The 60,948-nt window shown below is 33.9% G+C and overlaps 5 protein-coding genes and 1 long non-coding RNA gene across 9 annotated transcripts; 3 read left to right on the top strand and 3 right to left on the bottom strand.

Annotated features, from left to right (window-relative positions):
• Positions 1-9,916: 9,916 nt before the first annotated feature.
• On the bottom strand, positions 9,917-10,835 carry LOC100808609 (uncharacterized). Its single transcript, XM_003522735.5, has one exon. It carries the CDS (start codon positions 10,768-10,770, stop codon positions 10,171-10,173), a length of 600 nt encoding a protein of 199 aa, XP_003522783.2. The 5' UTR covers positions 10,771-10,835; the 3' UTR covers positions 9,917-10,170.
• A 2,674-nt stretch (positions 10,836-13,509) lies between these two features.
• On the bottom strand, positions 13,510-16,925 carry LOC100306274 (uncharacterized). 2 transcript variants are annotated; one of them, XM_006577704.4, is made up of 4 exons: positions 16,767-16,925; positions 15,244-15,394; positions 14,339-14,403; positions 13,510-13,812 (listed from the first exon to the last, which is right to left on the bottom strand). In XM_006577704.4, the coding sequence occupies exons 2-4, from the start codon at positions 15,386-15,388 to the stop codon at positions 13,744-13,746; spliced, it is 279 nt and encodes a 92-aa protein (XP_006577767.1). In that variant the 5' UTR covers positions 15,389-15,394; positions 16,767-16,925; the 3' UTR covers positions 13,510-13,743.
• A 621-nt stretch (positions 16,926-17,546) lies between these two features.
• Positions 17,547-25,190, bottom strand: LOC100819664 (queuine tRNA-ribosyltransferase catalytic subunit 1). Its single transcript, XM_003523758.4, has 16 exons — positions 25,008-25,190; positions 24,818-24,873; positions 24,481-24,574; positions 23,587-23,765; positions 22,942-22,992; positions 21,936-21,992; positions 21,127-21,247; positions 20,178-20,244; positions 20,011-20,052; positions 19,150-19,255; positions 18,954-19,064; positions 18,573-18,644; positions 18,386-18,487; positions 18,238-18,284; positions 18,084-18,111; positions 17,547-17,931 (listed from the first exon to the last, which is right to left on the bottom strand). Exons 1-16 carry the CDS (start codon positions 25,117-25,119, stop codon positions 17,788-17,790), a joined length of 1,389 nt encoding a protein of 462 aa, XP_003523806.2. The 5' UTR covers positions 25,120-25,190; the 3' UTR covers positions 17,547-17,787.
• A 7,916-nt stretch (positions 25,191-33,106) lies between these two features.
• Positions 33,107-34,964, top strand: LOC121174825 (uncharacterized). Its single transcript, XR_005891238.1, has 4 exons — positions 33,107-33,627; positions 34,368-34,450; positions 34,545-34,669; positions 34,783-34,964. It is a non-coding gene; the product is annotated as an uncharacterized lncRNA (long non-coding RNA).
• A 1,912-nt stretch (positions 34,965-36,876) lies between these two features.
• On the top strand, positions 36,877-57,870 carry LOC100807545 (isoamylase 3, chloroplastic). 3 transcript variants are annotated; one of them, XM_003522733.5, is made up of 24 exons: positions 36,877-37,193; positions 37,306-37,372; positions 37,463-37,531; positions 38,026-38,183; positions 39,024-39,117; positions 40,662-40,898; positions 41,139-41,243; positions 48,531-48,635; positions 48,971-49,105; positions 49,242-49,328; positions 49,548-49,599; positions 50,878-50,941; positions 51,395-51,494; positions 52,720-52,820; positions 53,430-53,481; positions 53,941-54,003; positions 54,492-54,581; positions 54,661-54,733; positions 54,971-55,050; positions 56,152-56,256; positions 56,344-56,442; positions 56,556-56,617; positions 56,912-57,020; positions 57,400-57,870. In XM_003522733.5, exons 1-24 carry the CDS (start codon positions 37,063-37,065, stop codon positions 57,511-57,513), a joined length of 2,352 nt encoding a protein of 783 aa, XP_003522781.1. In that variant the 5' UTR covers positions 36,877-37,062; the 3' UTR covers positions 57,514-57,870. The 3 variants fall into 3 exon arrangements, with proteins under 3 accessions (XP_003522781.1, XP_006578312.1, XP_006578313.1); XM_006578250.4 differs by having other exon boundaries at positions 37,119-37,193; positions 37,458-37,531; XM_006578249.4 differs by lacking the exon at positions 37,463-37,531.
• Positions 57,871-58,349: 479 nt separating this feature from the next.
• LOC100807016 (uncharacterized) lies at positions 58,350-59,197 on the top strand. Its single transcript, XM_003522732.5, has one exon. It carries the CDS (start codon positions 58,403-58,405, stop codon positions 59,018-59,020), a length of 618 nt encoding a protein of 205 aa, XP_003522780.1. The 5' UTR covers positions 58,350-58,402; the 3' UTR covers positions 59,021-59,197.
• The last annotated feature ends 1,751 nt before the right edge of the window (positions 59,198-60,948 follow it).

The raw sequence follows: 60,948 nt of genomic DNA, 5'->3' as shown, positions 1-60,948 counted from the left end.
AACTACAACATTGAAGCTACAAATGATCCTGCAACGTTTTCACAGACCATAAGTTCTAAAGAATCAAACTTGTGGCATAATGCCATGAAAGATGAGATGGATTCTATGGCGTTTAACCAAGTCTGGGATTTCGTACAGTTGCCTAGTGGTGTAAAAGCCATTGGATGTAGATGGGTTTTTAAAACCAAGAAAGACTCATAAGGCAACATTGAGAGACATAAGGCAATACTTTTTGCCAAAGGGTTCACTCAAAGAGAAGGAATTGATTACACAGAGACTTTCTCTCCTGTATCTAAAAAAGATTCTTTCCAAGTAATTATGGCATTAGTAGCTCATTTTGACTTTGAGTTACATAAAATGGATGTGAAAACAACATTCCTTAATGGTCATCTAGAGGAAGAGGTTTACATGAAACAACTTGAAGTATTCTCCTCTACTAAAGGTGAGCATTTAGTTTGCAAGCTTAATAAATTAATCTATGGCTTGAAACAAGCCTCCCGCCAATGGTATTTGAAGTTTCATGATGTCATCACTTCATTTGGCTTTGAAGAGAACATCATGGATCAATGTATATACCAAAAGGTCAGTGGGAGTAAGATTTGATTTCTTGTGTTATACGTGGATGACATTTTGCTTGCAACTAATGATAAGGGTTTGCTATATGAGGTGAAACAATTTCTCTCGAAGAACTTTGATATGAAGGATATGGGAGAAACATCTTATGTCATTGGCATTAAGATCCATAGGGAAAGATCTCGAGGCATTTTGGGTTTGTCTCAAGAGACTTATATTAACAAAGTTTTAGAGAGATTTAACATGAAAGATTGTTCACCGAGTATAGCTCCCATTATGAAGGGTGACAAACTCACTTTGAGTCAGTGCCCGAAAAATGATTTTGAGCGAGAACACATGAAGAATACTCCATATGCTTCAGCTATTGGAAGCCTTATTTATGCTCAGATTTGCACCAGACCTGACATTGCATATGCTATTGGAGTTTTGGGAAGATATCAGAGTAATCCAGATATTGACCACTGGAAAGCTGCAAAGAAAGTGATGAGATATCTTCAGGGACAAAGGATTACATGCTCATGTATAGACAGACTGATTGTCTGGAAGTGATTAACTACTCCGATTCAGACTTTGCTGGTTGCGTTAATTCACAAAAATCAACATCCGGTTATATTTTTTTGTTAGCCGATGGAGCTGTATCTTGGAGAAGTGTCAAGCAAACCTTAATTGCTACTTCCACTATAGAGGCTGAGTTTGTTTCCTGTTTTAAGGCTACCTTGCATGGTGTATGGTTGAAGAGTTTCATGTCTGGCCTTAGAGTTGTAAACTCTATTTCTAGGACATTAAAGTTGTACTGTGACAACTCTGTTGCGGTGTTTATGGCTAAAAACAACAAAAGTGAAAGTCGAAGTAAGCACATTGACATCAAGTACTTAGCCATAAGAGAACGTGTTAAAGAAAAGAAAGTGGTCATTGAACACGTCAGCACTGAGTTGATGATTGTTGATCCTTTAACTAAAGGCATGCCACCAAAGAATTTTAAGGATCATGTAGTACAAATGGGACTTGGTTCCATGATGTAATTTCATTGTACATACATTTGTTATTTTCAATAAAACTGTTATTCAGTTAGATATTTTCTCATATGGATTTGTGCACATATTTATTTATTTCGAGAAAAATCATTCGGTTTAGATCAAGAATAAACATATGGTTTATTCATTAAGTTAAGAGCTAGTGTTGAGAGATTTGATATATTGTGGTACATGGAAGATATTACTCATCATCAGAGGACCTATCGCCATGACTCATATATTATGTTTCTTCTTACGGTTGATGTTGAGTTAAAAGGACCAAGTGGGAGAATGATGGAATTTTTGGATGGCCCACGTTCTGTTTCAACTGTTTTTTGTTTTTTCCCGTTGTAATTTTTTTGGGAATTTGTTTTCTGAATCTGGTCCATTTTCCTCCCACGTTCAATCCTTATCTCTGCAACGTTCAGTAACAAACTCACGTCCCTATCCTCAAACTCACGTTCTGATAACGAATTGGTTGAGCTCTGTGATGGGCAGACTCTATAAATAGGATGGGGTGCTTTCAATTTTGTATCACCAAACCTACTTCTCTATTCAGAAAAATACATCATCTATTTAGAGTGAGTAAAGGTCTGGAAAAACAAAGCTGACTACGAGTTCATGCTTTCACCGCTTCGTGTTTGATCTGCAATGGCTGGAGGTATGCTTGTGCTATTTAACTTTTGCTGTTTGATCTGAATATGACATTTAAATTCATTTGCATGTTTAGATTAGTACATGTATATTTGTTTACAAAGTCGTGACCAATTTTATTTAAAAATAGAAAAATTGGAAGGTATTTATGTTTATAATTAGATCATAGGCTAATTACATATATATATATATATATATATATATATAATTGTGAAAATTAAATCTCACTATACCCTAATACATTCATTAAAATTTAGTTTCCTTATAATAAATCATGAGATTATTAATAATTTTTTTAAAATGATTTTTATCCAAAATAAAATAAGAATTAAGAGTGTAAAATTAACTCATAAGTTAGTTGAGATTTTATAAGCTAGATATTAGGAGTTTAAAAACAAAAGGCTTATAAACTAGTTAACTAATATTTATGATTGTTGTGTAATTGAGGGGCTAAATACTGGAGAGATTTATACTAATGGGTTACTGAGCAAATCATATAAGTGAACTTGACATCACACCTTAATCCAAAATCTTAAAACTCAGGTTTATGGGGTCTTCTCCTCACTTATATAATGTTTAATCTTTTCATTCTTATCTGATGTAGGATTTCACCTCACACTTGTATTCCAGCAATCTTAGTCTTGCCAGATCGCTGGTAATCTGATTGAAGACATTCACATTTTGTTGGAGATTCAAGCCCTTCTGCATCTTTAGCCCATACAGTTTCTATTTTAGATAGAGTTTGTTCGTAAATGATTTTGACATATATTGACTCTCCAATTTCTTTCATACTACCCTTCTGGAGACGTCAACTCCATTGCGTAATAGAGGACCTCGTCTGCCAAACACAAGCGTATGGTTGCCACAACCTTTTCTTGCAACCCCTCCCAATCCAAATCCTTCATCTTCTCAGGCTTTGAGTCGCGTAACACCTTCAGAAGTCCTTGATGTGCCAACAAATCCTTAACTCATCTCTGCCACCATCCGAAATTCTTAGTTTCATTGAACTTCCCACTTCGAATTTGGGCTCCGAGTTAAGCGCCATCGATACTTGTTGCTAGCAACAACCACCAGAATTTTAAAGGGATTAGAGAAATCACACGCGCCTACACACAAACACAAAGAGATTTAATGAGGTTTAATAAATGCACCTGCATCCTCGAGAGTAGAGCAACTGTTAGAATACAAGTGTGAGATGAAGTCCCATATTTGGTAAGATTGGAAAGATTGAACACCATATAACTTAGAAGAAGACTCATATATTTGAAGCCTTAAGATTTTGGGTTAGAGTGTGGTGTTAAGTTTACTTATATGGTTGCTCAGGTCCATTGGTGAAAAATCTCCACAGCATTTACCCCCTCAATTGCATTACATTTGGTTTTAGAGTTGATGGTTCGACTTGGTAATTGAATCAGATGAGTAAGATGACGACAATGGTTAGACTAGCTAAGGTCGTTAAGAATAAGCTTTAAAGGCCACCATTAGATATTCGTGAATTGAAAATAACTTTTGTTAGAGAGGGAAACTATCATTTGGAATTGAGAGGAAGATTGTTGGAACACAAGTGTGAGGTAAAGTTTTACATCGGATAGGAATCAAAAGATTTTGGTTAGAATATGATGTTAAATTCATTTATATGGTTGCTTATGATCCAATAGTGAAAAATACTTTCAATTGTTTACCCCTCAGTTGCATAACAATGATATTATTGCAGATAAAAAAAAAGTATATGTGATATTATTTAATAAGTTAGTCAATACATATAAAAATGGTATATTTAGTTATTTGATCATAACTTCATAACTTCGTATGTGTGTGTTATTGATTTGAAAGTATTTAATGGTATTTAGGAGTGTGTAGGACTCGACCCATCCTTCAAACTCGACATGGCCCGGAATTGGTTTTGACAGAAAATTTATTTTAGTTAGATAGTTGACAGGAAATTTCCTTAATTACTCCAATGTATCTCTTAATACAGTACAATGGTGAACTCAAAGCTACGTTGTTTTCTAGAAAAGAATCGCAAACATGAAGTTTGAAAATTGTAAGAAGGTCGAGCAATTAAATTATCTAAACATGATAATAAATTTTAAAGATGGCGGTGTATCATCTAGAAGATGAAAGAGTTCACAAGTTGTCTTAATTGAATCGATTCTTTAATTTGGATTGAGAAATGAGTATAATAATAAATAAAGCATTATTTTATGAAAAATGATCTGCCGAATTGTCTATGCTAACGTGTCTCCCTTTTAAAACAAGAGTTAACAAGCTTTTAAAGCTAAATCAATCCATAAATTAAATTAGGAAACAAATAAAAAATATTTTTTTACAAGAAATGGTTCAGCGAATTGCCTTAGCTGCAGTGTCATTTATTAAAAAAAGAGAATTGACAAATTAAATTGTCTTAACAAAAAGTTGTCTTAGCTAAACTGCCTCTTTTTAAAAGGGAGAATTGAGAAGTTGCCTATTTTAAATTAGGAAATAAATATGATAAACAAATCACCAAGCTATTATAACTAACCTGTTCCTCATTAAAAGCGAAAGTTGACAAATTGTTAAATCAACTTATTTTCAAAATAATATAATTATTTAAAAAAATTATATATGCATATATACATAATGTAATATAAATAATTGAAAAAGATTACTGATTTTTTATTTTCTTTTTTATTCTTCATTTTTTTAATATTTCATTTTCTTGTATTATGATATTGTTTCACTCCAAAACAAGCTCAAATAAACTAAATTTATGTTTAGATAACTTTTTTTATAAGTATTTATAAGAGAAGAAAATATGAAAATTAAATAAATTAAGTTTTTTCAAACTCAATTTATTTTATCTCCTTATTTTATTTTTACCTTTTTTTATTTTCAACGTCAGTGTTAAAGCCTTCATATTAACTCAAAATCAAAATACATGATCTGCAAAATATCAGAAATTGTGTTTAAGACCTACGTAACCCAACCCCACGAAATCCATCATGACCCTTATTATGTTTTTGTTAATGAGTTATCTGGATTGAAATGTCAAGGAGCGGCCCAAATCAAAGTTGGGTGTTGCTAGGTGCACTCAGCAGTATTGCTGGTGCACCCAGCATTTCACCTTTCTTCCAATTTTGCCCTTCACGTGGAATGCTAACGGACTTCTTCCGTAACTCTTACGGAAGAATGAGCTTAGGTTTGAGGGTAGGAGAATGGAGATACAAACACACTAGATGACTTTTCTACTATAGACGGATTCAATGGAGCTATTGGACTTATTTATTTTCTAAAACGCATTAATCAATAGTTAAATCAATAACTTAAAAAAGTTTAATATATTTAATTTAATAGTTATTATATTAATGAAATAAAATACTCATAAAAAGATATTATGAATATTAAATTTATAAACACCAATTCCTCATAGGAAAAGAAAGAGAGCTGGTTAGAGCGGTATAACAAAATAAAATTTTGTCTATGATCTATGGCTGCATAGTCATGGGAAAGATTTTGTTTTGTTTTTGATGAGTGGGAAAATAAAACAAGAAAAGGCAGCAACAAAAAAAAGACAGAAAATTATTTAGAACAGCTCCTTTAGAATTAAGAACAGAAAAATCACACACAAATTCAAAGGGGGTTCAATTTTCTCCGCTTCTCAAATCTGCTTGGTAGACGATTATATATAGGAAGATTTTTTTTAATATGTAGTGGCTAGTTAAGTAGCTATAATTGAGATAAAACTGCTTGTTGTTTAAATCTATACAGTAATCTTTTAGAAAAACTTCTGTCAACCCAACATATTATTGAATTTGGCATTCTAACATGTAGTATTAGGATGCTTTTCATTCGAGAAAAATGAACAAGACCTAAAATAATTTTTTTAAAAAAATACTCTTATGTTTTCTTTCTTATCGTTGTTTTTTAATTTTTATTTATTTTTAAAGTTGAAGATAATATTAAATATTTTTTATTAATTATATTCTTACTTTTCATCTTATTTTTATTTAGTTACACATATGCATTTATTATGAAAAAGTATTTAAAAAGAAATATCATAATTATTTTATTAAGTTTAAGAAATTTTATTGTATTTTTTGGTTTCTCTGCAGAGACAAATAAAAAGAATTGTAGGGAGTACTTTTTTGCTTTAAATGAGAGATTTATATGTTAATCCTTTTATTAATAAATGTAGCCCTTTTATTTTATAAAAATTAAAAACTTACTTTACTTAATAACTTTTTTCTACTATATGAATTTGGCAAGTCTAATTCTTGAATTATAATGAATATTATCATAGTAATCACCAATGTCATTAAATTTCAGATGATTAAACTAAACAATATTCATAAGTTACATTCAATATTTTGCTCATATTTTGAAATTTTTATTAGAGTCATTTACATTTTAAGACCAAATATAGCAAGAATCAACTGAAACCGCGTGTGTCTCTAAAAGATTTACATTTAAGAGTAATTTTTTAGAGTAATTTTTTATTTTTTATTATTTATTTTTTGAGATTTAATAATTAAAATTAATTATTTATTGTTACTATTAGATCTTAACAAAATAAAAAATAAGAATAAAAAATCACTATAAAAGAATTATATATATATAACCAATTGATCATAAGTGATGGGCCTTAAAAAATCCAAAATGATTAATTCAACTTCTCAACTAAAACGATTCTTTATATCTTTCAAAATATTGCATGCATGTATATTTTCAATACTAAAGTTTTTCATTTTTTTTTTCAGACATGAAATATTTTCATTTTGGTTACGAGATCAAACGCTCGATAAGGACATTTTTAACAGTGGATATTTATGCCGACAAAAATTAATAATACTAATAATTAATATTTTTCTATGAGAAAAAACATGGATTGTGTAAAAAGTAATGCATGCCTGTTAGTATCATTGCTTACAGAAGCATATAAAAAAGTGATTTCACTATTTTTTATTCTTTCTTATTATAGACTTTGATGGAAAATAAAAAAGTGAAACCGCTCCACCGTTCAAAGTTCAAACTTCAAAATGCTTTAGATTCTAACTAATACGAACGTAAATCTAACTTGTATAATATAATTAATATATAGATCCTTCTTCTAAGTTCTAGTTAAACAAATGAAATAATTTAATTTTAGTTTTCAAGAGATCGCAACTAATAAATGACGCAGTGTCTCTGGCTTTTGCGAAGACCATTCAAGAAAAAGAAAAAAAAAACACTAGTAAATGACGCAAGAAAAAGTAGTTAGCTGCATTAATTAATTGAGAAATCGAGATTTAATTTTAAATATAGGAATTCAATTAATTAGCTTAATTTTATTTTAGTAGACAATTATTGATCCTAATCACATCTTTTTTATTTATGTATAGAGAAATTAGTGTACAAAGATGAGTAGAATCCATTTGTATTTCATACTTAAAATCATGATAAAAATTGATTAATCATAATGGGATGATGATCATGAAAAGTTGATTAGAAGATTAGGTTTTATGATCTTCCAATTATAGAGTCCTTATCTTTTCTTCTCATCTCAAGGTTGTTTATCTTATGACGGGATAAAGAGAAAACTATAAGTTGAGTTGCGTTAAGTTGCTCTTTATAAATATTGATCATAACCTCTTATATTGGTCATTGACAACTGTCATCGGTTATCTCACATTTGATCATTATAATTTGATCCCTCATCAAATTATGAGTGAATACAACGACATTTTTTTTGTACTAGAATGTGTAGTCTTTGAGATTGCCGCGAAGATTGGATCTAGGTCTTCTTTCTGCTTTTGCTTAATTAACTTGAATTTTTAAATCCTGCGTCTTCCATATATGAAGAAGACATTAATTTTCATCTTTGTAGTGGCAACTCAGATGTTTGAACTTTACAACGCATGCAAAGAAAATTGTGAGGGCGAATATACAATGGTCCCACGGGTATATTATCTACGAGCTGTCAAGTAGTAGGGTTACGATTTTCCTATTATGACTAATCTCTGCATATGCGTAAAGAACAAGATAAACAAAATTAAAAAAAAAAACAAAAGGCTAAGGAAAGAAACGAAAAAGAAAATTCAAAGTTTCGGACCCGAATACCGTGAACCCACCATTGAATTTTGTCACCTCGAGTAAATTTCCTTGATCTCGCATATATACCTGATTAGAAAATGGAAAAATAACATCAAAAACCACTTAGAAGTATAGTTTAATTTAATGGGCTAAAACTTTTATTATGAGAAATTATTCAAATTGTAATTAGAGTCATAAACAATTTAATTTCACATTTCTATAATTTACTTTGACTGCTCACAAATGAATGATATGATAGTAATAAAGTGATAGCCATTCAATTCAAGTGAGGAAATGAACCTCTTATGTAAGGTACATGACATTATTGTGTAATAATTAATTATGTTATTTTTCTTTTAATAAATATTTACAATTTTTTTTCCAACGGTTTATTAATCAAAGATAAATAATTTAATGGTGCTGTAAAAAAATCAATGGTATTGACATTTTTCATATATATGGATATATAATGTCAATCATTCAAATATCCATTAGCAACAACAATTAGATTCTCTTTAAAAAAACAATTATGATTAGACTACTAATAATCACTCAATATTTATTGATTATTTAATTACTACTAAAAATGAATAACAATTTTCATTAAAAATGGATAATAACCATTCACATAATCAGATAAGTGTTAACAACACTCTCTAATACATTCTTTCTTTATTTTTGGTTAAATATATTTAAAAACTACAAATTTTTGAGTGAGACTTAATAAACTAGAAATAAAACTCATAAAAATTTATGATTTTTAATCAAACTCAACTAATAATAAATCAAGTGAGTTACTAACATTTCTCATCAATTTACTAATAAATACTTAGTAAATTGTCGACGACCAATTCATACAATAACCCACAAATAAATGTTAGTAACGAATTAAAAATTAATGGTGGTCATCCACAACAAAGATATTTTATGCTATTAAAATAAGTAAAAAAAAAATTATTGGCAAAGGTTAGAAGTTAATTAGATGTTAGTTTATTAATTTTTATTAGTAGAAGAGATTTAAATTCATGATTTTTTTTAATGATTAAGTTAATCGTATATTTTCATAAATAAAATAAAAGTGATCTTTCTCTCTAATTACAATATTTCTTGATTCTTTTTAGACAATGCTAATGAGTGTTCCTGCTGGACACTTGCTAATCGAGGATTTGAAAATAAAATAAAATAAAAAGCATAGAATTTTAAGTTTTATGCGTGAAAGATTGCATTTTCACTGCATTTTTAATTATTTTTATTCCTTAAACACTCATTAAGAGATATATTTTTTCCTTTTTATTAAATTAGATTTGATTTCTCAACTGGGGCATTAATTTATCCTTCTAAGTTGATGAGATCACAGCCTCAATTACATCCATAGATCGATTTATTGCCAAGTCATGCCAGCAATACATGTTTCCATTCGACAAACTAGTTAATCGACATGTTCAACTGAATAAGTATTCTCCGATCTCTCCTCTTGTAAATAATTACATCTATAACCGCCAGTAATAACATATATAAATAATTTTGATAGAATCAGATAAAAAAGGAACAATCTCTGGCACATTGATCCTTGTACAATTTAATATATATACGTACTGTACGTACATCTGGTTATGTATATTCATATATTTGCCTTTAATTATTCTCTCCCTATTAATTAATGATCCAGAAAGCGTTCATTTATATACAAAAAAATATACACAAAGCATATCATGCAATACAAGATCTCTATTTTTCTTTCCTTTTTCGCTTACAGGAAATTGGAAAGATGAACTAATTAATACTCAACAACATATAATCCACCAAAAAATTAAAGGGTGGGATTAACAAATGAAAGAAAGAATCACTAATTAATTAGAGATGAAAAAATGATCATCGATCACTAGCTATGTCTAGTTTCTATTAGAGACCTAGAATGAACCAGCTTAGTGCCTTTGATCTCATCCATTCTCTTGCTTTTGGTTTTGGGATGAAGCAACTTGGACCAAAACCCAGTTTTCTTCTTATTACGATCATCACCATCACCATCACCACCACCACCACCTTTTGTTCTTCTCCTTGTTGCAAGAACGCTCATTGACCCAGTTTTGAGTACTCCACCATGCTTTGCGCTCAATAAAAAGATGGAAACAGAATTGGAGCCACTCTTAGAATCTTTGTGAAAAGGGAAGGGAAGCGTAGGAGAGGCGCAAGAAGAGGAGGAAGAGGAGCAATAGGAGGACAAAGAAGAAGAGGTGGAAGACGAACGGCACGAAGAAATCAATGTTGTTTTACGCATAGAAGCTGAGGATAGTTGAGAAAGCTTGTGTCTCAAACAAAGAGAACAGACACCAGGAGATTGGCGGTGGTTGGGGTGCTTCTTGCAGCAACCATTATTGGGCATGAACCTCCCAATGATGTCTTTGTCCTTCGAAGGTGGTCTAATTCTAAGGCTTGCCATAATAATGTTGAAGGCTACATTGTCGTTTGGAATGTGAGTCATATATATATATATATATATAGAGAGAGAGAGAGAGAGATGTGTGAATGTGATGAATGAAGGAACGAGGGAGTGTTTTACTTTCCGTGATAGTTCATGGCTGTTTCCTCAAAATGGTCTTTTTGACGGTATTTGTACAAGTAGAAAAGCAAGACTTGGAAGGTTAAAATGGACGATTGTGATTGAAACATGTGGCTGTGATGGCCCGATGGGTCTTGGGTGCAGTGTGGAAAAGGCCGAAGCTCTTTTTTGTGGAGGCTTGGAAAAAATCTAAAATTTTAGAACAAGGTTGGCGTGGACTAAATCAAAATCAAAATCACCTTGTTGTGGTAAAGGATTCAACGTGGCCCTTTTGTATTGCTATTACTACTATTAGTATTTTCTTCCCAAGAAGGGAAGCTAGAGTTTTATTTTCGGGAGGGTGGTGTTTATAGTTTACAACTTTGTTGTTTTAGATAAATATCAATCAAGAAATTAGTTAATAAATTAAATGTATCTTTTTATTAAATTTACCGTTAATCATCCATCCATTATGTACACTTAACCAAGTGTTTGCATAGTAATGATTAATGTACTTAAGTTAAGAAAAATAATTTTTAATAAAAAAATATAATATATACACTTAATTGATACTCCTTTTTTTCTATTTTTCTTTTTTTTAAAAGCAATTATAGATAATAAAGTTTTTTCAATATTTAAAACAATTACATTAGATGTTTAAGATTGAAACTGAAGCTATTAATTAAGTTAAAACAATTTTATATGAATTAATTCATATATTCTTATAGTATATTTGGAAGAGGTGATAAAGAGAGAGAGAGAAAAAAAAACATGAATAATACAATGTCTTTTCTTTAAAAATTATAAAAGAAAAATGGACTTTTATAAATAAAAATTCAAATTTTTTAATTTAAATTTTAAACTTTTCTTTGTTCTCTCCCTTCTTTCCTCTTAACCAAATATAGAATTAGGTATTTCCTTTCTTTTATCTCTATGTGAATTAGCATAAAGTATGATGAGTATTTTTCAATTTATTTATCTGGCTTGGTAGGAGCTAGGAAGAACCCCACCTGGCTGTAGAGTAGTCATGCCTGGCATGTGTGATGTGACAGTTGCTGACTGCACTGCGTGCATTTCATTCTTAACTTGTGTTGTGAGTTGTGACAGTTGTATTCTTTGTCATTGATTCAATTGGATTCACTGATTCTGGCATTTAGCCATACTTTTCTCTCTCTTTGGAATGCTGTTTCAAGGTCAGTGTGTTCCGTAATCCGTACTTCAAAGACGGATTCTTGTGCAAATCAATTTAAATAAAATTTATAACTTAGACAGAATAATAAATTGTTTCATTATTAATAATAAATATTTTATTGTATTAATAGTTTTAAAAAAGTTTCAGAAGAAAATTATAAAAGGTTATTGAAGTCAATAAGCAATATACAGTATTTTTTTAATATGATATTTCAAAAATCAAATTTAAATTAAGTATGGTTAAGATTATAATGAATATATCTACAAATAAAGATGCCTTTAAGTATCAATATTTAAATTTTAAATTAAATAAAAAAATTAAGAGATTGTATTCCAAGATTTAAAAATTATAAACATAAAATTATATTAAATGTTGAATACAAAAAATTACGTAATATAATAAAAATGAAAATAATTTAAACATTCAAACCAAAAAGTAACATAATTTTTTTAAAAAATTTATCATTGGTTAGAAATAACAGTGGATCATAATTTAAATTGATTATAATAAATCTGAAATGATATTTAAATATTTGAATATACTTATTCATTATAAATTTTAATTATATAAAAATCAACATGTCTTTCACAGTTACCATATATTAATAAATTGTACAAAATAAACATAAAAGAACTAACGAAAATTTTATGTAATTAGTCAAGGTTTTAAAATAAATAATGAAAGTAGAAAAACTAAAAAATGAAAGGAAATGGTTGAATAAAAATATTTTCCTGAGTTCTTATGATTTTTGGAGGACGAGACACAATGAAATCTACAAAAATACGTTCTAATTTTTTAGAGGACGGGACAATATACAAAAATGGTTTATGGTCAAGTAGAAAAATGGGACGCAGACGTTAACTCATCTTCTTCTATTGTTTTATTCCCATCGCCGTACTCTGCTCCTACACGATTGTTTTGTCTTGTCACTGCCGCAAAGTTAGCATCAAAGACCAACTTTCCAACCTCTAAAATTTCGAAATAGAATAAATAAAGAAGAAAATGTCTCAAGTAAATTCTTAGAAAGTACGTTTTAATTTATGTTCTGGGCTAAGTCTTGGAAATGACAAAATGACACAAAAATCACGGAGAGCAGGAAATGACGTATCATTCTCTTGCAAGTAAGAAAGACACTATCAGACATGAAAGCAAAGCATTATATAAATGGAGTTTGGGGGCTGGGGTTACTTAGCAACGGTGCTTGTATAGACAGAGAACAAAAATGCAAGACAACTCTTGTTGAAATGGTTAGGAAATGAGTGTGTTACAATGGTTAAAGTTAAAATTGTAAATGACTCAAAATAGATACCCTCCAAAAAGTTGGTAAATTTGAGTAATTTAAAGTGGTTTGAATCCACCTTTGATCATCTCTTTTCATTAATAAAAAAACCCAGACAATGGCTCAAGGTCTTTTCAGCTTTTACAATTCCACTCGATTATTAACAACTCCATCCATCCAAACATAACCAAACTAATCGGGGAACAACAGATGAAAATTATTGATAGTTTTGATAGTCCAAATCATTCAGCGCACTACATATGTTAATGATATTGATTGATAGGTTAATATCCTATTGAACTATCAAATATTTGTGCCGGTCAATAATTACTCAAGGCGTAGTTCAAAAGGAGAGAACAAACAACAAAACGAAGGGCATGCCAACTCCTCTTCATGGAAAAACATCTGTAGTTACAAAGAAAGTATCTTACACTACTCAATTTGGTTATTTAGCCGTTTGGGAAGCTTCAGAGGTATTCGCTTCTATAGGACACTGAGATACGTATGGTTTGAGCTGCATAAAAGAAGGGATTATATGAATCAGCTGTCACAAATGGTACATGGAAAAAACTAAATTCATACTAGTTAGCTTTGCAGAAATTCTTGACTCATAGTCATTCATGAAGATAAATAATCTTGTACATAGCTTATGGTCATTTATGAAGATGAAGCCATCTTTTTTTTACCCCTCTAAATGGTACAGAGTTGCCAAGGAATGGTGAGGCTAGGAATAATGACTCTGGAATTAAAGAGGAGTACTAATAAGATAAAAGAGAGAACCCAGCACAATTAAATAGAATAAACATTGTGGTAAGGAAGACAAAGAAGAATTCAATAAATAGTTGTAACTGAGCTAAAATATACTAATAAAGTTCAAAAGAGAAAAGCATTGAAGGAACAATGTCAAATTTATCATCAACGAAGTAATGAGTTGAGAACATTATTTATACAGGCAAATGTCAGCACAGTAAACATGTGGAAGAAAAGCAGGTGAACAAAGACGATATAGTGATGTGATTAGATAAGTGGAAGATGCAAACCTTGAAATCAGTCAAATCAGGAACTACATAATTTGGCAATTTTTCTTGCATCACCACATACCCACCTGCAACAATATGGAGATTTTCATTAATATATGTTAATATAATATTATGTAGCTTGGCAAACTATTTTGTTACAATATTATAAATGCAACTTCAGTGATGAATTCAGAGTTTTGTAAAGCCACATTTACTAACAGTAGATATTTAGGATATAACACAAATTTCTAGAGCTGAATATAGAAATGCAAGTAATTTCAGTCAACCAACCAAAAAAATAGATATGGGCTAAAGAGTAAGAGTCCTCATAAATATCAAGTAAAAAAAAGCGAGCATCTTTCACACCAAGCAGTCCTCGTCGACCAAAGTAACAGAAGTGAAACTAGACTAAGATTTAAGAAGTTACAAGTTTTTTCCTAGGATTTAAAAAGACACAAGTTTCACTGGAAAACATTAATCATACATATTTCCTTATTTACATAGGATATAATCAGATCTAAACATATCCTAACAATATCTGTAACAACCTCTATAACTTAATTTTAAAACTGCAGTCACTTGTCAATAATTCAGCAAGTACAACTAGCAAACACCATTAATGTAGATAAAGCCTCTTCCTGAAGGTGCTCAGCATGTTGATTATCTATTTGCAAGGAAAATAGTAATAGTAACCATTAAACACCATTACCAATCTAATAAATACACCCCATTCACATTGCAAAAACAAAACATATATGCCATCAAGCAGTCGACAAGGCTCAAAGACAAAGTAATCAAAGTCAGACTAATAAAATGAAATGCATTCTAGTTAAGATAAATGTTCCTTAAACAAATTAAGAAACATTTATCTTGAACTAGAATACATAAAACATGGATTAAACACAACTTCAATTGAAGAAACAAACCTTTGCGAGTGTGGAAACCAGTAGGCTTGCAATTCTTTCCCTTATAATAACCACGAGGAGCACGTTTTGATGATAGAATATCGAGTGAAGATGGCCGCTTCCTTCGAAATGCCCTTCCTATTCCTAAGATGAGTCCCAGAGGCATCTTTTTCTGCAAGACAGAACAAACCAATAATTACCAAAACCAAACATGTATGTCACAATCAAGGAATAACATATATAAACACAAATAATAGCAGTAATAGTACATAATCAAAAGTAGAAAAATGTCGGCGTAAAAACTACATTATGCACTTGCCATTGGCAATTGATGAAGGTAAAACAGAAAGCCCACAGATTGCCAAGCAGAGGATTCAAGGAAAGGGATCTGAGCCAGGGTTGGTTTGAGGAAATGAAAAATAAGGAAAGGGAATTCGTCTTTACTCACCCATATTAGTGGACCACACCCACATTTAATGATATAATTATTATCTGAATCAAGTTTATTACTTTTTGGGTAAAGCCCAGTGTAGGTTGGTAACCTCTTCTACCTGGAGAGGTATGATTTGATTTCAGGTCATCCTTTCTTGGGTTAGTAAAGATAGGTAACTCCAATGTTGGTTAGAATGCCAGTGGCAAACTTGAGATCTTCAAGCACAGGTAAAAGTATAACTAAAATATCACCTACAGGAAACTCACTTAAAGAATTATACACTACATGGAAATTACTCAGACCCCAAGAGAATAACTATCTGGAGAGAGATTGGCCCAACCTTTCCTTCTATTGTAAAAGAAAAAAGAAATCAGGGTAGCATAGCTTTGATCTCAATGAAATTATTTTAGTCAGGGACAAACAGACTACATTTTTACTAACACAGACACTAACTAATGAATATTTCATGATATATAAAACACTGTTGGAAGATCATCGGATAACTTATGCACAACAATGTTTTGACACTTATAACAGCATCAATATCACAGACTACTTAATTTTTACACCAGAACAGCAGAGCTTCTTGACACTTTCTATCACTAATCATTTCCATTTCCGAGGACTACAATTAGCCATAACCAAGAATGTCCTAATTGTCACTGAGATCAAAGCTCTGTTACCCTGATCATAGCTCTATTTAGGTATTTAACAACACTGAATTGGTACCCAGGCACTAACAGGTGGGTTCCAAATCTGAAACTGAAATCACTGGTTCAATGCTTTTATCTATTAGACTCGACAAGAAATAATCTCCACATAAAAAAAAAAAGAGTCCATTAATAGATACAAATTAACTAACCCCAAAAGCTTTGCACAGACGAAAACAAGTTCCTTCGTTTCTGCTATAATTAGTGAAGAAAAAATGGAAAATGCAGACAGAACCAATTCAAACACAAATCGAATTCAGTTAGGTGCGCTAACCTATGGTTTGGCGTCAAATATTCAGAAAAGACGCAGAAGCTACTTGACGGAGCTTCGATCTTACGCGCATCAAAATATTACGTTACCCGTAACAAACATACAGTAGAGAGAGAACAGAGAAGCATACCTAGAAATCGCAGAGAGATAACAAATTGGGTTGGAACCGTCGACGAATAATCAGTGAAAGCGGAGAAAGAACAAAGACAGTGGCGGTGTGGCACCGTCAGGACTGTGAGGGTTTAGGGTTGAAGAGAAGGATAAACATATAATTTAATAAATAGTAGTATAACAGTAAAAAAATATTTCTTGTAAATAGAACCATATAACAAAATGGACTTTAGTTTTCTTGATTATTGTTTTAGGAGTAGCCATTAACAATATAAAAGTAAAAAAAAAAAATCTTATGAAAGAAAAATAGTTATCTTATTAAAAATAAAAATGTAATGCATATCATTTTAAGTAATTACAAATATTAAATAAGGCATATTTATTATTTTTGAATCAGTGTTCTTATGATAAATGATTAATAAAATCATATATACTTTTAATTAAAGCCATTCAAATCATAAAATAGCTTAAGATATATAAAAAAAAACTTTATAATTGATTAGAATTTATAAGAAAGAATTTGTTTTTGATTAAATTAAGAGAAAAAATCATTAAACAAACTGATTTATATAGGTCGAATATGCATACTCCTCTTGCATCAAATTGATTAAAATTCAAGTTCATGATCATGAAGGTAGTCAATGATTGAAAATTAATTGTTACAAGAATTTTTAGTGAGATTTTCGGGGAAATTGAACAAATGATATACAATTTTAGCATGCATAACTGCTCCGTTAGTTGAGTTTAAACACGTGAACTTAGACGAGATCATACATGCACTGTTGTGGAAGTAAAAGAGTTACATTTAAGCTTCGCTTTACTCTATCCATCGTTTTACTTTTAAATTCTCTAGAACACAAGACGAATCTTCAGATGCGTGATAAATAAGAACCTAGTCCTAAAGGAACCTAGTATAATCCTAACCTTTCAAAATTCTTACTGATACGGCATAAGCAGTATACAAAATTTATGCCGCAAAAAATCATAGTAAAACTATAGTGTATCTCTTCAATGTTTCTGTTGGTCCGTGTGTATCATTTTTACCTCACCAAACTAACTTCTTCGGGCATGTTTTTGGAATCATCTTCTTGGCATGATGGAAACGGAGCACAGCAGGAAGAAATGTCGATTCCAGCCACCTCCATAGCATCGCAGACCCATTCAGGAACATCACCTTTCGGGAACTGCATTATGAATATGTAAGTAAGTCTAACAGCCACTTGAATTGGAAAAAAATGACAATGTCAACAGAAATATATTACAGTTTTCAATTTCAAAATAGAAGTCAATGTAATGTGACCAAAATTCAAGGTTGATGTAATTTTCTCAAGCATACCATTTTGTGTAGAAAGTCGCATACAAACCTACAAAAAGTAAAAACAAAATATGGTTATTGGCATATAAAGGAAGGAAATTGTCGAATGGAAAGTATCAATTCAGATCAAAAGTGAGATAAAATGAAAGAAGAGAATATTTAAATATGAACATACTCTGGGAACCTTCCTTCAACTATTGAAGAGTGTAGATTCCTACTGAGCTGCAGATTTTGGAAATATAATGACTTTAGTCATACATATTAACACAAGTACACAACTATATAGTTATAATAGTCTTTTTATCAGATGATATTGCTTCTACCTGCAACATGTAGTATAAATTATGATATGACAAAAGTTGAGACCCCATTGCATCTTTTGTCACAAGGCAATGGATGTAAGCCCTGCTGTAGTTCTTGCAAACCTGTGACAGAAGAAATAAACTAAAACACATGCTGGTTTCTGCAAACAGTTTTATCAAATAAAAAATTGACCTCTTACAAACATACCATACAAGGGCAAGTGGGATCAATTGGACGGGTGTCATCGGCCATTGCTTTATGTTTTAGTTTCAATACTCCCTACAAAATTACAGGAAAAAAACTAAGCTAAAGAAGAAAATGATGTGTGAATAAGTGGAATTAAGTAATTTTTTAAAAAAAATAGTAATATTGCAAATATATTAAAATAATAGCAATAAAAAAATTGAATCAATAGAGCCCAATAGGGAGACAACATCATTAGTTCATTACCCATAAAACTTGAAATTTTCAAAGTTGTTAGATACACGATCATGAATGCATGTATATTGTATACGACTATTGTCTGTGTGTGTGAAGAAAGAATGTTACAAATTATCAATAAAATAAAAAAAAGATAAAAATGATCACCTCAGGAACGAGAGCAGTGCCAAAGCGTGCTGTGCGAGTAGGATAAACACAGTCATACATATCAGCACCCAAAGCACTACAAACAACAATATCAAGTGGATAACCAACTCCCTGAAAGTTCATGCAAAATGTGACGACATTATACTGATATATTTTTCTGAGAAAAAAAGGGTTGATAACATGAAGTCATTCTGACCATAACATATCGTGGTTTATCTTCTGGCAAAGCAGCAGTGCACTGAGCAACAACTCGCCAAAATGAATTTTTATCTTCACCGCCTGAAAGACCACCAATAGCATAGCTGTCACAAAAGAAAAATATATTTAACTACATGTCACTACTGAAAAAACTATTAATTTAAAGACTCTTCTGTGCTGCTGGTGTTCGTATATAAAAGCAACTTATGTCTATATGAAAATTACATTCTTTGCTGGGAAAAAAACACACCATATGCAAGTAAAAATATCCAAACGTGACAATATGCTTTCCAGTGCATGCAGATTGTGAGGGATAGTCTGTAAGGTTCATTCTAATTTGTGTAAATTCATAAAAGAAAACCTTTATGCACATTTTCAAGATATCTTATATACTATAACAGAGTCTTCAATATGTATTTTTGTTTTCAGGCATCCATGGATGTTACTAAATTTTGGATAGAATAACAGAGTCCTCCTTTAATGTGTTAAAAACCAGATCAGGCAAATAGAGCAGTAAGGCCACCAGTTCAGAGCCCCCCTCCCTCCAAAAAAATGAAATTTGGATATAGATCAGAGGGGGGAAATAGTCAAATAACAAATTAAATCCATTTAACAATGTAAAATTATTTTTAAGATTAAAACTTATGCTTTAAAGAGGAAATAAAGACATTGCTCAGACAATTTATGAATAATTTGACCTAGTCCAGTTTAGGAAGGCAACTGTACCCAAAGCCAAGAAAACCAAACCGGCCAGTAGGCCCGGTACATTCTAGTCTTGTTAATAAAGCACAGCCAAAAAATATAAAAAGCATTGGAAAAACCATAAACAGTTTGCATGTTGACAAGAATTTACACCTACCCAGGCAAATTGCGCTCCACCAAACCTTTGACACAGATATCCCTGATTACAAAATATCATAGTTTATAAGCAATATACAACTTCCAAACTGGTAAAACAGCAATCAGGAAACTAAATATAGTGCACAACAAAATAGCAAGAAGGTTATGCTTTGTGCAGGAATTCACCTCAATATGGGATCTAAACCACCTTGCACGATACCAAACAAGTTCTGATCATGAGGTCTCTTGTGAGCTGTTAACATAAGGCAATAGGCATTGATATTCAGCATGCAAAGTAGGCAGTGATAGAAAAGTATATGAGTAGGATTAAAAATATGGTCTATCATTTCTATTCAACATTCAAGCTAAAATAAATATAAAACCTTTTACAAACTGGTCATGCTTGACATCATTGACCATAATTTTATACATGGCACATGCTAAGAGACAAACATAAATCACTGTCACCCTCTATTTTCTCGAACAAGTATCTAATGTGCTAGTGAATGAATAAAAGGAACTCAAGAATTAAAAATTAGATAAACTTTCCCTTCCGTTGTCTTTTGCAGTTCTATCTTCTTCAAGACATAGAATATACAACAGAAATGTTCGCTAAATATTAGGGAAGAAAATATATTACTGCAATGAGGATAGGTTTTTCATTTTGAAGAAATAGCAGTCCAATAAACAAGTGATATACAACTCAAATAGCCACTACAAAAGAAATGAAAATTAAAAATTTAGATGTTTGTTCCATTTCAAAGATGTGCATAGTTCCAACATTATAATTTATTGGATCTGGATTTGTAAAGGGTATTTCAGTGATCTTCAAGCAAAGGAAAAATGGATTGACAGATATGGTTTAATGGTTGTGCTCAGGTTAGCTTGAATAAAATGTGCAAGTCTGGAATTTAAATGATTTTCAGTTGCACTAACGTTTCACAGTAGGGGAATGATTAATTGAAAGTCAGACGATTATTTTCTTCTTTTGAGAAATGGAACTAAGTCTAGATTGCATCAAAGAATATCAGTTGTACAGGTTAGGCCAAAGTTTGTCAAGGGTCACAATTCAATTCCCCTTCTTGTGACACTAATTCACTTCTTTCACCGGAAAAAAAATCACTTCAATATTTACCTGCTATACATCTGTCTATCCATCTAAGTGTTCGATACATAGCTTCCTCTATTCTTGGACCAGTAATGGTGGTCTTTACAACATCATCAAGAGCCATAATGATATCTGCTCCAATTCTATTCTGCATAATTTATGACAAATATGAAATTGAGTGGAACAAGAGAAAATCAAATCCTTCAAACTGCTTTAGGGGGGAAAACTGTCACAACAACAAATGAATATCTTAACTGTTGAATTTAGAGGGAAGAAAGAGACAAATATAGAGGGAAAAAGGATGGAATTGATTTATTGTACAATACTAAGTTATGGAACATCTATATAGATAGACTATAATAGACTAAGGGGGGACATTTTTCATGTAAAGAAAGAAAGAAAAAAATATCTTGAGAAAATACACAACTAAGATTCTAAGAATGAGTAGTCATATTCCATTGGTAGCAGACTGCAGAGTACTACAGGCTGTCTTGAATTGCCATTTGCAATTGCTTTCTAAAAACTAATTGGGAGAAAGTTGAATCAAGAGTAGAGAACATCAAAATCTGCAATAAGGGGGGAACAGGAAGCAAGGATAAAGGACATGACCTTTTTATAAGTGATAAATTCCAAATGTTAAAGAAAGATCAACCGTCCCTCAGTTTGGAAATATTGTATTTAAAACAAGGAAATATTTTATTTAAAAAGCAAATCACATTATGCAGACTCCTATAATCTCCAGTACATTTTAAATACAACATATATAGATACAAGCAAAAAGAAAGCACCCAGGTAAAAATAAAAGAAAAACATGGAGAAAAGCTTAATTTACTTACTTGGATTTGAATTGATTCCTCAGGTGTTAGAAGCATTGGTTTTCCATCTACTGGTGACTGCAACAAGAGTTACAAATAACAAAAGATGGCATATACTTCATAACAATAATAATTTCATAAATCTTTACTGAATATAAATTCTTTTTATTGAAAAAGCAATCAAATAAATACAAAATCAGTTGAGTGTAAAATGACAGCCATTATACCATCTAATGCAAGGACGGAAAAACGCATTTCAAATTCTGATATTATCGTATCATGTATCCAAGGTATGTCAATGGGGTGGGTAGTGTTGCCACTGTATCCATCCCCATTTACATTAACAGGTATCCAGACAGGAAATGGGTATCCATGTGCTTATCCAGTAAAAAATCATTATGAAATAACAAAAAATCATAATATATATGTAATATTTAATAGACAAATAAATGAGTATCCATGGGGTGGTTATTATAATACCCGTACCCATCCATCCAGTATCCTAATCAGACAATGGAAGTATGGCATCAGGGATGGCCTCTTGGATAAATATTCTCTCAAAACTCAGTAAGACATCCAGCCAGCCAATGAGAAAAGTCAACAAAAATTAGCAAGAAATGAAATGAATTTGTAATCACATTCAAGAGAACCAGGTAGAAGAGTGGTTCATGGTTCAACCAGTGGGTCAAAATACATGTTTGATACATTTGGGAACGTGAAATCAATGTGGACCATTGGAAAAAAATGACAAGTTGTCAACTCAGTCCATGTTTGATCTAGTTAAGCCCAATTTTCAGTTTGGCAGAGAACTAGGCAATTCAAAACTAGTCCAATTCTCCAGTTTTGGACATTTTAACTAGTTTTCACTTTTTTGTTTGGTTGAAATGCTAAGATGATTTAGGGTTTAACCAAACTGGTATGCAGTCAAGTTGGCAGTTCAGAAGGCGTGATTTTAGAACACTGATCAAGAGTGAAGCAGAACACACCTTTGAAATCTTGTCTATATCTTGAAAGGAAAAAAATTTACCTGAAATGTCACACCTTTTTCTGTGATATCAGCAAGATGCAACAGCGAAACCTAAAACATCAGTGAAATAAAAATGATTTCATTTAACAGGGATCCTGAACATTATTATCAACCAACGTATAATATTGGTCCACTTTACATAACATATCTTCGTTGTTAAGCCTATTCTCACAGTTCACTTCTCTGACAATGAGTTACTTTCATCACGTCTCTTAAAGAGTTAAATATGATCTTCATTTTGTAAGGTTAAACAATAAATGACATAAAACGTTATACTAATTTATTTAACATCTAAAAACAGAACAGCAACACTTCAAAGCTTTAAGATACAGAGATACACAGAACAAAAACTGAAGAAAAAATACACGCATGCGCGGGGGTGGGGGGGACTTGTGTTATGCCACACTCAATCAGAAATTTATCAACTTTTTGCTTTCTTCATTATTATGCAATTTTCATGTAGCATATTAACAATAAAAATTATGAAAATAAGTTTTTCTTATTTTTCATTGCTGGCATAGGCTACGTGGCATGAACAAATGCCATCAAATAAGATTAGCAAGCAATAGTATTCACAGGATCAAAGAATGCTAAAAATTCACAAGATGAAAACAAGAATCAAGCATAAATAAGGTCATAAACTACCATTTGAAAGCCACCAGAGTCTGTAAGCAAAGCCCGCTTCCAATTCATAAAATTATGAAGACCACCAACTTCATCAAGAAGCTCAGAAGTAGGCCTAAGGGCCAAGTGATATGTATTTCCAAGTATTATTTGGCAACCAATTTCCTCAAGCTGGCTATTTGTCAATCCCTTTATTGTTCCTGGTCATTCAAAAATCCCATCTATAAGACAAAATTGCAGCATCTCAAGTGAACCACAACTATTAAGCAATCCACCAAAATCCCAACAGACCAAGAAATTCACATCAAACAATGCAAATACCAACATTCAGTAATGTTTGTATTCTATAGACAAGCAATAACCAATGCCCATGGGAAAATATTTTACTTCAAAATGTGAAGCATTTCTTCGGTCATTTGCTCCATTTAAAACCGAAGCAATTTGGGAACGGCCAAAATATAATTTTGGCCCTCATATGAACTTTTGGTCTCAATTTGATCCCCTAAGTTTAAAATTTTCACTTTGGTACCTAATGATCCTTCCCTCATGTTTTTGCACTAACAATATTAATTTTGACTAATGTGGCAAATGCCCATCAGACGTGGGATCTTTCACAGCTTGCCATGTGTCACCAAACTAACCAAATCAGTGCGGTAAACTGATGAAAGGAATATTTTGGTATAACAAAAATACTTCAAGGGAGCAGAGTAAAACTTTAAAGACTCGGGAGCAAACTGAAACAAAAAAAAAATATTCAGAACTTTGAAGGAGTTTATGTTAGCTGTTTAGGAGTAAAAAAAAGGAGTTTATTTTCTTATTGCATGCAAAGTTTGAAGGAGAACAAAAAGCACTAGGAAAATTGAATTTGCAGCATTGCAGCAACCAAATCAGGAAGAATCAAGTCAGAACTTTGACCTTGTGTGCCCACAGGCATAAACAACGGAGTTTGGCACACAAAATGAGGGAGTGTCAACCTCGCAGCGCGAGCACGGTTGAATCTGCCAAGAACCTGGGAAAAGAAACAGGACAAACTCCTAAGAATAACTGAAATACAGTTTAATAACCGTTAAGAAAGGAGCACGCGCCGGCATGTAAAACACATGGGCAGTGATTTTCAGCCATCACATCTAGCCATAACACCTACTGTTGATTTAAATGAACCAACAAAAAGTACTAATAACTCAAGTAACAAATTTCAAATTGATTTAATAGAATAAAAAGTGAGACAATGCAGCAGTAGAAGAAGGTGAACCTCAAAAGTAAGCGCCATCGCGTTAGTCTGGGAAGCAGTAATAGAGGTAGTATATCCTGGCAAGGAAGCACGATAAGAGAATAAGGAACATATAAGAAAGCATTTACTTGAACAGGGAACGTTGTCGGTGAGAGAGGAAGAGGAAGAACTTACAGGTAATGCGAAGGAAAGTTGTTATGTTAGCGCATACCTTGGCGGCTACGAGGGTGTTGCGGCGCTCGCACCTTATTAGTAATGTTTGGTTTTGGTTTGAAACACAGACACCAGCTCATGGGAGCCTCCACGCTCATCCCTCGAAACATGCTTTGACCAACAATTTTTCTGTTCCAAAGTGCCTACTTTTTTGACAAATAATAACAGCCTCAACACAATACTATGGGTAAGGCGCCATTCACAATTCACATGTGACCTGGTTACGTGTCTAGGCTCACACGGAAAGTTAACCACTTTTTTTTTTACTGCAAGTTAATCACTATTCAAATACACCCAGTAAAAGTTTATTTTAGTATATTATTAATAATTAATAATTAATAATAATAATAATAATAAACACTGCTGCAGTATCAAAGAATAATAATAAACACTTTTATTTCATACTTTTGTTGGAATCCTCTTCCTCACTCAATTGTAAGAGATGCAATTTACTCCCCCACACATTCATTCGTGTATCATTCACCGTTTCAAGCAAAGAATTGCACACCTACACACTAGGAATAGCACCAGAGACAAAAAAATAATGGAATGAAAAACACACATATTATTAAGATGTATATATGTCCTTTTATACATGCAAAACAGAACAACAACCCTTCACATTTAGGTTAGGCACTTATAACATAATTTTAATATATACAATCAAATCTACACCACGCCAAACAGAATTAAACTCTCACACCCTCCCTTAATTCTGATCTCCTAGGTTCATCAAGCCAATTATGTCCCTTAACATTTTAAACCTCTCCCCTTTGAGGGGTTTGGTTAAAATATCAGCAAGTTGATCAAATGTGCAGCAGTACTCCACTTTCAGTTTCTCTTTGTTCACTTGATCCCTAAGATAGTGAAACCTTATTTCTATGTGTTTGCTTCTACCATGAGAGGTTGGATTCTTTGACAAGCTTATAGCTGACTTATTATCCACAAAAAGCTTCACTCCATCACTCTCCTTGATTTTTAATTCCTGTAATAATATGTCCAACCATACAGCTTGGCAAGCACTCATTGCAGCTGCAACATACTCAGCTTCACATGTTGATAAAGCCACTATGGATTGCTTCTTAGAACTCCACGATATTGGTGCTGCACCATACATGAATATGTAACCTGTAGTACTTTTTCTGTCATCTCTGTCTCCTCCCCAATCCGCATCAGTATATCCCACCAATTATTCTGAGTTGTTGTTGTCTTTATTTGAAAATAGAATTCCAGTATTGATGGTCCCTTTTATGAACCTTAGAATCCTCTTAGCAGCTAGGAGATAAGGAATTCTAGGTCTTTTCGTATATCTACTTACTAGTCCAACAACAAATTTCAAATCAGGTCTTGAATGACACAAGTACCTGAGAGAACCAACAATCTGTTTGAACTCAATTTCATCGACTTTGTCTCCCTTGTCCTCCCTTTCAAGTAAAAGACCTGCCTCAGTTGGTGTTGCAGCCGAATTACATTCAACCATGTTGAATCTCTTCAATATTTTTGTTGCATCAAAATACCACTCTCAGTCTTTTTGAATTCAAGTCCAAGGAAGTAGGATAGGACCCCATATCAATCATTTCAAACTTACTCATCAATTCCCTTTTCAATTTTGCTATTTCACTTTCATTACCACCCGTGATCAACAAATCATCCACATAGAGGCATACAATAATGATATTACCTACTGATTTGGATCTTACATAGACTCCAAACTCACAACTACACTTATCAAAGTCGATCTTCATCATAAAACCATCAATTTTCTTATTTCAAGCTCTTGGGGCTTGCTTAAGTCCATAAAGAGTTTTTCTCAACCTAAGAACCTTTGACTCTTGGCCAGCTATAGAGAATTCAGGTGGCTGAGTCACATAGACCTCCTCATCAAGAGGACCATTTAAGAAAGCACATTTCACATCTAGTTGGTGCATTGTCCAATTCTTTAGGCTAGCAATTGCCACTACTGTTATAATAGTCTCAATTCTAGCAACTGGTGCAAACACATCTCTGTAGTCAATCCCAACTTTCTATAAAAATCCTCTAGCCACAAGTCTAGCTTTATACTTGACCACCTTGCCTTTTGGATTTGTCTTGATCTTATAGATCCACTTCACATCAATGGGCTTCTTCGATTTTGGTTGAGATACCAGCTCCCACACTTGATTTTTCTCAATAGATTTAAGCTCTTCTCTCATAGCTTTAAACCACCTCTGATCAGTCATAGCATCTTCAAAGTTTATTGGTTCTGCTTCAGAAAATAGAGCAAAATGTACAAGATTCCCATCTGTACTAACATCAGCATCGGACAACATCTCAAAACCTTAAAATCTAGCTGGTTTGGGTGCATTTCTCTAGGGTCTCACTTTTCTTTGAGTGGTTTTGCCATTCCCTTCACTTGTTTCTTCCTCTTCTGACCTTATCATTATTGAAGGTCCCTTCATTTCAGTATTCTGCTCCCAGTCCCAACTTCTAGATTCATCAAATACCACATCCCTACTGATTATTATCTGCTTACTCTTCGGATCAAACAGCTTATAGCCTCCAGTTGAAGTGATATCCGAGTAAGATCATTTGTTCACCTTTATCATCTAGCTTCCTTCTTAACTGATTGGGATATGCCTAAAACAAAGTGATCCAAAGATTCTGAAATGGCTCACATTTGGTTTAGCACCACTCCAAGCTTCTTCAGGTGTTATTCCTTCCAATCTCTTTGAAGGGCTCCTATTCAAGATGAAGACAGTTGTAGACACTGCCTCTCCCCACAAGTACTTGGGCAGACTCTTGCCTTTCAACATGCTCCTTACCATATTCATTATGGTTCTATTTTTTCTTTCTGCAGCTCCATTATGTTGAGGTGTGTAGGGAGGAGTCACTTCATGAATTATGCCTTCTTGATCACAAAATTCTTGAAATTCTGCAGAAACATATTCACCACCACCATTGTTCTCAGTATCTTGATCAATGAGCCACTTTGCTTTTCTGCCATATTTTTAACTTCTCAAAGACTTCAAAGACATCACTCTTCCTTCTTATTAGATAAACCCATACTTTCCTGGTCAATTCATCAATAAAGGATATGAAGTATTTGTTTCCACCAAGAGATTCAGTCTGCATAGGGCCACACCATCAGAGTAAATCACTTCAAGTTTTCCTTTGCCCTGATTGGTACATTTTGTTTGAAAGTGCTTCTTGATTGCTTACACTGTAAACACCATCACATACTTCACTAGGAGGCTTGATCTGAGGCAAACCCAGCACCATTTCTCTTGAGTTTAGCTGAATCAGATCTCTAAAATTTAAATGGCCAAATCTATAATGCCATAACCACTCTTCATTGTTTACTGTAATGGCAAAATAGTTATGTTCTATCACAGCAATCTCAATTTTAAATGTTCTATTTTTTGAAAGAGATGACTTCAAAATGAGCTTGTGATTTCTGTCAAACACTCTCAACATCTTGTTTTCAAGCTTAGTCATAAAGCCCTTTTTCTAGTAATTGACCTAAGCTGAGGAGATTACTTTTCATACCTAGTACAAAGAGTACATTAGTGATGCAAACTGACCTCCATCCTTTGTTTTGATAAGGACTTCCCAATTCCTTCAGCATCAAGTTCTATCATCAGCAAATTTGATTGGCTCTTCACAGATTAATCAAGGTTGAGAACCACTCTTTCTTCCAGTCATATGAGTGGAGCAACATGTGTCTAGGTACCAACAATTATCACTTGCCCCTTCAATTTGAGTAGTTACCATTAGCAGTACCTGTTCAGTGTCATCATCTTCTTTCTGAGCTAATTTTGCATCATCGCCTTTAGGTTCTCTTTTGTTATTGGGTTTGCTGTAACACTCATCAGCAAAGTGCCCAAACTTTTGACAATTAAAGCATTGAATACTTCTTTTGTCAAACTTCTTTCTATTTGAAGAGTTTTGGGAATTAGATCCCCTCATTTCTTGTGGTCCTTATCACTGTTTGATTTCCCCTCCATTTATTGCTTTTCCTTCAGTTTTCTCTTTCTTCCATCTATCACCATGCTTCTTTGGATTAGACCGTGCTTGCAAGGCTTGTTCACTTTTCTTCTCATTGATCCTTTCATTCATTGTCTGCTCACGAGATTCCAAAGATCCTTGCAATTCCTCTAGGCTAAGCTCTTCAAGATTTTTGGATTCCTCGATGGCTACCACAATATGGTCGAACTTGGGTGGCATGGTTCTAAGCACCTTCTCTACAACTGATTGCACAGTTATCTTTTCTCCATAGCCTTCATTGAATTCACCACTGTGTGTACTTTTGTGATGTACTCAGCAACTGATTCATTCTTTTCCATTTGTAGTAGTTCATATTGTCTCCTCAGAGTTTGCAGCTTGATCTTCTTGATTTTTGTGGCTCTATCATGAGATTTCTCTAGAATGTCCGATGCTTCTTTAGAGGTTTTAGCCATTTCTATCTTTTCAAAGTTAGCAGCATCTACACTTTGGTGCAAAATGAAAAGTGTCTTGCAATCTTTCTTTTCCTTTTTTCTATCAACAACCTTTTGTTCATCTGTTTCTCTCTCTCCCACAAGTATATAACCTTCTTCTACGAACTCCCAAACTCCTTGGAATCGCATCACCACCCTGATATGAATCTTCCAATTTTCATAGTTTTTTTCTGTGAGAATTGGTAGATTTGCAGGAATTGGGCCAGATATTGCAGCCATCAAAGAACTCCTTCAAGAACACCTCCAAGAACGTTTCTTTCTTTTCTTATTAGCGATTCTTGCCCCTCCTATTGAAACCAATGCTCTAGATATCAATTGTTGGAACACATTGTTCCTCACTCAATTGCAAGAGATGTAATTCACTCTCTCACACATTCACCGTGTATCACTCACTGTTTCAAGCAAAGAATTACACACCTACATACTAGGAATAGCACCAAAAATAAAAAAATGATAAAATGAAAAACACACATATTATTAAAATGTATGTATGTCCTTTTATATAAGCAAAACAGAACAACAATCCTTCACACTTAAACTAGGCACTTATATCAGAATTTTAAAATTCTATTACTCTCTTATATTCAATGTACAATCAGATCTACACCATAGAAAATAAAATTGAACTCTCACAACTTTAATCAAGCAATTTTGCAAAAAATCAAACTTTTAGTGAATTAATAAAAAAATCAAACCTACATATGCGAAAAGATCATTCAGGATAGTAAACACTTTTATTTAATCTTTTAAATAAATAGTAAATCTTTTATATTAAATCCCTTTGAGTAGAATTTGAAAAGAAAAAAAAAACAACGTTGACCACCGAATACCGATCTCCTCGTACTAACCACCCACCCTACCCCACACGTTACCATAAATAGGTCTGTTTCATTCTATCTATCCTAGTTTTTTTTTTTTCTAACGCGTTTGTATGTATCTTTAAAATAGGGTTTAATAAATAAATATTTTATTTTTATAATTTACTTTCATTGTGATTTTAGTTATTATATTTAAAATTTTAATGTTTAGTTCTTGTAAGGTACAATTGAATTTTATCGAAGTGCATTGGGGCGGCATCTTTCGTCCACCGATGCACATATTATTAACAGCCGTTGATATATTAACTTTTTAAATAGTGGCTTAGATTGAACTGGTCTGGGGGCGGACCTTTGTTATCCACGCCCCCCAAAAATAATGAGAATGTAAATATATGTATATTATATAAATGAAAATTATTAAGGAAAAAAATATTTAGAAACTTAAATGTCTTTTGAAACTTAGAAAGTGAAATATATATATAGATAGATATGATAGATGATACGGAAAGACATACAAAAAATAAGAAATATTGATAAGTAATATTTAAAATGTAAGATGTTCAAAAATCATTATCTAATTATAAATATACATGCATATTATATATATATATATATATATATATATATATATTAATTTTTATATTTATTGTCAAAAGAGTTCAAATACATGTTTAACTAGACATGTATATAGGTTTTATTTATTTTAATTTATAATAATTATGTAAATATTTTTTCTTTATGCAATTGATAAATTTATATAAAAATAATGATTTAAGAGTAAATCAAATTATACTTTTTTAAGAGAAAAAACTTGTGAAAAAGATGAACAAATTAAATTAATTTCTACGCCATTTGAACCCAAAAATGATATTGATTACACAAGGATAGAAAGAAATGAGAAGCAATTTTGTAAAGTTTCTATAGTGATATATGATGATAAATTTAACACTTTTTGGAATATGATTTTGAAGAGTGATCTCAAATTTAGTAATATTCACTATATTAAATTTATGCATTAAATTTTATGGTTAAAATATAATTTGTGTCCTTCAACCTTCATCCATATTTTTAAGTTTTAATTTGATTTTTTAAGTTTAAAATATTTCATTTTAGTCTCTTATAGTATCTTTATTAGATCAAATTGATTCTTTTGTGAGTTTTTAGCACTAACAGTTCTAAGTTTGATTGACATAATATTTCTCACAATTTACCATATGTCAACGAGTCAAATTTGTATCAAAAATTGAGAAAAAGACCAATTAAGCTTAATGATGATTTTTTTAGTTATATATATATATATATATATATATATATATATATATAATAAAATTTTCTAAACATGAAAGACCAAATTAAAACGTAAAATATAATAAATAACTAAAGTTTCATTTCGCCAATTTTTTTGGGCTCTCCTAAATTTTTGTTGAAGCTCCACCATTGGTATTGGTGTGAAGATTTTGATACTTTTGAAAATTATGAGGATAAATAATTAATTTGATTTTTGAATGTGCAAATTAGTAATAATTTAATTCTTGGAGTGAACAAAAATTATGATTTAATCCCTAAATGTAAAAAAGGTTTAGTTTAGTGATATTATTTTTTCATTAAATTATAATTTTCATGAATCAATTTAATATTAACATATATTTTTTAACATCAATTTAATATTAAATTATAAAATTTAAGAATCAATTTATCTACACAAAATATAATTATCACATTTTTTATGTACTTATTAACTAAATTGGAATTTTTATTCTTTCACAAATTAAATTATTACCGTTAAATTTATGATCATAAATCATTTTATAAGGACTAATTTAATAAAAATTTATATTTTTTATAATTAATTTAACTTTAAATTATAAATTTTAGAAATCAATTTATTATTAAATTGTTTAAAGAATTAATCTAACACAATTTTTGCATATTTAAAAATTAAATTTAAATTTTTCATCTTGTTACTGTCTCACACCATTAAATACCAGAACAGGTATTTATCTGACCAAATAAGATCAATTGTCAGAGGATGGTTTATGTTTGGTGCTAAAAAAGGTGAAGAAGGCCAAAGCTTGTAAGACAAAATACGAGATGGAGGCGAGCAAGGACAAAATGGCGTAGTCGAGAAGGTCATGGTGATGCTCCTTGATGGTCATCACGCCAGTTTTTGCAGTGCTGCCTCCAGACTCGACGACATCACTATTAACCAACAGATAGAAGATGCCACAATAATGTTATTGTTGTTGTAGATTCGCATCTCCTTTTAGTGCATGACACCGAGGCATGCACTTCTCGACGGTCCTCAACAATGGCGATGTTGCTGCAATTTTGTAGATCTACCTTTTTCGAACTGTTGTTTTAGGGAGGATGAGAGGTGAAGGTGGAGCAATCATTGAGTGAGGGCAACATGAATAAACAATGTATACCACAACTAGGATTTTTTAAAGGGTGAAACTGAAGTGGTCTTCCATGTGTCCATATTTCCTTCTAATGATCTTCTGCTACCTTCTCACAAAAAAAAAAACTTCCTTTCAATGAACTAAAAAACTTCACGGCAAAATTGTCAAAGAGAGAAAGCCTTCTTTTTCTTTTGGGGAAGGCAAAATTGAGAGAGAGATTAAGTCTTCTCTTTTTGACAGAAGATAAAAAAAAAAAATTTGACTGTACCTTTTTGCTGTCAAAATGAACACTACTGCAGTCCCCATACTGGATTTTCGGCCAATATCAAATCAAAGAATAAAAGTAGGTTCTGTCTTTTTATTTCCCTTTTTATCTACAACTTCTACAACCTTCTATTACTTCTTTTTCTTCACTTCTTTCCTCTTTTACTTCTTCTTTATCTCTCTTTTCCTTTTCTTATTTTCTGTTCTCCTCTTTCTCGGCCACTCCTTTCATCACTCTCTATGACAAAAAATATATGCATAAATAAATGTTAGTTTCAGTCTGTGTTTGATATTTTTTCTCACAAATGATATTCGAATACTTTATTTTTTCTCCTTCTACTAAATGGTACCATTTTCTTTGAGATATCTTAGGATTTTGAAAATGTCGTTATTTTTCTATAACAACATTTATTTTCTTTAAGAAAAACATTTTCTCTTATTTTTCATTTTTATCTTCTTTAACATAAATAAATAAATAAATAACAAGTTGTATAGAGTATTAGTGTAAAATATAGAAGATCTTAGTGTAGCAAAAGGGAGGGAGAATAAATAAATAACAAGTTGTATAAAGTATTAGTGTAAAATATAGAAGATCTTAGTGTAGCAAAAGGGAGGGAGAAGACAAAGTTGCCAGCCTCATTCCAAGACAACAACAAAAAAAGGTATGTTTTTTCAACACTTGATGTTTGATAAGATTCTCGTTAATTAGGGTTTATAGTATTTTGTTTAATTATTGAATATGAGAGTTATGTATATTTTGAAGAGTTTCGTTCCTACTGAGTTAAGTGTTGTTTTTATTTTTTGTTTAGATAGTGCTTATAAGAATACAATGTCACGTCGACCACAACTCATTAATTTAACCAATGACTCCAAAGAAACATGGAAAGTGGCAATAAGGATTATAAACATTTGGATTCTTAATAGGTCTCTGAAACCCACACTTGAAATGATTCTTAGGGATAAAGAGGTAATCTTTAGCCGAGTATATAATGTATAATTTTGTTTGGGTTTGTCGATAGTGTCATCTGTGGGTGAGAGCTAACATCCTTATTCATGTAGGGAAATAAGATTAGTGCTCAAGAGAAGAATGCAAACCATGAAAATGGCCAGATGAACTAAAAGAAGGAAATTGTTATATTATGGAAAACTTTGAAGTGAATGCTAATAGAGGTCAGTATAGGGCAACAAACCATGAGTACAGGTTGGCCTTCGTGAAAGCAATCAAACAAGATATACCAAAAATACATAACCATGTTTATAATTTCATTGCTTTTGATGATATACTCAATGGAACAACTTTTCCTGACTACCTAATCGGTTATCATAATCTTGCATTTTTCAATTTTAATATTTAACTATTTTAATGGACAAATTGTGATAAATTTTAATTTTCTTTTGCAAGATGTGATTGGTGAGCTTGCTAAAATTGTCCAATGGGATCTTGATAGTAAGCTGAAGAAAGATATTTTTGTTCTTAAGGACAAAGTGTGTGTAAGCCATATTAATTGTTGCATTATAATGTTATGTGAAAATAATATCCATGTAAAATTATTTGTTGAAAATGTGAGTATTTATGTAGGGATACTACTATGACATGTACTTTGTGGGAGACATTTGCTCAAAGGCTGAAATCTTATTTAGATAGCCATGGAATTGGACCAGTTGTAATGCTGCTACATCTGGCCAAAATCAAAGAACCAAAAGGTTAGACTTTGTGTTGCATTTAAACTATTTTATTATTAATGTTAATCTTTGTATACATTAACCAAGGAGGTTTCACCTCATATGGAATCTTATATAAAGTTATATTTTTTCAGGGAAATATGGACTTACAATACAAAATTTCATGTATGGTTCCAAACTTTTGATCAATGAAAATATATCTGAGATAACTAACTTCAAAGATAGGTATATTTTGGCTGTTTTATGCCATAAAAAATCAATCATGAATATGAATGTATGATTCTTATTGATTATAGCTACATTTTTTCAACTTAAATGCAAGTCAAAGCAGTGTTGTATGTTACAGTGAGAAGTTAACACAAATGTCACAATCTTCTACACTATCTGTTGAAGATAGGTTTTGTTACAATGCTGGTATAGGTTGGTTGATCATATTATTGAAGCGGAGATTATTTCTGGAAAAAGTATTGGCAATTTAGTTTACATCCCTTGGATGCCATTAACTTCATCACAATCACTTTGGCATTTTAAACTTGTTTGTAGACAGTTTCCACTTATTATTGCATATGTTATGATTATTAACAAATCTCAAGGTCAATCATTGCAAAGTGTGGATTTATATTTGCCTAAACCAGTAGTTATATGTAGTATTTTCTAGAGTCCAAAGAAATAAAGGATTGAAGATCTTAATCCATGATAATGATGTGAAACTTATAAACAAAGCAACAAATGTGATTTTTAAGAAGTGTTTGAAAACTTAAGGTCAGTCTATCAATTATTTTTTGTACATTGCAAACAATGTCAACTTATATATGACTAATTTAGTTATCTAATTCTTGACTCTAATGTAAATTTTCATGTAACATAACAATTTTGAATTTTGACTGAACAACAAGGATTTGTTTTGGTATAAATCAGGGGAATTTGATGCACTAGAAGCCCTTTATCAATATATTTTCTTCACTATATATATATATATATATTTCATCCATTTGCTATAATTCAAATTTATTTTAGAAAAAAACAAATAACTTATGTGTTTTTGTGGAAACTACCAACTCTATTATTATTATTATTATTATTATTATTATTATTATTATTATTATTATTATTATTCTATATTCTTGTAACAAAACTGTCTTATCATATTTAGTTGGTTTTAGATTTGTCATATAAAACATTTTATACCACATGTGCAACTCTGCAGAGTCAAGGGTAATGTGCTAGTTTAACAAAGAAAAAAATAAAACGGATGGTGCATAACTTAAAGGCTTGTGCATCATAGAATTTACTCGAATAGTAATATATTTTGTTTTTTAAAGGAGCCAAGATAGAATTATCAAAGTATTTTTTTTTTAGGAACGCCATCAAAGTTAAGTAAACACTAAATTAAAACAAAAAATTTCATTGATTTCAATCTTCAAACAAAAATAAGTAATTTCTTCTTACACCCCCTTTTTGCTTCTTGCACCTCCAAAAATAACCGAACAGACAACAATATTCCTTTACCCAGTCACCCAACACCACTGCGTCGCACCTCCACCCAACCAGCCATCCAACACCATCGTGGATGACTCTGGTGCTGGGAAGAAGGCACCAATGAAGTTGAGGACACAAGAGAGGTGTAAAACGTAACAACATTCTAAAAATGTTTTTATGGAATTAACTGATTTTTTAACCTTATGAAAATACTTTTTTAGAAGGTTAAATTATTTTACATAATTCCAGCATTAGGTATTCAACATAATTTTTTAGATAAATACTCAATTCAGTCTTTAAATGTGTATTTCATTTACATGAGTCTAAAAAATGAAAAACTATTTTTTTGTTCATAAATGTATAAAAATATCGATAAATTCTTTTTGTCGTTAGTTTGGCTTGTTAAAGGTCACATTTTGGTCCTTAATGTTCCCATCTTCCCCTATCTAAGTGGGAGAAAGGGAGGAAAACAATATTTTTTTTAATTGTCTATAGAGAGAGACAAATTGTTGTAAATTATTTGAAACAATATTAAAAAATGATAAAATAGTTCATCATTTTATGACAAATTAAATCTATCACCTTTTCATGTCAGCAAAAATATTACCTTAAACTACTGGTAAGACAGGATAAAAAATTAATTTTTAATCTTTTAAGACTCATATGTCAACAAAATCTTTTTAGGGATTTATCCTAATTTTTTTATATTAAATTTATAAAAAAAATCACATGAGATATGATGAGTGACAGTGAGATATTTTATGGGGGAAAAGAATGCAGGTACACCGGACTCGAGTCCACTGTCACGTTCTCTTCTCTATTCCCAAACTAGCATTCACGAGTCAGCCATGATTTTCGCATTGCTTCTCTACAAATCATAAGCTCAATCTCATTCATTCACATCATCACCTCAACCCTCCAATCTTGCTTTCACAATGCTCCATCACCCATTCCTTTACGCTTCCAAAATCGCCACTCAGTCCACACTCTTCCCTCCGGTTTCTTCCGCCGGAAACAGCGCCGGCCGTTCTTCGTTAGCCGGAAATTCGTCCGCCCGTGACGTGAGGTACTTCACTTTCAAATTTGCATCCACTGGTTGTTATTCTCAAGCATATTAGGTTATTAGCAAGCGCAATTGGTTTCGCGAATTGACATTTGGTTCTATTATTGCCCATTAGGTCGTTGAGGTTTATGAAGCAAGCATCGGGAAGCAAATCGAACAATGAACTTGGAGTTTTTAGCGAGGTACGTAACTTAATCATAATGCACTCAAGTACTTCGAGTGGTTTCTCATAGCTGTTGTAAATTTTGATCGAAAATTTTGGCATAGGTCAGACAATGGACCGCGCCAGGCATAGGACAACCACTGTTTATGGTGGTCGTGCTCAAGAAGGGGTTCTTGAGGTATATATGTCATTTTATGTTACGTGCGTCTTTGGCCTTAAGACGAAAACTCTGGTTCTGAGTAACAGAGAGCATGATTGTAGAATGACTGGAATTGGTAATGCAACTAGATATTGAATGCAAATCTGCGATCTGTCCATGTGAAATAAAAAAAAAAGAGAGCAAGGTTCACGGATATGAAACCTTTCTGAATTTTGAAGTTAGTCTCTCATTACTTCTAGGATGACCTTTAAAGTTCAAATTTTAGTCTTAAAAGCAAATAGTGGGATGAAATCGATGCAATTAAATGTCATTATATTTCAACTATGCTGCAAATTTACATTGACTTTTTTGACATAACTCTGCTGCTACATTCTTGCGTATCTTTACACCCTATCGCTCTTCAACTTTGTTAAGTGCCCCATCGCATATCTGCTGTTGAAGCCTGTCAATGTATCAAATACTCTAACCTATGCATCTTGTAAGTTGTGACGTCTTACTGTTTGCAATTCCAGGAAGAAACCTCCAAGGTGATAGAGAGCAGACCATCATGGAAAGTTTTTCCAGGCCAGGCATTTCCATTGGGAGTATCAGAAGTTGACAATTGCATGAATTTTGCTATTTTTTCACAACATGCAACAGCTGTCACACTTTGTTTAGTACTTCCTGAGAGGTAAATTTAGATATTCTTTATGTAACATTAGATTAGTTCAAACTTTAAAATATTTCATGGAATTAAAAAGATATATATTTGTATTTTGTTTAATTTTATTTTAGCCACATGTAAGCATTCTTGTCATGAGTATTCAGTTTCTAACATTGTTATATTAATTGGATTTCTTTTGGCATGGCCTCATGGCACTGGAGCAACTTAAATAAATTCTAAAAAACTTAGGATATTATTCATGCTGGGGAAGTGTAACTGTGTAAGTACATTATCAGTTTTTATTGTAGCTTGGTATTAAGGTTATATATTTATAATAACCATTCATTGGCCCTTACTTATTAACTTATGCTTTTAGTTAATCTGATTGACAAAATGGCCTACAGTTCAATCTTTCTTGTTCTCAGTCAAATTAAAGCTTTAGCCCCCTCACCCCACCCCACCCCATGTTGTGTAAGTCAATTTTGCAGGATTTTCTGTGTCATTTAAGGTCCTGATGAAATTTTGAAGAGGATGCAGACTGCTACATCTTTCCAATGTTCCATAATTTGTAGTTAATCCTTCCATACTTCATACCTTCTGGCCATTTTTAAGACCAATTTATCTTTTGCATCCAATATAGCTTCAATTATTTGGAGTTCTCTTCTGTGGCTTGACTATATGTTGGTTTTTTTGGATGAGGTGCAAAGTGATTTTGCAACATAATGCACTTTGTCTTGATAAGATATATTTTCTTGACTGCAATATTGCCTGAATTATCCAGCCATTAAACGTTATGCTCTGACTCTAGTTTTTTTAAATCGATATAACCATAAAAATATCGGTTTCCTTTTTGTTTTCCACACTTAGGGGAAGTATTGACGCATTGGATGGTGGCATGATAGAAATGGTTTTGGATCCTGATTTGAACAAAACTGGGGACATTTGGCACATATGTATTGAGGTACCTTCTATTAGGTTGCCTAGACTTTGGCCTTGCCTTGGTCTTTCAGTTGACATTGTTGTTATAGGTTCTGTAACAGCTTTAAAAATACAACACCTGCACAATTACCAGAGTAGCTTTCCAAATTGTTTAAATAAATAACAATTTTCTGAGTATTTGAGTATAAAATTTGCATACATCTATGCAATATCTTCCAGCTTGCTAATCTTGTGTCAGAAATATCTCATTGAGCAGGCGAGTATTAACTTTATTTTACCTACACTCTTCTAAAAAATATTAGTCAGTATGGTGGGAACTATATGGCATGTTTATTTTAAAGATTACCTTGCACTGATATTGCACGTGATTTGCTTTAGTGTTGAATGGTGATGCACTTTGTTAAAAGTTTTAAATATAATTGGACTGTATATATTAAATTTGGTGCAGATATACCATAATGACTATGTAGTTGAAATCTATTTTAAATTTGATAAGCTTTTTACTTACTCCCTCCTGATTTTTTTAAATGGAAATATGTGTACATTGGCTATATGGATGAAAGTTTGCATTAAGGAGGAAATAGCCTGTTGAAAGAGGAAAACATCTGTCAACAATATCTTTCATAGTAAAGGATATCTTCTCTGCCCCCTTGTTGCATTTCTCCTCTTATCTGTCTAATAAAGATTCTGTTTCTGTTAAGAAAAGTCTGCCAATACCCTCATAGGAAACATGATTGATTTCTTGTTGTGTCAGTTAACTTGGTTGATCTTAAATTTATGGAATTCGTGCAGTGATTATGAAATGTTAATTAATATTTCTTCATGCAATGGGGCGCACTTCCTTCTTGACTTTTTTTTTTTTAATTTTTTATAATGAGAATTACCTTGCTATAATAACATCAAACTGATTCAAGGTATAACAGTTTTTTGAAAGAAAAAAAATTATGGTTGCTTATACTTATAGCCTATAGGATAAATAATGAAGTTCTCTGGCATAAATAAATAAATGTACGTCAAACTGTTCTTATTTTACTTAGTACATATCGCTGATAATGCTGTTATTTTTTTTTAAAGACTAGTACTGGAACCAATTGCACTACAAGCTCATTGGTTGACATTTTTATTTCTTCCATTTTATCAAAGTTCAATTGTTCAGATTTTGCAAAGTTAGTCCGTGTTTCTTTCATTTTTTTGGGGGGTGGGGGAATATTTTTTTCTTTTCAAAAGCTCCTAGAAGTTTAAGAAATAAGGTATGATGCTCATAAATAAGAAGAGGGGTTGAGGGAGATTTATCTTGTCTTTTGGAAAGGGTTGGACTCTTAGAGTGGGGAGAGGTTAGGGTCTCTTGAATATCCCGGGTACTACTGTAATTTATCTCTAGTTCTATTACCAAAGAGTTGTACACTGGTACTGGAGATAATACACATTTCTATCACTTTATCTATTTTCTTTATTTTCTTCTCTGTCATGACCCAGTGCTATCAGAAACCAAAAGAAGCTCCCCCCAGAATAGCTTATCTAAACGCGGTCTTTGTAGTAGCTTTTAAGTATATTTTCAATGTGTAGGATCTTCCACGTAGCAATGTTCTGTATGGATATCGCATAGATGGACCTGGAGACCGGGGTAAGGGGCATCGATTTGACAGCAGCATTGTGCTTGTTGATCCTTATGCAAAACTAGTCGAAGGTCGAAGATATTTTGGGGATATTAGCTTGAAGTTGTCTAAGTTTCTCGGCACATATGATTTTGACAGCTTGCCTTTCGACTGGGGAGAAAATTACAAGCTTCCAAATATTTCTGAGGTATTTTTTCCTGCACAATTGGCTGTTATTGCTTGTAAGTGATATTTATTACAATATCTTCCCTAGATCATCAAGGCTTCTTACAAGCTGATTTGTGCTATGTCTATGGCTAGATTCTGCCTTTGCTTTGTATGCTATTACACCTGATGTCTAGTCTTCATTTGACTGAGAATATGTTTCTGGGTGAATGAAGTCTGATGTATGCTTCCATTTTCATCATTTTTGTGGCTGCAAATACAGAAAGATCTTGTTATATATGAGATGAATGTCCGTGCATTTACAAGTGATGAATCTAGTGGTTTGGATAGCAACATTCGTGGCAGCTACCTCGGTGTGATTGAAAAGGTAATATGTGTGTTATAAATTATAATTAAGACAAATCTGATGCATCACTTTGATTCATGAGTATAAGTTTCTGAAAGTTACATTTCCTTGTGTTTATGAAATGGATCGAAGAAAGTTTCACTTTGGGTCCAACAGCAGTTCAACCATTAAAATATAGACAAATGAGAAAATAATGTTATACTGACAAAGATGGGGATTTGAATAGTGGGATGTTGAAGTTCTGTAGCAGTTTCGAAACCCTTGATTGAATAACATATTGCCTTTTTGTCAAAAGTAATGGAAGTTATCTCCTTCCCCAACCACTAGAAGGGAACTGATTTTAATGTTAGAGGAGTCTAAAAACGGTTAGTAGGGAAGTTTAAGTCTCTTGAATCTTACTTTGGCAGGGATATATAGCTCTCAAATCTGAAGGATAGGAATAGGATAGACTTTCCAAAGAGAGTTATATTGGGCTTATTGAATCTTTCTTTGATATCTCATAACAATGCATGACATTGACACAACAAATCTTAATACACTGTGTATGCAAAATATTTGCATGTTAAAAATGACTGGGATCATGTTTAAGGAAGAGCGAGAGAGAATGAGAGCGAGAGAGAGAGACAGAGTGAGAGAGACAGCGTGAGAGAGAGTGAGAGAGACAAAGCGAGACATAGTCAAAGAGAGCTCCTTCAGAATGTGAAGGAGAGAGAGTGGAGGAGTGAGAGAGTGGGTAGACCGAGAGAGAGAGTCCGATCACATCGAGAGAGAAAGGCGGAGCAAAGAGTTGATCATGGGTGGCGTACGTTGAATAATCGAAGGACCAATTGGAATGGCATCAATGGAAGAAGTGCAGAACGCTGGAATGCAAGGATGGAGGAACCGAATAACGATAACTCTAATCATGGAGACTGGGTAATAGTATCACGCAAGAGGAAAAACAAAGTGGAGGATAGTAGAGGTAGAAAGCAAGGGAACAACTACCAAAGGAAAGAGAAGCAGATGACATGGAGAAATAAGGCTGACGTTACGACCTTCTATTTCTCCAGATTCCCTGAAGGGATAATGGAGAAAGATATGTGGCAGATTTTCCAGAAATGGGGGAAGGTATGGGAGGTTTTCATTCCCCGAACCAAAAACAAACTTGGCCATAGGTTCGGTTTTGTTAGGTTCAAAGAGGTGATGGATGAACAGGGGTTAGAAAGATGTCTGGATAATAACATTTTTATAGATGGCCAGAAGGTGTTCGTCAATAGACCGAAGTTTGACAGGGGGAAGGTGCCTTGCACGCACGTATACGGCAATGCTACTCGTCGTATGGAGGCTGATCAACAGGTGCACAAAGATGCTCAGGTGGACAAGACAACCAGTGTTAAAAAAGGAGGTCCTCGTTCATATGCAGAGGTAGTTAAGGAGCTCCAACCTGGCCACACGAGAACCAAGTATATGGGGGAGGGTGTTCATCGCGCTGTAAGGGATAACTATCGGCCAGTGACCTTGAGCTCGAATAAGGAGAAGTATGAGTGGCTTTACAAGTCCTGGGTAGGAAGATTGAAGAACAGAGCCATGTTTGAAAGGGTGGAGGAGGAGTTGAAATGGGTGGTGGAAGATAACGTTAATCCTTGTTACTGGGTTGACGACTGGGTTCTCTTCCCTAACATGGACGACTCCAGCGCTGCTTGTCTCATACAACAAGAGATGGATAATGGATCCACTCCTCTCTCGGAGCTCCAGAAATGGTCTCCGGAAATACGTCCCACTCACAGACTCACGTGGGTGCTCTTATGGGGCCTTCCTCTGACGGTATGGGACGTGGAATCCATGGCGAAGGTGTTAATGGAGTTCGGTGAGGTGGTGGAAGTGGATGACTTTGTGGAGGATAGGACGAGGATGGACGTGGCGCGCATTTTGTTGCGGACGAAGATGGGACCTCTGTTTCAGGCGACGGTGTCGGCCACCATTGATGGAGCACAGTATGTTCTTCACGTCGCGGAGGATGCGCCTAGTCTGGGAATAGTGAAGAAGCAAAATCGAAGTGACCTGTGGTTCCCCCCTTCCCCTTTCTCGACCCAGCCAAACACCCCTGTAACGGCGGGTGACGACATCCCAGGGGCCACCTTCTGCGATGAGTTCTCCGGCAACGTTTCCGACGACCCCGTCGGCGGCTTCCCTGACCACAGGTCCATGCTCCCATCGTCCAATGCTCGTAGAGACCACTGGGTTCAATCCCTTGGTCGAAGCGTTATGGACCGGTCCGCCATAATCAGAGATGAACTGGCCCAATCCCAGGTTGACAGAGCTCAAAGTCAACATTGTCCTCATCTGGAGAACGTGTTGGAAAACCCCAATGGCCATATTTCCGGAAATGGACTAGCTTTAAATGCTTCTGTCGAAAAAGCTATGCAGGAGACTAACCTTATAGAAAAAATCCCCAATTTAGACTGTCATGCAGACGAAGGACAGTGGGTTAACACCCATGGGGAAATTTCGGGCCTGACAACCAAAGCTAAACAGGGGGAGTTCGAAAAAGCTTTGCCTCTTAAGGAATCTCTGCCTCACAATTCCATTTTGAATTCCACGTATCCCAGAAGGAATTGTGCTGACTATGGTCAAAATTTAAACAAGCTACCTGAGGAAATGGACCAACAGATATGTGGCCCAACTCCCTCTGCCACAAAGGTCTATGTGAGAAGAAAGGAGGTGTTGAGAAGTAATCCCAAGGCCCAGCAGAGTGACAAATCAAAGGAGATGATGAGAAGTAATACCAAGGCCCAGCAGACTGAGGAACCTATAGTGGACTCCAACCCAGCTTCTAAAGGTCACCCTCTGTTTTCTGTATACGAGGACCCTATAAAGCTGCAATGTGACATCCTGAAGGAAATGGGCTTGTCTTATGAGGAAGAAGATAGCAAGGTTATGGGGCTGCTGCTGGATATGGAGAATAAAGATGATTCGATGGCAGCAGAGAAGGGAATTAAATCTCAGCAATTATGATAATTCTATCTTATAATTCTAGAGGCTTGGGGAGGGGAGTCAAGTGGGCTGCTGTTAGAAGGCTCATTGTACAGCAAAAAGTGGATCTTGTCTGCCTCCAAGAAACCAAGAGGGAGAACTTTAATAAAAGTATTTGCCAGGCCATTTGGGGAGACTCCACTGGTCATTGGGATTTTGTTCCATCTGTGCAGGCTGCTGGTGGCCTTTTATGTATGTGGAATAACTCCACCTTTGTGGTAGAAAGGAAGGTAAAAGGTAGAAGCTTCTTAATGCTTGAAGGCACATGTTGTTGTAATAATCAGAAGTTGATATTTGTCAATGTCTATGCTCCTTGTGATCTGGTTGGGAAGAAAGCTTTATGGGATGAGTTGAGGCAGCTGAAGGCTTCTAATCCTAGTGGAATGTGGTGTTTCCTTGGGGACTTCAATAGCATTAGGAGTTCCCAAGAAAGAATCAGCTTATCTCAAAGAAGGGCAGATCCTTATGACATTGCAGCCTTTAATCAGTGGATTGATGATATGGAGCTTCAGGAAATTAAATGTTCTGGGAATAGTTTTACTTGGATTAGGCCTAATGGCTGTGTGAAAAGCAGGCTTGATAGATTCTTGGTCTCTCAGAATTGGATATCTCTTTGGCCTGAGAGCTGCCAAACTGTCCTTCAAAGGAACCTCTCTGATCATTGCCCGTCTATACTGCAAACTAACATGGTGGACTGGGGCCCAAAGCCCTTTAGGGTGTTTGACTGGTGGCTGCAGCAAAAGGGGTACCAAAAAATGGTGAGGGAGGTCTGGAAAAAGGACCAGCAGGGGGGTTGGGGGGGTATCGCCCTTAAAAATAAGTTGAAGAACTTAAGAGCTGCTATAAAACAGTGGAGCAAAGCAGAGGGAAATATTAATCCTAAGAAGGTCCTTAATATTCAGCAGAAGCTAAATGAAGTGGAGGATCTAGCTGCTCATCGAAATTTGACTGATCAAGAGATTAAGGACAGAACTTTACTTCAGCAGGAGTTATGGAATGCCTCTAATGCTTTTGAATCTTTATTGAGACAAAAATCTAGGGCAAGATGGCTGAAGGAGGGGGACTACAACACTGCTTACTTTCACAAATACATGAATTTCAGGAGAGCTTATAATAATATTCCAGGTATATTTATAAATGGGGAGTGGATCCAGCAACCTGATGCAGTGAAATATGAAGCTGCCAACTTCTTCCATAATAGATTCACTGAGCAGATGCATTCTAGACCTACCTTGGATGGAGTTCACTTCAAATCTATTTCTCAGAGGCAAAGAGAACAGCTGACTGTCCCATTCTCTGACCAAGAGATCAAACAAGCAGTGTGGAGTTGTGGAGGGGATAAGTGTCCTGGGCCTGATGGCCTTAACTTTAATTTTATTAAGGAATTCTGGGATGTGATGAATCCTGAGTTTAGAAGATTCATGGATGAGTTCTATGCTCATGAAAGCTTTCCTAGAGGCTCCAATGCTTCCTTTGTGGCTTTAATTCCCAAAAAGTCTCACCCACAGTCCCTAAATGATTACAGACCCATATCCTTGATAGGCTGCATGTATAAAGTCATAGCTAAGCTTTTATCTAATAGATTAAGGTCTGTTATGGATGAACTCATTGATGAAAGACAGTCAGCTTTCATTAAAGGAAGACATATACTTCATGGGATCCTGATTCTTAATGAGGTGGTGGAGGAAGCAATGAGAAGCAAGAAGTCAGCAATGATCTCCAAGGTGGATTTTGAAAAGGCCTATGACTCAGTGTCTTGGTCCTTCTTGGATTATATGTTGCTTAGATTGGGTTTCTGCCAAAAATGGAGAAGATGGATTTCAGCTTGCCTACATTCAGCAACCATATCAATTTTGATTAATGGTAGCCCATCTAAGGAGTTCAACCCCTCAAGAGGCTTGAGGCAAGGAGATCCTTTAGCCCCTTGCTCTTCAATATAATTGGGGAAGGTCTCACTGGTATGATGAGGGAAGCAGTTCACAAAAATCTTTATAGAAGCTATCTAGTTGGAAAGAAGAGAGAACCTGTTAATATTCTGCAGTATGCTGATGATACTGTTTTTGCGGGTGAGGTTGATTGGCAGAATGTTCATGTTATAAAGGCCTTGCTTAGAGGCTTTGAATTGGCTTCCGGCTTGAAGATTAACTTTGCTAAAAGTCAATTCGGGATCATAGGAGGTGGAGTTAACTGGGGTTTGGCAGCAGCTAATATCTTGAACTGCAGTCAAATGAATTACCCCTTTCACTATTTAGGCATTCCCATTGGTGCCAATCCTTCCAGTCTGATGGTTTGGGAGCCTCTCATTACTAAATTCAAAGCAAAACTATCCAAATGGGCCCAGAAAGATATATCCATGGGGGGGAAGGTCACACTTATTAATTCTGTTCTCAATGCTCTTCCAATCTATCTTCTTTCCTTTTTCAGGATTCCCCAAAGGATAGTCCAAAAAATAATTTCCTTACAAAGGAAATTTCTGTGGGGAGGAGACAATACTCATAATAAAATTCCTTGGGTGAAATGGGCTGATATCTGTCTGCCCAAGAATGAGGGGGGATTGGGTATAAAGGATATTTCGAAGTTCAATGTAGCCTTGATGGGTAGATGGATATGGGCTTTTGCATCTGGTCAGCAGCAGCTTTGGGTAAGAGTTCTAATCTCCAAATATGGCGGATGGCCTGAGTTCCAGCATGATACAGATAAGAGGGGATTTTCTCATTGGTGGAGGGACCTTAGAAAGATATTTCACCAGCCAGATCACAATATCTTCAAGCACCAATTGACTTGGAAGGTGGGATGTGGGGAAACAATCAAATTCTGGACAGACAAGTGGCTTGGGGAAGATTATACCCTTGAACAGAAATATAATCAGCTTTTTCTGATTAGTAGGCAGCAAAATTCTCTCATCTCAAATATGGGAGAATTTAATCATGGTAGCTGGGAATGGAATCTTAGATGGAGAAGGAACTTATTTGATCATGAAAGTGATTTAGCTGTGCAGTTTATGGAAGAAATCAGTTCTGTCCCTATACAGCAACATATCAAAGACTCTATGCTGTGGTTGGCTGAACCCCATGGCCAATATACTACTAAATCAGCTTATAGATTGTGCATTAGCCCCAGTACAACAAGTGTAGATGAGAACATTTATAAGATAATTTGGAAGCTGAAAATCCCCCCTCGGGCAGTGATGTTTTGTTGGAGGCTTCTTAAAAATAGACTTCCCACCAGGGCCAATCTTCTGAGAAGAAATATCAGTATGCAGGAAGTCATCTGCCCCTTGTGTGGAAGTGTTCAGGAGGATGTGGGTCACTTATTTTTCAACTGTACTTTGACTAGAGGTTTGTGGTGGGAAGCCATGAGTTGGATCAGGGTCGTAGGACCCCTTCCAATCACTCCTAAAGTGCCATTTCATTCAATTCTGTGAAGGATTTGGGGAATCTATGAATCATGATACAAGATGTGGGTGGTGGATTGCCTTAACTAGCTCTATATGGCAACATAGGAACCAACTGATCTTCCAAGGAAAACCTTTTGATCCCTATAAAGTCATGGACCATGCTATCTTTTTAGTTTGGTCCTGGATGAAGGCTAAAGAAAAAGATTTCACCTGTAGTCTCAATCATTGGTCTTCCAATATATCGAATTCCTTTGGTTAGGCTGTCTGGGCTTTCTTGCTTGTATTTAGGATGGGCTTTTTGGAGGGCAGCACTTATGTGCTTTGTAATCTCTTTCCCGGTACTGCTGGTACTGGTATTCTACTTTTAATATATATATATATATATATATTTTTGCCTTCCAAAAAAAAAAATGACTGGGATCCTTGAGTGGTTTTAAACCTTCTATAGAAGATGAGAAAAAAGTCATTTTCTTCATGTTGCACAGAATTGTGATGAGACTCATAGTCATTGCTATCAAATTTCATTCTGTTGGTTGGCACATGATATTTTTGTGTTCAATTTGTTCTATGGTAAAGTACATGCGAAGTTCATAAATCTAGTAGTTCTTAGATATTGTGTTACTGCCATATGTTCAAAAGAAGCTTTGTATGTTCTTGTTAGTTAGCTGGAAATGATATTTTGCAATAATCTTGTCAGATACAACTAGAAGAAAGAAAGTCTTAATACTAAAAAGCTTTTCCCACAAAATTATGTTTCCATTAGGTATCACAGAAAAGGAGGCTGTATGCAATGCTTTAGTGGCTACACACCATCTTCAATTTTATGAAATATAGCTGTTTATTTATTACTATATGCTTCATACTTATTATTTAAACTTATTTTATTGCTTGCCTATTAGATTCCACACCTTCTAGAGCTTGGTATCAATGCAGTAGAGTTGCTGCCTGTCTTTGAGTTTGACGAGTTGGAATTCCAGAGGTTTCCAAATCCCAGAGATCACATGGTAAACTAGAAAAGCATTATGCTTTGTTTTTTGTGTCAAAGTTTCTTATGGAAGCTCTTCCTTATGCACTGTGTATTCCCAATAAATAAATAAAAGTAAAGGACTTCTGTCCTTCTGTTTACACATGAATTCTGAAGAAACTTAGTGCTTGATAACTGAATACATACGGGAAGAACAACAATATTTTCATTTTCAGAGTTAATGTGCAAATCTTAAAACACCAAGTATGGTTGTGGTATGTATTTTTCTTTAATGATTGAAGAGATCAGAGTATGTAACTTTAGGTTACTAAGTGGTATTATATGACACTGATGGTTGTATTTTTGTTTTCCAAGATTAATACATGGGGTTATTCAACAATAAATTTTTTTGCTCCTATGAGTCGTTATGCTAGTGCTGGTGGAGGATCAGTTAATGCTTCCCGAGAGTTCAAGCAAATGGTTAAAGCGTTACATTCTGCTGGTATAGAGGTAGTAATGTTAATATTTCCCTAGTGCAACTTTGGAGTGGAAGTATGCTTTACATTGTAATTTCCCAGTTTTGTCTTATTTTATGTAAAGTATTATATACCTCTTGGCTCTTTCAATAAATCTTATCCATATGCAGGTTATTTTGGATGTTGTCTACAATCATACTAATGAGGCTGATGATGCCTTTCCTTACACTACTTCATTTCGTGGCATAGATAATAAGGTAATTTCAATAATGCCAACTTTCTCTCATTTCATAATTCTACAACAATTAAAAAAAATCCTAGTGAGTTTCTCTCTCAAGTTGTTTGTTTGTCATTAGAATTTTGGAAATATTTAGCTTTGTGTTCTTCCATCCACTAACAATTCTTTTCTGTGATGTTAGTTGTATGGAATGTTGAAAAATGATTTGCCTTTATGAAAACTTCATTCATTTCTACAGGTTTATTACATGATGGACAATAATGGGCAATTGTTGAACTTCTCTGGCTGTGGTAATTTTATATTTTGGGTCTAACCATTGAGATACTATCCTTGCATCTTTATTCTTTTAAGTTATAAAATTACAACTGCATACACTTATTGTTAAGTTATACTATTGAATATATTTATTAACTTTGTGGGTTTTCTATATTAATTTGATACTGTATATACATGTGTTGTGACTCGCTCTCCCTTACTGGGTAGAAAATTTGCCAACCATAAATTTAAAGAACTTTTTTGCAAACAAAACAAGCGCCATTCATATGATATGGTACATTGGTGTAACATGGACAAGTAGGCAACAAAATACTTGGCAGTAGGAACAACAATAGCACATGAATAGCCAGACAGCTGTAATAGGTAGCATGTAATGTTGTCCCTGTCCAAGTTACCTAAATCCAAGTTTTCTTCAGGCCCTTGCTAAGGGTCAGGCTTGGGCCTAAGGCTGTGAATAGTCCAGGAATAAACCCTTACAAATTGCACTTGCACAAGGGAAAATTTGGTGCAAATTGCAACTGAGGATTTTTTTTTAAAGAAAATACAGAGCAAAAGAACTGATCCATTTCAAATTAGTTATTGTTTTTTTTAGACAAGGGTATTTTCATCCTAAATCCTAGTACTCACATTTTTATTATGTCTGCTCTTACAGAAATAATTATTTTGAGAGAAAATTGACGCGAGGAACAAAGGCTAAGAAAAAAAAATGAAGAGAAAAGAGATCATAAGTATTTACAAAGTTGTGTAAATATAGAAATGGGTTAGGCTTTTGGGTTAGCCTATATCAAGCCTAGGCTTGCCTATAAAATGGTCTTGGCCCAATGTTTGGCTTGGACTGAAGTGTGTTGATCCCAAAGCTAGGCATGTCTGGCCAAGCCTGCTAAGCATGCAGGTTGCAAACTCCAGAATCCACAGTTGTAATGGAAAGAAATCAACATGAAAGGAACGACAATCTAACCAAATTGTTGGACTACTTTTGTTAATGCTCAAAGTGTCAGGATATATCTTCACTTCCCCTGAGAGTCAAGAGACCTGAAGCTATGTAGTATGCGTTTCCTTGTTACGTTGCAATGGAACCTTCTCTTGTGCAACACCAGGGTGCTCTTAAATTTCATGAACAACTTGCAAACTATTTCTTATTTTTCACAACATACAGTAGCAGTATGTGGAGCTGTGCTTTTTTTGTCTCTGAGAACATTTAATATGCAGTACTTTATTTCTGTGACTATTTTGAAAATTAAGAGATATCAATGTTTAAAGTCTTCTGACTGGGAGGGAATGTTTATCTGCAGGAAATACATTGAATTGTAACCATCCTGTGGTCATGGAACTAATTCTTGACAGCCTAAGACACTGGTATGGGCTACTTATATAAAATGTTATTTTTATGATTCTGAATTGTATATGCCTTGATATATCTCGATTTATTTCATACAAATTTGAATTCATTGAATACCAGCTTCTTCATGTTCATTTGTATCTCATAGAATTAATACATCATAATTTAGTTTTCTGGTTTCTTAAACTGACACATGTTCATGAAGCTCTCCATATTGTCAAGATTTATGTATGTTCTCCCCCTTTTTCTGTGATTCTTTTATACTCAGTAATCAATAAATGTTGGCTTGTTTGCAATTTGCACGAAGTAATGTCTGACTATTGCTATTAATTTTTTGAAATGAAAGGAGTCGTCTTTTAGCATTGGAAGTACTAATATTTCCAAACCAACTTAAGCCATAATTTTCTTTTAAGTTCCTAATTTTTGAAGCACTATTTTGTTATTTTAATAACATTTTTACTTTATTGTAGGGTCACCGAATATCATGTGGATGGATTTCGATTTGATCTTGCAAGTGTCCTTTGTCGAGGAATTGATGGCTCCCCCATTAATGCCCCCCCGCTTATTAGGGTAAATAATTAATATGCACAAGCTATATTTAATGAGTTCAGTTGTAATTTTCTAAGACACTTGGTATTGTTCTTATCTGTTAGTTCAGCCATTTGAGATCACAAACAATCCGAAACTACTGCCAGAAATGAGTTGGACATTCATGTCAGACATAATGCAACACTCTAAAACTTCTAGACATTTTAGATTTTCATTGCACTTCCTCTATTAGTGTCCAACTGTCCATGACTTTTAGCTCTGGACTGATGTAATTAGTTTTACTTTGGGGCTAGTAGAACTAGACCTATATATTATGTCAAAATGAATAAATCCAAACTGAAAGCACTTGATTTAAGCCTCCGGTTTAATGGGTTTTGGACATGTAAGAATAGTTCAAACAGCTTTTAGTAGCTTAAAGAAATAAATAAATTAGAATCCAAATTTTATCATAGGATGTTAATAAAACTAGACCTGTATATTGTGTTGGACTGAACAAATACAAACTATAAACAGTCAATTTAAGTCTCTAGTTTAATGGGCTTAAGACATCTAGAATTCCTACAGCTTTCCGTTGTCTAAATAAATAAATAAATGAGATTCCAAATTTTATCACAGGTTGCTAATAACATTCCAAGCATTCATTACAGGGAGAGCTTGAGCAACTTAAGTATCTGAAAATTTGCAGCTTTACCTATTCACAATGGTACTGGGATTGGGGTGGTGGAGGCATGCAGAGCTTTAGTTAAACAGATGGATAAATAGTGGTGACATAACTAATTTCAATTACTCATGAGCTCAAAGCCTGAAACCAATTAAAGGATTTGAAAACAAGCCTTTCATACAAAAGAGATACTGGAAGAAAATGCTAAATAAAAAATCTGGCTTTTTGCTCCTTCCAGACATTAACCGGCTAAACACAATTCCAGGGCACCTTTTCTTCTTATAACCCTCCAAACCTTGAAGACCTTCGCATCAGATGGAAATTCAAGGCTATCCTAGTTAGAAATTGCAAGCCAAAAGGAGCTGAGCAACTAAATAAAAATTTAGAGCCAATTAGAACCTGAATTTGAGTTAATTTGGTTTTTGATCTGTTTTGGTTGTTTTATCTAAGTTGATTAGTTTTAAACACACCTACACTTTAGAGATTTGAAGACAACAATCGAGTAGTAATTTTCTCCCTCAACTAGAAAATTGAGAATTTATAAATTTTAATGTTTTAGTCAACTAATTTTTATGTACTTTGCAGGCAATTGCTAAAGATGCAGTATTATCAAGATGTAAAATTATTGCAGAGCCTTGGGACTGTGGAGGTCTCTATCTTGTTGGGAGTTTTCCAAATTGGGATCGGTAATATTTTTGTTATTATCGTTTCTTATTTTTTAAGTGAATATTATTATTTTATGAATAATATTGAGCCCTGGTGTAGCGGTAAAGTTGCGCCATATGTTGATGAGCTTTCTGCCTGGTCAAAAAGCAAACAATTTCACCAATGCAAGCTTCATGATCTTTGTGATTTTGATAGTGTATAGGTTACTAGTTTAATTTTTTTTATTTCAGTGGCTTGCTATCATGATATTTTCCATTATTTGTTTTTTGTGGTTGCGACTTCATCACTCGCAACTTTGCAGTGAGATTATGTGTGAAAGCACACCACAAATTGTATGGCATAAAAATCAACACGAGTTACTTTAATTTTGTCGTTAAATTACTTAAGGTTGTGGCATTGTTTTTAGCTCCTCAGCATGAAATGGTCACTCCAACGACATGTGGTCTATGTTTTGCCAATGGTCAACATCTGAACTGCACCAATATGATTTTATTTTTAATGCTGATAAGATGATTTCAAGGACATTATCTCCGCATAATTACTGGAAACTAGTTCTTCCGTGGAGAAGTTAATATATCTTTAAAAATAGAAAGCCTGTTTTCTTCATTAATGGTTTGTTTTTGATGTAGGTGGGCTGAATGGAATGGGAAATATCGTGATGATGTACGGAAATTTATTAAGGTAATTCTAAGAGACTAAGAGTAAAAAAATACTTAATTTAAATTGATCATTTGATCCTGATTGTCTGACCTCTCTTGTGGTTTGTTAAGTAGTATAATTTGCATAAGGTTGCCGGCATGCTAGTAAAAGGAAATAGAAATCTTTAATCAACTGTCTCCTATCAATATCATGTTTGGAGTAAGAAATTAAGGTGGAAAAACTGACGGGTTTTGTAATATGCTATGATCTGATTGTGACTTATTTTGATTTTTCCCTTCTTTTGTTGTTTGCTTTTAAAAAGGTAGCTGGCACGCTAGTAAAATGAAATGGTATTAAACTGTCTCCTGTCAAAATTATGTTGTTTGGGGAGTAAGAAATTCAGATGGAAAAACTGACGGGCTTTGTGATATGCTATGATTTGATTTGTGACTTATTTGATTTTTTCCTTCTGTGTTGTTTCATTTTGAAAACATGTCCTAGGGTGATTCTGGTGTGAAGGGGAGCTTTGCAACTCGTGTTGCTGGGTCTTCTGATCTTTACAGAGTAAGCTGCTTATACATTTATATGTTTGTTAACTTTATGGGTTTGATATCAAGTTGAAGACCAACTCTCCCAAAGCTTAAGCTGTGAAGTAAGAAACCTGAGAATGGCTTTATGCTCTAAAAAGTATGAAATTGAACTTTTGGTGCTAGAATATTAGATTAAACTACTGTAAATCATTCTCAACTCAAGTCACAGCATTTTATCCTTCACATCTAGCATATATATATAATATAAGGTTGAATTTTCTCGCATTTCCTAATTTCTTCATAAATATAAGGATCAATCAGATCTTTCTAGAACCCATTCATAAATATTAGACCATTCATGCCCTTTTTATGCTGTATCAGTCCCACTAAGTTATTGTATTGAAATTATTGATCTAAAATATATTGTAGCTGATTTTTACCTTAATTTCATGAATTTTTATACTCTGCTATATGGAAAATCCTATAATGATCACTTCCTGCCTTCGTTTGTTTATCTTACAGGTGAACAACCGTAGGCCATATCATAGTATTAACTTTGTTATTGCACATGACGGATTTACCTTGCGTGATCTTGTTTCATACAATTTCAAGGTACCTCTTCTTAATTCGTTTCTTCAATTTGTTATTGCTCATCAAAACCTAGTATCTTTGTTGGTTCTTGGTTTTGTAGCACAATAAAGCCAATGGGGAAGGTGGAAAAGACGGAAGCAATGATAATTTCAGTTGGAATTGTGGTTTCGAAGGTAATTTCCAAATTGCAATGCTTTATTTGATGTCTACTGTTTAGCTGTGCTTGTTTAGCAATGTGGATTTGCTTTTTTGGGAATGTGGACTTTACAATGTTATGTCTATGTTCAACTTTCGAAAGTAACTAGCCACAAATTCAATTATGACCTTTACCAATGTTTCTTTGTTTGGAAGAGATTGAAATTTATTTTCCTTTTACTGAAAATTGTTATTTATCTGTATTTGTTTGTCAGGGGAAACTGATGATGCTAGTATAAGAGCTTTGCGATCACGGCAAATGAAAAACTTCCATTTGGCATTAATGATATCTCAGGTACATAATTGGATTACATTTTGGCATGCTTCATTTGTTTGTTAGCAGAGAATTTTGTTTGGAATCCAAACACTGTCTTTTCCTGGTTGCATTTATCAAATTTTGGCTAATTTGTCTTTGCAGCATTTTTTGGGTTAATACGAAAATTATCTTCAACTTGGGCTCTTTAACAAATAACCCCATATGGTTTCAATTTGGCAATTAACGTGTTTTTTGAAGTTTCAACATATGACAAAGGCAAAAAAAAAACTTCGTACCCCATTGCCCGGAGGCTCTTCGCTATGCGAAGGTATGGGGGAGGGATGTTGTACGCAGTCTTACCCTTGCATATGCAAAGAGACTGTTTCTGGATTCGAACCCATGACCAACAAGTCACCAAGGCACAACTTTGACAAAGGCAAATAACTTGAAATAAAAACTGCATTTGTAGAAACTTCATTTGAAATGAAGTTGCTCAATCACAACAGTAATATAGGAATACACTTGTTAAATCAAGTTTTAATCAAATTATATACTCAATTGATCCGTTTTCCACACTTCTCTTCACCTCTTAGGGGGTGCTTGGTACAAGGAATTTTTTTTATGCCCGGGAATCTTTGTTTCCCAACTTTAGATTCCCAGGAAACTAAAACTTTCTCTTGTGACAAACACCCCCTTAATGGTTGGTAGTTGCTACTGGCTATATATTGAAAGTGAGATAATTAACAAATTTAAAGTTAAAACCACAGCTATGTGCAAGGGTCAAACTTGAAGGGGAGATATTTGCATTAACATTTGTTTATAGAACTATACATGCAGTTTAGGCCTGTGTTTGGTAGTGTTGAAATGGATTGGAAAGGAAGGGAAAGTTTAAAAAATTAGTGTGGGTCCCTCAACTCCACCACACTACTTTAATTCAAATATTTCCTCATTTCTATTTCATTTTATTTCTTTCCACTTTACCAAACACACCCTAGATGTTTATACTATATTACTATGTCTTAATTATTTTTTCTTTTTAAAGAAAACTAGAAGTCACAAATATATGGATTTTCATTTGTTTTGCATTATGCTACCACTGAAACCAGAATAACGATTTAATATTTTGTAATGAATGGCCAGGGTACACCAATGATGCTAATGGGGGATGAATATGGCCATACTCGCTATGGAAATAACAATAGTTATGGGCATGATACTGCCATTAATAATTTTTTGTGGGATCAGGCAAGTTTATAACATATTAACATCCCTTTTGACCGCTTCCTACTATAGACTATTTCTTAACGCATTATCTATCTTCCGGCTAAATAGTTGGATGCACGGAAGAGCGATCACTTCAGGTTTTTCTCAAAGGTGATAAAGTACCGGCATGCACATGAAGTATTCAGTCGTGAAAATTTTCTCAACACGGTAATATCTTTTGCTTCACATTTTAGTAAGATAATATGGTAAACATCGCTGTATTTATATTAAAACAAACATACAATTCCATTTATGCTGATGCAACAGTTTATATTTTGCAGAACGACATAACATGGCATGAGGACAATTGGGAGAATCCTGACAGCAAATTTCTTGCATTCACGTAAGAATATATGCGTATGTTAAATTGAGACTTGAGATAGAAAAGTCATTTGTATTTTTAGTAATGCTTTCACACAACGGGGCTCCTCAACACTACCTTGGGATATCATCTTCGTATTGGAATGTACTTTATGCGTAATGCTTAATATAATGGAAAAACGGAGTTTCTTTTTTTTTTTGCTTTTAAAACATTTTTAAGAAGAGAATGTGTATTGCTCGTTATCGGAGTTAACTGAGACTGACTTGACTGCACTTGCTTTCCCCTTTGTGCTTGTGTTTGCACATGTGCTTGCAGGCTTCATGACAGGAGCGGGGGAGATATCTATGTGGCATTTAATTCTCACGATTACTTTGTCAAAGTTCTGCTGCCCACACCTCCAAAAAAGAGAAACTGGTTCCGTGTGGTAAGTTTTTTGATTCTCGGGGCATATCCAAAAACACCTTCTTTTCACTTGCATACGTAATTACAATGCGTAGACAGAGAGCACCACTTATACCCATTAAAAGCTGAGGAGCAAACTTGGTTCCCAGGGGAAGACAAAGGTTTGGGCACCATTTGAGTCTAACCATAGTGTTTCATGTCCGAAGGGGATTAGCATTACATCCAAAGGGATACCTTGGATATCAAACACAGAAAAAGTAATTTTTTATACATGAGAATAAACCATCAATTTGGTCCCTGAAGTATCACCCTCTGTCTCTTTAAACTAATGAAATTGTATGGAACGTTCCTTACGATTTTTTCTATATAACATTTAATTTGAATTCTGGACGCATATGCAGGCGGACACTAATCTCAAATCACCGGATGACTTTGTCCTTGATGGTGTCCCTAGCGTAGGAAACACGTACAATATAGCTCCATACTCCTCCATTCTTCTTGAGGCGAAGTTTTGATTGCAGAAGCTGTTGTATAAAAACGTAAAAGAGAAAATACTAGAAGACGCATACGCATATATACAAAACAAAAGATAACTGCATCTGCATGGGAAGTGTATTTCAGCTACAGGTCAAAGGGAACAAAAGCGGAAGAGGAAAAATCTGAAATCTTGTTATTTCCAGAATGGAGCATGGCATGGAGTTGGGTTACAAGCTACTAGAGGCCGGTCTTATGAATTTGGATAATCATCACCACTTTATCTATACATATATTTGTAAATTTGATTTGAGTGTAATAAATGCATTATCTATCTATATTTTATATATTGTTTACATTGTAAATTTGGCTTGAATGGAATATATGTTATTAATTTATATTGAATCGTCTAAATTTAATCATTCCCTTTCATGGTTCTATATATTCTGAACTCAATTTCTTCATTTTATGAACAAAATTAAGTTTAAAAATTCTTTTTATGATTTCAAGGCATGAATAAAATTGATGTTCTCTCCAAATTCAAATATAAGCAAAAGCACCTAATTTTACAGTATAATGATGTCTTTTGAGTAAATTGAATCAGTATAGTTATTCTTCTTGTATTAGCTTAATTTATAAATTATAAATAAAGATAGACCTTTCTTTTTAAATAATATATGAAAAAGAAAAAAAAAATTGGAGCGTAAGTTTCAAGTCATCTTTGTCTCGTTTTAAATATTAGAAAAATGGAACCATGGCAGATTTATAAAACCGTAAAGGGGGGTATTTCTGGGAATTCGCGAAATTCGACCGTTGGTTGCACAAAGTCAAAAAACCACACCAACACACCGTTATATATAACTATTCCTCTCTCGGACTCTGAATCCAACCTTTCTCTCTCTCTCTCTCTCTCTCTCTGCAACGCTCCGAATGGCCAACAACAGCGAAGAACAACAGAACAACTCAACAAGATCATCGATCATGGAGTGGAAGCAGATGCATCCACTTCACCAAATCGCAGAAACACCCACCCACAAGCTCCTCCTGAAGCAATGGCTGAAGGAGGAAGAACTCATCAACAGCCGCATAGCGTTGAAAGAGACCCAAATAGATTCAACCCGCAAAGAGATCACCACCCTCTACATCTTCTTCTTCCTCTTCCACTCCACCACCCTCATGCTCCTCTTCAACTCCTCGTCACCCTCTTCCTGTCACAGATCGTGGGTCCCTTCGCTGTGCTCTCTGTTATTCTCGCTGGGCCTAATATGGGCCTTGCGTTACAAGAGCGACGTGGAGGCCCACGTGGAGAAGATGCTGCAGCGGGAGAAGGAGGACAAAGGGTTGCTGGGGAAGTGCGTGGAGGAGTTGAAGAAGAAAGGGTTGGAGTTTGATTTGCTGAAGGAGGTTGATGCGTTGAGGAGGGCCAAGAGTTTGAGGGTGGAGAACAAAGAGGTTAGGAAGTGGTCTTCCAGGGACTTTGTTTCTTTGTTCTTCTTCTCTATGGCTTGCTTCTCTCTTGCTCTCATGAGGGTCATCTTGTGCACTTAGGATTTGGGATTGGTACTAATATGTACTTAACTTGTTACTATTTGTTTGGTTTTGGATTGAGATTTTTGGTATGTATCAATTATTAATTATTACTATTTATTGATGCAGAATGTACTGTTCTGCTTTTATTTGTGTAATTTCAGAATACTAAATGGAATAAAGTTATAATTCTGTTTCGATTTTGAGCGTGGGTTGCAAGATGCAAATGATGTGTAGTGTTTCTTATTTATTGCAAATTTTGATACAAATGGATTTGAGATTTTGGTGTTAGTCACTTATTATTGCAAGGGTGGCAGGCGAAGAATGTTGCTAGAATTTCTCTAATTATAATTCCTTTTTCAAAATCATAATCTTCTTCCGATTTAGAAACCGGATTTGGCAAGATATAGGTTAGTGTGACTAGAGAAGTCTTTCACCTAGGCTGTTATTTTTTTTATTTCAGTGTTAGGTTATTGAGTTTTTTAAGGATCAACTAGCACCATGATGCTGTCAAATTTATGGGATGTCCATACAGAGCATTGCTTCGAGTAAGATCCTGCACACATTGAAAATTGAAAATATACTTAATTTCTTCTACTAAGATCCTGCATATTGAAAGTTGAAAATATTCAAGAGACCCTGACCCTTTAATTTTAAGAGTCCAATGTTTTCCAAGTGACTAGATCAATCTCAGCCCAACTAACTAACTTCCTCACAATTTCCTGAAAAATGAAAGAAATGCACACTAACTCTGCGCAATCTGAGAAATTGAACTTTGGATAAAATGGAAGAGATAAAAATGTAAGGCCAATGAGCTTGTGTAGCTCAATTGGTTCCAGTACTAGTCTTTAAAAAAATAACGACGTTATATGGAATTAGAACAGTTTGATGTACATTGTTAAAATATTAAATCAAGACATGAAAGTTTTACTATCAAGGGATCTAGTTCAGTTGGATGAGCAAGGTTTGTGAGATATTGTAAATCCACTCATCCCCAACAGAAAAAATACTGCACCGCCAGAAAAATATTCGTCACTGAACAAATGTTGAAGGATAACTTCCATATTATAGCAAGGTAATTCTATGAAAAGAGAGAAAAAAAGTCAAGTTAGAAATGTGTTGAAGATCTCATAGTGATAGGACCGAAATAGTATACATAAGTAGGAGGCGCAAATTAACTGATAGTACATACAAGTTGCACTAATAACTCAACACAAATTACTCCACTATCAAAATGAGACCAAAGTGAAGTTATTACTGTGACCTTAAGTCCTAAATCGATTGCATGAGTTCAAACCAAGTTAACTGATACAACCAAATCAATCAAGTTTTCTTTTCCGGGAAAGGATGAAGGAAGAAGGAAAGAGGGAGAGATCACATGTTCGAATTCAGCCAACTTACATGTCTAACAAAATTAACATTTGTTGATAAAGAAAAAACTTTGTTTTTATTTTTTTAATAGAATCATAATCTTTAAATTAGACAGAAAAGAGAAAAACTGCAGCCAGGGGCCAGAGAAGATATCCTCCGCAATGAAAAGACATCGTTGCCAGATGTTTTCCTCATTTTAACAAGCTATTTCCTCCTTAATGAAATTTCTCATCCATATAGCCAACGTACAAAGATTTCCATATAAAAAATCAGGAGGGGTGTTTTTTTTTTGAAAAAAAAGCTTATCAAATTTTAAATAGACGTTTGCATCTACATTGTCATCATGGTATATCTGCATCAAAATACATTCCTGTCCAATTAAAATTAAATTTTCTTAACAAAGTGCATCAGCCATCCGTACTCAACACCAACCCAAGGTGATCATTCAAATAAACATGACATATATGTTGGAAAATATTTTATGACTCATATATTATGAATTGATTTGATTATCTATTATTATAGTTAATTGCATGATAATGAAGAGTTGTTACATAATAATAGTCATAATAAGCATT

This window comes from Glycine max, chromosome 4 (assembly GCF_000004515.6).
Source record: "Glycine max cultivar Williams 82 chromosome 4, Glycine_max_v4.0, whole genome shotgun sequence".
Taxonomy (NCBI): Eukaryota; Viridiplantae; Streptophyta; class Magnoliopsida; order Fabales; family Fabaceae; genus Glycine; species Glycine max.
Note: the sequence above shows the minus strand (reverse complement) of the source record. Positions and strands in the feature narration are given on the sequence as shown.

Excerpts from the sequence above, each read along its gene's own strand:
- LOC100808609 (XM_003522735.5), bottom strand. The coding sequence starts at position 10,770 with ATGACTCACATTCCAAACGACAATGTAGCCTTCAACATTATTATGGCA.
- LOC100306274 (XM_006577704.4), bottom strand. The coding sequence starts at position 15,388 with ATGCCTCTGGGACTCATCTTAGGAATAGGAAGGGCATTTCGAAGGAAG. Across the intron at positions 14,404-15,243 it reads TGGTTTCCACACTCGCAAAG|GTGGGTATGTGGTGATGCAA; the intron begins GTTTGTTTCTTC and ends ATATTGTTGCAG. Across the intron at positions 13,813-14,338 it reads CTGATTTGACTGATTTCAAG|CTCAAACCATACGTATCTCA; the intron begins GTTTGCATCTTC and ends TCTTTTATGCAG.
- LOC100819664 (XM_003523758.4), bottom strand. The coding sequence starts at position 25,119 with ATGTTTCGAGGGATGAGCGTGGAGGCTCCCATGAGCTGGTGTCTGTGT. Across the intron at positions 20,245-21,126 it reads GATAGACAGATGTATAGCAG|CTCACAAGAGACCTCATGAT; the intron begins GTAAATATTGAA and ends TTATGTTAACAG. Across the intron at positions 18,645-18,953 it reads GCACTGCTCTCGTTCCTGAG|GGAGTATTGAAACTAAAACA; the intron begins GTGATCATTTTT and ends GTAATTTTGTAG.
- LOC100807545 (XM_003522733.5), top strand. The coding sequence starts at position 37,063 with ATGCTCCATCACCCATTCCTTTACGCTTCCAAAATCGCCACTCAGTCC. Across the intron at positions 39,118-40,661 it reads TTTGGCACATATGTATTGAG|GATCTTCCACGTAGCAATGT; the intron begins GTACCTTCTATT and ends TTCAATGTGTAG. Across the intron at positions 54,734-54,970 it reads TTGGAATTGTGGTTTCGAAG|GGGAAACTGATGATGCTAGT; the intron begins GTAATTTCCAAA and ends TTTGTTTGTCAG.
- LOC100807016 (XM_003522732.5), top strand. The coding sequence starts at position 58,403 with ATGGCCAACAACAGCGAAGAACAACAGAACAACTCAACAAGATCATCG.